We start from the raw sequence: 72,089 nt of genomic DNA, 5'->3' as shown, positions 1-72,089 counted from the left end.
AAGATCTAAAAAAAGGAAAAAAATCTCCCCAATTAAAAGCATTTCCCCTCTCCCTGCCCAAAATCCTCCCTCCAAAAACTTAAGAACTTACCTTAAAATTACTCCTACTACCTTTGAAATAAAAATGATTACTGTAATAAGAGTTGTAATTTTTAAATTGCTGAAATCAATGTTCTCTCTTAACATTAACCGTGATGGATCTCTGCTAATAGCTGTAGAAGATCAGAAATCAGCAGATACAATAATTAACCTTAAATCCCTTCTGAATACCCCAATTAATGCATCTAATTGGAACCCAAAACAATCACCAACAAAAATAGTAGTTTATAATGTTCCACCAGAGATATCTACTCAGGAGTTAAAAAAAGGCCTTTTAGATAGGGCTGGAAACACAATCCCAGTTGAGGATGTTACCCAACTTGGAAAAACAAACTCTAATGGCCTAAGAACTAGTAGATCCTTCTTATTCACACTCAAGGATAAAATTGATATCCCAGAAAAATTGTTCCTATTTGGGCAAATCAAACCACACAAGGAATACAAACCTAAGCCTTTTCAGTGTCAGAAGTGTTTCAATCTGGGACACACGACAAACAAATGCAATGAATTTCTCCAAGAGTGTAGTAATTCTAAGTCCCCATCCTAAAAAGCTGACTACTTGCAACAACACTCAGCCTACATGCATCAATTGCAAAGGCCCACATGAATCTACAAATAAATCATTATGCCCTGCATACAAGAAAAGAGCTCTAACACTCCAAATATCAACAGAGAAGGCCATCCCATACCCCTTTGCAGCAATGGAAGCAAATGCTGCCCAACAATACCAAATAAAGCCTGTAATGAAACCAACCAAAACCCCCAAGTCAAATGCCCCCAATGCATCACGCCCCCCATATAAAACACCATCTTCTAAGCCCCCATGCTCAAATCCCTATCAGAAGGAATCACCAAGCCAACAAGCCTCCTTGTCTGGTGAGATGAGGCCAGCCTGGCCCTCCCTCCCAAGAAGAAACAAACCAGAAACACTACCAGGAATCAATCCCTTAACCACCAAACAGGATGCACTACCAAAAATGCAATCCCCAAATATATGCTTATTCATTCTAAACTGTAATGCAGTTCAGGCCATGAACATACATCAACTACAGAAAACAAAAATTATTGCAGAATTGGCAAAAATCTACATCCCAGATGATATGCTCATTCAAGCAAAAAAAGATCTTGCTTTACTCTTAACAAAGCTGAACATTGATACACAGTTATATGAAGAATAAATCAACAACACAACATTTATCAATACTCCAATGGAATGTAAGATCACTCACAGAAAATAAGCTAAGTGAACTAATATCATTTATGAATAATAATTCAATTAATATTGTTTGCCTCCAGGAAACTCATTTAACCCAAAATCAACAAATTAAGTCTCTGGGATATACTATCCTGAGAAAGGATAGATCTTCAGAGAGAAAAGGAGGTGGTGTAGCTTTATTAGTTAATAATAATATAAAATTTTGTGGCATCAATTTTCCAGATTTTGAAAATGATGTTGATGTAATTGGTATAAGTGTTTGGCTGAATAATTTAAAAACCTACATAATAAGCTTTTATAACCCTAATGGCCAAACTACAGATGCCAAGGATTTCTTTAATTATATAAATAATTCTAATATGTTAAAAAATATCATTATTTGTGGTGATTTCAATGCCCACAGCCTTTTGTGGGGGAATAAACCATCAAATAAAGCTGGTAAATTTATTTAGCATATGACTTCAAATAATAATGAATTAGTTGTTGCTACCCCCCCCCCAAACCTGAATACTTATTTCAACCCCAAAAGTGGCAATTTCTCCACAATTGACCTACAAATTGTGTCTTTAAATTTTTTGAACAAAATTTACATAAATAAAACTGATAGTCTATGTACAGGCCACTTTGCTATAGTTTGCTCCCTAAATGAACCTGCTGAAACTTCATCTCATACATCCAAATGTATCAACACTAAAGCAAATTGGTCTATTTTCCAAAATAAGCTAAATGATGAAATTACAAGTTTCACCCAAAGCTCATGCATTTCTAACACAACCGTTGACACACATGCTGAAGCGTTGACATCTTTACTAATAAATACAGCTAATCATGCTATCCCCAGGACAACACCTAAGAAAACATTCCCTAACCAAATTCCTAAAACATGGTGGACAAATGAGTGCCTAAATAAATGGAGGATAAAAAAGGCAGCTAGGACAGAATTCATAAAAAAACCAACACCTACTACATATTTAAAAAAATTACAAGCAGAATCTAATCTAAAAAGGACTATAATAGATGCTAAATATAAATACTGGAATAATTTTGCAAATAATCTCTCCAGAGAAACAAATGAGCCAATTATACATAAAGTCATAAGCCACATATGTGGGAAAAAGACTTCTCCCAACCCACTCCTGTATGAGCTTATACATAATAATACCCATTATGACAATGATAATGAAAAGGCTAACCTATTTGCAACTCTTTTTCTTAATAAGCTAACATCAAATAATCAAAGCAAACTGTCCACAATTCCTATGAACCCTAGTTACCAACCACGCCCCGGATCCGAGTACATAACTAATCCATTTTCAATCCAGGAATTGAATAATGCAATACATCATATTAGGTCCAAAACTAGCAGTAGCTATGACAATATACACCCTACATGGATAAAGAATCTTACACCTTCATACAAACAAGAACTGCTAAATTGTTATAATTACGCTTGGGCATCTTCTATGTTCCCCAATATATGGAAATGTTCGTCCCTCCTACCAATCCTAAAGAAAAATAAACCAAAAGATAACCCTGACTCTTATAGGCCCATAATGATTACACCTGTGATGGGGAAAATAATGGAGAAAATGATTTATCACAGGCTCCTCTGGTTTGTTAAAAAAATAACATGATCCCACACACTCAAACTGGATTCAGGAAATACCACCCCTCAACAGATGCTTTCATTTTGCTAACAAATGCAATAAATGAATCTTTCTCAAAAAATAATATCCTAGTGGCAGCTTTCCTAGATTTTGAAGGAGCTTATGACAATGTGAACCACCAAATCCTTTTAAATAAACTTGCAAACCTCGGAGTACCTCCTAAGCTAGTATCCTTTATTAAATCCTTCATAGAAGTGCGAAGTTTCATTGTTTGTGTTGGTTCAGCCTCTTCACCCCAAAAGACAATATCCAAAGGCCTACCTCAGGGAGCAGTCCTCAGTTGCCTCCTTTTTGCCCTATATCTCTGGGACATGAACCTACCCCAATATTGAATAATGCAATACATCATATTAGGTCCAAAACTAGCAGTAGCTATGACAATATACACCCTACATGGATAAAGAATCTCACACCTTCATACAAACAAGAACTGCTAAATTGTTATAATCACGCTTGGGCATCTTCTAGGTTCCCCAATATATGGAAATGTTCGTCCCTCCTACCAATCCTAAAGAAAAATAAACCACAAGATAACCCTGAGTCTTATAGGCCCATAATGATTACACCTGTTATGGGGAAAATAATGGAGAAAATTATTTATCAGAGACTCCTCTGGTTTGTTGAGAAAAATAACATGATCCCACGCACTCAAACTGGATTCAGGAAATACCACTCCTCAACAGATGCTTTCATTTTGCTAACAAATGCAATAAATGAATCTTTCTCAAAAAATAATATCCTAGTAGCAGCTTTCCTAGATTTTGAAGGAGCTTATGACAATGTGAACCACCAAATCCTTTTAAATAAACTTGCAAACCTCGGAGTACCTCCTAAGCTAGTATCCTTTATTAAATCCTTCATAGAAGTGCGAAGTTTCATTGTTTGTGTTGGTTCAGCCTCTTCACCCCAAACGACAATATCCAAAGGCCTACCTCAGGGAGCAGTCCTCAGTTGCCTCCTTTTTGCCCTATATCTCTGGGACATGAACCTACCCCACACGAATCTACAATATGCTGATGATCTGGTGCTATGGTCATCTGGCAACACCTTTCAGATAGCACAGTCAAATCTACAAAAGTCACTTTTCCAGTTTGAAAAATTCTCTCAACATTCAGATTTACCCATTGCACCCACCAAGTCAAAAATAATCCAATTTCACCGGAAGCGAAACCATGTTAATGCAAAACTAACTCTAAATAAAACAACTATTCCAGAAGATAATAATATTAATTACCTAGGTCTCATGCTTGAACAAAAACTTAATTTCCACCTCCACATTTCAAACACAATAAAAAAATGTTATAGAAAAGCAAATATACTAAAAAGACTTCTTTCCACACCCTGGGGTTGTAAGGAGAAAACCTTACTCCAGTTTTATAAATCACATATAAGACCCCATATTGACTATGGGCTCATTGTCTATGGTGCATGTGCAAAGACCCAGATGCAAAAAATTGAAACAACACAAAATGATATAATCCGTCTCATATTTGGTCTTAGGAAACCCACAAGCACCAAGTTTCTGCTCATGGAGAGTGGATTAACAACAATAAGGGAGAGACGTAGCTTTCTCTTGATAAAACATCTTACAAAAATTGAATCAAATAGCTCACACACATTACATGATTGGTTAAGAAATCCAGCCATGTATAGAGGTATTGCAGATGAGTATGCCAATATTCAAAAGAAGTTCCCTGTACCAGCAAAGTCTATTGCACCTACTTTCCCCCAATCCCCCCATGGAATTGGTCATTTCCCATAATAAATACTGAATTTTCAAAATGGAATAAAGATTTAACCCCCATTGCTTTTGTCCAGAAAAAATTTGCAGAACTTAATACAATTACCTATAATAATCAATTCCAAATATTTGTTGATGGGTCAAAAATTAATGAGAAGGTTGCAAGTGGTGTTTTCCTTCCTCACCTGAAAATTGCAATGGGCGAGAGATTATGTTATCTATAATGTCTGCTGAGTTAAATGCCATAATCATGGCATTAGAACACTTTAAGAAAAACCAGCCTTTGATTGAAAATTCGAATAATATTATCATCTATTCCGACTCTTTATCAAGCCTTGAGTTGCTGGCCTCAGCTCCTCAATATAAGTTGGATATTGACACTTATCATTGTCACAGTATTATTGATAATCTTGCTTCAAGTGGCATAAAAACTTACTTTCAGTATATTCCTAGCCACTCTGGCATAAGTGGTAATCATCAGGTTGATGAAATAGCAAAAAATGCTATAAATATTGACCAGCCAAGTGGGAGACCAATCCCAATTAGAGATATTTACCGATGGAGGCTATCAGATATTAATTTTAATAAGATTAATCCTATCCTTTCCCCCTTTCCCAATAAGTATCTTTCTAAAAATTTATCATAGAATTCGTTCTGGAACAAATGGACTGCATTTATTCATTTTAAAATATTCTCTTCTTCTTCTTCTAATTCACTGCAGGCGGGCTATTCAGTTGGTACTATTTAGCCCTCTTCTTTTTGCTTCACTCTGTGGGCTACAGAGCTACTGTCTTGCTTGTCTCTTATTTATTAGATATTCTCAGATATCTTTTAGTAGATCTTTTGACTCAAGGAGTTCGAATATAAGATGATATATATCAATTTCTGTGCTCTGTGTGCACGTATAGTTGGCTAGGCTCTTGGCTGATAGTGAGATTTTGTGGTGTTTGAAGCATTTTAACAGTTTACAAAGCAAGGTATGTTGTGCAGATGTCAGCATATTACATTCAAATAGGCAATGGTCAATTGTTTCATTATTCATATTACAATGCCTGCAAAGAGGGGACAGGGGAATTGAACCACTTGAATTAGAAAGCTTATATGAGAATGCAAGGCAATTTAGTCCATTTGTTCCAGAACGAATTCTATGATAAATTTTAGAAAGATACTTATTGGGAAAGGGAGAGAGGATAGGATTAATCTTATTAAAATTAATATCTGATAGCCTCCATTGGTAAATATCTCTAATTGGAATTGGTCTCCCACTTGGCTGGTCAATATTTAAAGCATTTTTTGCTATTTCATCAACCTGATGATTACCACTTATGCCAAAGTGGCTAGGAATGTACTGAAAATAAGTTTTTATGCCACTTGAAGCAAGATTATCAATAATACTGAGACTATGATAAGTATCAATGTCCAACTTATATTGAGGAGCTGAGGCCAGCAGCTCAAAGCTTGATAAAGAGTCGGAATAGATGATACTGATATTTAAAATTGCAATCAAAGGTTCGTTTTTCTTAAGGTGCTCTAATGGCATAGTTATGGCATTTCATGCATCCGACATTATAGGTAAATAATTAAATAATCTCTTGCCCATTATACTTTTCAGGTGAGGAAGGAAAACACCACTTGCAATCTTCTCATTCATTTTTGACCCATCAACAAATATTTGGAAGTTATTTTTATAGGTAGTTGTATTAAGTTCTGCAAATTTTTTCTGGACAAAAGCAATGGGGGTTAAATCTTTATTCCATTTTGAAAATTCAGTATTTATTATGGGAAATGACCAATTCCATGGAGGGGATTGGGGGAAAGTAGGTGCAATAAACTTTGTTGGTACAGGGAACTTCTTTTGAATATTGGCATACTCATCTGCAATACCACTATAAATGGCTGGATTTCTTAACCAATTATGTAATGTGTGTGAGCTATTTGATTCAATTTTTGTAAGATGTTTTTTCAAGAGAAAGCTACGTCTCCCCCTTATTGTTGTTAATCCACTCTCCATAAGCAGAAACTTGGTGCTTGTGGGTTTCCTTAGACCAAATATGAGATGTATTGTGTCACTTTGTGTTGTTTCAATTTTTTACACCTGGGTCTTTGCATATACACCATAGACGATGAGCCCATAGTCAATATGTGGTCTTATATGTGATTTATAAAACTGGAGTAAGGTTTTCTCCTTATAACCCCAGGGTGTGGAAAGAAGTCTTTTTAGTATATTTGCTTTTCTATAGCATTTTTTTATTGTGTTTGAAATGTCGAGGTGGAAGTTAAGTTTTTGGTCAAGCATGAGACCTAGATAATTAATATGATTATCTTCTGGAATAGTTATTTTATTTAAAGTTAGTTTTGCATTAGCATGGTTTTACTTCCAGTGAAATTGGATTATTTTTGACTTGGTGGGTGCAATGGGTAAATCTGAATGTTGAGAGAATTTTTTCAAACTGGAAAAGTGACTTTTGCAGATTTGACTGTGCTATCTGAAAGGTGTTGCCAGATGACCATAGCACCAGATCATCAGCATATTGTAGATTCGTGTGGGGTAGGTTCACGTCCCAGAGATATAGGGCAAATAGGAGGCAACTGAGGACAGCTCCCTGAGGTAGGCCTTTGGTTATTGTCTTTTGGGGTGAAGAGGCTGAACCAACACAAACTATAACACTCTGCACTTGTATGAAGGATTTAATAAAGGATACTAACTTAGGGGATACGCCAAGGTTTGCAAGTTTATTTAAAAGGATTTGTTAGTTCAAATTGTCATATGCCCCTTAAAAATATGGGAATGCTGTCAATGGGACATTAATTTTTTAGAAAGATTCTTTTATTGCATTTGTTAGCAAAATAAAAGCACCTGTTGAGGAGTGGTGTTTCCTGAATCCAGTTTGAGTGTGAGGGATCCTATTATTTTTTTTCAAAAAACCAGAGGAGTCTTTAATCGATCATTTTCTCCATTATTTTCCCCATCACAGGTGTAATCATTATGGACCTATAAGACTCAAGGTTATCTTTTGGTTTATTTTTCTTTAGGATTGGTAGGAAGGACGAACATTTCCATATATTGGGGAACCTAGAAGATGCCCAAGTGTGATTATAACAATTTAGCAGTTCTTGTTTGTATGAAGGTGTGAGATTCTTTATCCATGTAGGGTGTATATTGTCATAGCTGCTGCTAGTTTTGGACCTAATATGATGTATTGCATTATTCAATTCCAGGATTGAAAATGGATTGGTTATGTACTCGGATCCTGGGCCTGGTTGGTAACTTGGGTTCATAGGAATTGTGGACAGTTTGCTTTGATTATTTGATGTTAGCTTATTAACAAAAAGAGTTGCAAATAGGTTAGCTTTTCCATTATCATTGTCATAATGGGTATTATTATGTATAAGCTCATACAGGAGTGGGTTGGGGGAAGTCTTTTTCCCACAGATGTGGCTTATGATTTTATGTATAATTGGCTCATGCATTTCTCTGGAGAGATTATTTGCGAAATTATTCCAGTTTATAAATTTTGCATCTATTATAGTCCTTTTTAGATTAGATTCTGATTGTAATTTTTTTAAATATGTAGTAGGTGATGGTTTTTTTATGAATTCTGTCCTAGCTGCCTTTTTTATCCTCCATTTATTTAGGCACTCATTTGTCCACCATGCTTTAGGAATTTGTTTAGGGAATGTTTTCTTAGGTGTTGTCTTGGGGATAGCAGGATTAGCTGTATTTATTAGTAAAGATGTCAAGGCTTCAGCATGTGTGTCAACTGTTGTGTTAGAAATGCATGAACTTTGGGCGAAACTTGTAATTTCATCATTTAGCTTATTTTGGAACATAGACCAATTTGCTTTAGTGTTGATATATTTGGAGGCATGAGATAAAGTTTCAGCAGGTTCATTTAGGGAGCAAACTATAGCAAAGTGGTCAGTACATAGACTATCAATTTTATTTATGTAAATTTTGTTCAAAAAATTTAATGACAAACAATTTGTACAATTGTGGAGAATCTGCCACTTTTGGGGTTGAAATATGTGTTCAGGTTTGGAGGGGTGGCAACAGCTAATTCATTATTATTTGAAGTCATATGCTCAATGAATTTACCAGCTTTATTTGCTGGTTTATTCCCCCACAAAAGGCTGTGGGTATTGAAATCACCACAAATAATGACATTTTTTAACATATTAGAATTATTTATATAAATCTTATATATAATATAAATCTATATATAATTCTTTTATATAAAGAAATCCTTGGCATCTGTAGTTTGGCCATTAGGGTTATAAAAGCTTATTATGTAGGTTTTTAAATTATTCAGCAAAACACTGATACCAATTACATCAACATCATTTGCAAAATCTGGAAAATTGATGCCACAAAATTTTATATTATTATTAACTAATAAAGCTACACCACCTACTTTTCTCTCTGAAGATCTATCCTTTCTCAGGATAGTATATCCCAGAGACTTAATTTGTTGATTTTGGGTTAAATGAGTTTCCTGGAGGCAAGCAATATTAATGGCATTATTATTCATAAATGATATTAGTTCAATTAGCTTATTTTCTGTGAGTGATCTTACATTCCATTGGAGTATTGATATATGTTGCGTTGTTGATTTATTCTTCATATGACTGTGTATCAATGTTCAGCTTTGTTAAAAGTAAAGCAAGATCTTTTTTTGCTTGAATGAGCATAACATCTGGGATGTAGATTTTTGCCAATTCTGCAATAATTTTTGTTTTCTGTCGTTGATGTATGTTCATGGCCTGAACTGCATTACAGTTTAGAATGAATAAGCATATATTTGGGGATTGCATTTTTGGTTGTGCATCCTGTTTGTTGGTTAAGGGATTGATTCCTGGTAGTGTTTCTGGTTTGTTTCTTCTTGGGAGGGGGGCCAGGATGACCTCATCTCACCTGACAAGGAGGCTTGTTGGCTTGGCGATTCCTTCTGATAGGGATTTGAGCTAGGGGGCTTAGAATATGGTGTTTGATATGGGGGGCTTGATGCATGGGGGGCATTTGACTTGGGGGTTTTGGTTGGTTTCATAACAGGCTTTATTTGGTATTGTTGGGCAGCATTTGTTTCCATTGCTGCAAAGGGGTATGGGATGGCCTTCTCTGTTGATATTTGGAGTGTTAGAGCTTTTTTCTTGTATGCAGGGCATAATGATTTATTTGTAGATTCATGTGGGCCTTTGCAATTGATGCATGTAGGCTGAGTGTTGTTGCAAGTTGTCAGCTCTTTAGGATGGAAAGATTTACAATTACTACACTCTTGGAGAATTTCATTGCATTTGTTTGTCGTGTGTCCCAGTTTGAAACACTTCTGACACTGGATAGGCTTAGGTTTGTATTCCTTGTGTGGTTTGATTTGCCCAAATAGGAATAATTTTTCTGGGATATCAATTTTATCCTTCAGTGTGAATAAGAAGGATCTACTAGTTTTTAGGCCATTAGAGTTAGGTTTTCCAAGTCGGGTAACATCCTCAACTGGGATTATGTTTCCAGCCCTATCTGAGAGGCCTTCTTTTAACTCCTGAATAGATATCTCTGGGGGAACATTATAAACTACAATTTTTGTGTGTGATTGTTTTGGGATCCAATTGGATGCAATAATTGGGGTATTCATAAGAGATTTAAGGTTGATTTATGTACTTGCTGATTTCTGATCTTCTACAGCTATTAGTAGATATCTATCATAGTTAATGTTAAGTGGGAACATTGATTTTAGCAATTCAAAAATTGAAACTCTTATTGCAGTGATCATTTTTATTTCAAAGGGAGTAGTGGGAGTAATTTTAAGGTAAATTCCTAAGTTTTGGAGGGAGGATCTTGGGCAGGGAGAGGGGAAATGCTTTTAATTGGGGAGATTTTTTTCCTTTTTTTAGAGCTTCTAGAGAGGACCTCTTGAAACCCATTATCATCATTTATGGTTACATTAGCCCCTACACTTATCATTGTTCTATTCTCCAAATTGGAGCTATCATTAGAACTTTGAGATAGTGTGCTTGACCAGCCAGGATGGGTATCTTTCACTATAACACTTTCACTGGAATTTGATTTGGGATCTGGGGGGACTTTTTTTTTGGAGGACTTCTAAACATTGCCTATTGGAAAAAGCTTTAAACACAAAAATAAAAATAAAACAAGAAGGGAAAATAGAATGATATCAAACCGTCTGCACTATACTATGGGCAGGATAAACACCACAGTATAGCCCTGAGGATGAGTTGAGCAGGATTGGTTTGGTACAACTGCTGATTAGAAGCGATAATAATTTACAAGAAAATATATATCGATTTTCTTATAAGGTTGCTGTTGCTGTTTCATATATTCTATATATGAAAGTTAAACAGCATCATTGTCATCTACCAAAAAGACACAAATAGGCTAATATTAATAAATTTAGATTAGGTTAGATTATCTAGATGGCTCTTGGGTGTTTCTTTTAAAAATGATTTTCAAGACTTAGAGAAAAGACAAAATATTGAAAAATGTGATTAAAAAACTCGAAAAAAAAGGAAAATGTTGAGGATTAAGGTGCCCCCAGAAAAATTTGTTAACTAAGATAATTTTGCATATGAAGAAGTAAGAATTGGGTACTCTTGCAGTATGTGGGCATCTCGGGTTAACTACTATAAAGTAGGCAATGATAAAACCCATTTTTGACATGTTTACCACTATGGACTAGGCAATGATAGCATTCTTTTCATTGTGTATATGATATTACACTGTGGTTTTGGGGGGTTGGGGGGGGGGGGAGAAAAGGTACCTAGGTTAGGTTATGTATTTAATATATGCTATGCTTTAACCCCCCCTAATGTGCAAATATATAGCCCAAATTTGGGTCAATATATACCAAATCATATTATTGAGTTTCAAATGAAGTGAATACACTATTCAATGCCTTTTTTTATGCTGATTACAAATATAATAAGCATTTCTATCGGAAATGAATTTCAGCCCCCCCCCCCTATATAGGCTATACCTAACCTAAGCCTGAATTGGCATACATAGGGGGGGCTGAAATTCATTTCCGATAGAAATGCTTATTATATTTGTAATCAGCATAAAAAAAGGCATCGAATGGTGTATTCACTTTAGTCCTAACTCAAGAATATGATTTGGTATATATTGACCCAAATTTGTTTCTAAACTATTATATAGGCCTATTCATTCTATTTTATTTCATTACCAGTAACCAAACTTGACTTTTTAGAAAAGCTTGAATAATGCAAGAGTACACAAGGCTAAACAAATACCCAGTCTGTCACCCATCACTTGTTTTTTTAGTTCTTGTTTGATCACAGTTGATTCAATTTGCAGGTAGGCTACATGGGTTGAAACAAGAGAGATGCATTGAGAGAATAGATTGGAAATATCTAATTTGGGCTATATATTTCCAAATTAGGTGTGGGTTGGGGGTAAAGTGTAGCAGGACTGCATGCAAATTGTGTTAGCTATAATTTGGCTATTCTGCATAGGCCTAGGATATTGTGAAGTATTAATTGTTTTCTTATTGTTTCCTTCTCTACAGGTCCTTCTCCAGGCTTATACCCTGGCTTCATTCATGAAAGTTTTCTTAGCCTAACTCAACTACTTTTCAAGATAGCAGAAATTCCATAAACTAGGATTTTGCAGTAGGCCTAGGCTATGATATGAATGGTATAGCCTATTTATTTCTGGTTTGTCTCACAACATAACTATCCTAAGGTTTTTACTTTACTGAAAACCTAACCCATTACTTATCCAAATAACATATTATAGCTAATTTGCCTACTTACCTTTAGTTTATGGTTGTAACAGTCACACTTCCCTTGCAAGACACAAGCACAACTTTGCTTGCTTTTATACTTCAAAATAAATTGCTTGACTTATGATTAAGGTTGCCATAAGACTAAAAACTTTCGTTTTGTAACTTTTTCGAAACCTTTTACAGGAAAATCTTTTTTCAAGGCAGGGTGCCTTTATTTCGCTATCAAGAGTGGTGCTTGGAGGGGGGACAGTCATTGCCTCTGTATCTCGAAAAATACATTTTAAGTAATCTCATTAAGAAAACCTCCCTTCAAATTTTAATAAATACATTTTTTGTAGTTTAATTGAAAAAATATATAATCCCCCTTCATTCCCTTCTAAATTAATGAATTACAACCCTTTCTCGTTTTTACAGCAGAAATGGTCATACATTAACAGAATCCGAGTTCAGGTGCCTATACAAAGGATGCATTTTGGTCAAGCTCTGCCAAGGTGCACCTTAATTTATCATTGATTTGGATGTAATTTAGGATGCTATGAAGAAAAAGGCAAGTAAAGATTGCATTTTATTTAGCAAAATCTAGATAAACTTCTCCAAGAGATGATCATTCTGGACTTAATTTAAAACAATTGTTTTACACAGATATATGACATGACATTTTAGATCCTTATGCAGCGAAGTAACTTAATCAATTTGGGAGCATGGTCAACGTTTAGTCTTCCCACTTTCTTGATTTTCTTACAGGACTATCCTGGATCTCCCAAGAACTTGAGTTATGAATCAGTCTTCTGACATGAATAAGCTCAGAAATGGTTTTCGGATTGAGTCTATTGCGTATTGGGGTCTCTATTATTTTAATTCAGAACACTGACGATCTGTTCCAGCACTGGAATGGGGTAAACACATCAATGTCAATACAAAACTGTAGGGAAGGATTATCAGCTCCATTTTTCAAATCAGCAATACTCTTCGAAAAATTGATTAGAGACAGATTAAAATTTAAATCTGCCCAATTTATTATAAAAGGAAGACGTCTTGACTTTTTGTTTTAACTCCTCAATATCAATATGAATAAAGCATTCTTTAAACATCTTAAACGGAATAACAACTGACTTTTCTTGCTTGAACTTTTCGACTCTTGGAGAACAACTTTTAACTAGATCTAATAAAGACTCTTTTGGGTTAATTTGCAATTGTATTTCGTTTAGGAGCTTGATATAAAATGCTAAACAGCTTTTTTTTACCTCTTGGACTTGACGCTTCTCGACAACACCCTTTTCGATGCTTTCAAGCTTTTGAAAAACTCATGTTCATAATCTGCATTAATTTATCTCTAACTTCACAACCATCATATACCAAAAAACTCAGTTGCCACACTGTCAGCAGCTATTCAACAATCCAAAGATAAAACTTACTCCACGCAGAGCATCAAGTTTTAAGCAATTGCAGATTTAAGTTTGTAGGAGACATCTGGCTATTTTGAAGACGCCGCCAATCGCAAGAACAGTGTTGATCCCTCTATATGGTGCATCTAATTGGCTCAGCCAAACTCTTTTCAACTGCGAAAAAAAGGACCTGGGCCTTGGCTATTATACTTTTAACATCTTTACTACATCTCTATCTTTACAAATAATACTATTCAGGTAATTGAAACTCACTACATGACCGATCTTCTCGTTACCTAACATCACCTCTTCACCTTCATTTATTCCTAGTCATAGACTTGCGGCTTATTAACTTTAAGTTCAAAGCCTATTCTTGTACCCTGAACACTCAAAACCTTTTAAAACATCAGTCATTTTTCTAACATTTTCGTCTAGGACACTTTTAGACGCTAGGAGTCTGGGACAATAGGAGAGTTTTACAAGCTCTCTCATAGCCATTGCTGTGTTCCTTATTACGAAGTCCTTCAAATTAAAAGACTAGTGAACTATATGAATGGCATATAATTCATAATTTATAAGATTGTTGTAGCATTAAGAAGGTATAGGATCGCATGGAAGATCCCTTTAGGGTAACCCCCATAGCGAAAGTAAAAAAAATACTGCATTATAGACCAATTTCGTCTTGTAAAGAATTGTTTCTCAAAATATGGCTTTTTATCACGGACAAACTTGTCAAAAACACAAAACGCAGCATATTCATTTTAACGGAAATTTAATGATCTAATGATATTATTACTCTTCAGTTATTAATAGTCTAAAAAGGTAGTTGCGTTAAGCGATTCGAATCTTCTTCCCCTTTCAAATGAAAAATTGTGATAGCTTCGCTACAGAATCAAACAAATACCTCAATAATGAGCTCCAGTTTTGAAGCCAGATTAGGACCATTTTTTTTTTGTCAATTCTTTCGCTGTCTTTTCGGCAATTTTTAGTTCTGTTTTTGCAATAGTGTAAGTGATATGGATATGAATTCTCTTCTTTCGTGTCACGAGACTCGGAAAAGTATATTGAACCATATTTCATTGTCAGGGTAACTGAACCATCGCAGAATATTATGGGGATGGCTGAAGTATACATTCCGTACACAAGTTGGAAGATTATAGTAACACCTAGCCCCGAAAGGACAAAAAGTTCAAGAAGTCAATGCAAAGTAACATGGAAGGGTTCATCTTTGGTTATCATTATATTTTGTTAAAATTATAATCATGTGGCAATAGAAAATTCTTCAGGCAGGGCCATATCCAGGATTTTTGTTCGGGGGGGGGGGGGGGGTTTACCCGAGTTTTTCCCATGGACTTTGTCTGACATCCTCGAGCCACATTACGTTAGCTCAAGACCGTTAGTCCGCCCCTTGCGAACGAGGACGCGTCCACTAGGCATACTTTCGTATTTATAAGGGGAATTTTTTTTTTTTTTTTTTTTTAATAACGCAAAAACAAGACAAGTATTTACATACAGTTAAATACTAAAAGCTATTTTTTTTTTTTGCGCAAAAAGAAGCCAAATAGTAGGCTAGAAGTAGTCTATATATTCTTTAGTTTTTTTTTAGCTAAAAGTAAAGGCGAATCCTTCCAGTTCCTGAATGGTTTGGTGATTAGAGTCTCTAAGCGCTGGTGGCAGCCTATGCCAGCTGTCTCTGACGAGAACAGAATGCAAAATCTGCAAAAAGCAGCATCCTCAAATGGAGAGTTGGACAGCCAACTGAAAAGAGCGAGCCACGTTAACTGAAACTTCAGCTTCCGTTTTTCGGATACTGGAAAAATGTTGAAGACATCTGGAGTCCAAGGGCTCTTCAGCAAACGAATTTTAGAATTTGAATCGAGACTGGGTGATTTGTTGACAAAACGACCGATGTCATTTGCAAACAACGACAAAGACTGGGTTGGTGCAAGTGCATATTGCATCGTGGTTGGTTCCAGTGTGGGTAATTCAGAAGCTTCAACGATGGCTCCACTACCCTCTAGATCCACAGGTGTAGACGAATGCTCTGCAGACGTCCCGCTAATGCCACTGTCAGAAACATACCTGGTCCGCAAAAACGACGTAATGTCACACTTCCTCTTCATGTTGAAAATCGCTCTTCTCTTAGCCAAGTCCGAAATTGAACTGAACTGACAATCTTGCACTCTCTTATACCATACCTCGAGCGCCCATTAATCCTAATTTACTATGCACGGTCAGGTGAACATGGGGTTACCTAATTGCGTAAGCTGATCAGAGCGCATATTATTAACCCTAATTTAATATGCAAGGTCAGGTGAACGTGGGGTTACCTAGTTGCGTAAGCTGATCAGAGCGCATATTATTAACCCTAATTTACTATGCAAGGTCAGGTGAACATGGGGTTACCTACGGTTACCTAATTGCGTAAGCTGATCAGAACCGTTAACCCACAAAGTGCAATAGGATTTAGTGTGGGAGCATATTGTTTTTTTCTGGTAAGGTTTTGTCTTTACAGGTATTTTTTAGACTAATTTTGACTCGGTCAAAAATTTCGGGGGGGGGGGTTCAAACCGGTACCCCCCCCCTGGAAACGGCCTTGTCTTCAGGCCATTCTCGTGTTCAAATTCAAAAGAATATCGGAAACTTTTAGATAGAGAAATTTTTTGTCAGGATAGTAATTTTGCATTGTAGTTTTAGCGCAAGAACATTGCACTTTTAAGTCTACCAAAAACAAAATTACTGAAGAAAAACAAAAAAATATACAAAAAACAATTACTAAAATTAACATAGTAAAAACTGTGTTAACCTGACTTCATAAATAAGGTAACAAGTGACATCTTTTTATGGCTGTCAGCCCCTCTCCTCCCTAGTCCACAACTTGCCTTTTATGCTAGCCGTGATTGTTATAAAGCCAAATGTTTGAGCTTTACGGTCTTTTTGACAATTTTTAGTTCTTTTTATTGCAATATGTAACTCGGAAATTAATTCTACTCTTTTGTGTCATGAGACGTAGGGAAAACATCTGTATGCGTTATCAAACATGCCTTTAAAACCAAAATAAAATTCTCTGCCATTCTCTAAGAATAGCAATATCAGCCTTTTTGAGCCATTATATCTAAAACAGCTGACCTTCAATAAAAACATTTTCAGCGCTCAAATTGGATAGACTCATTTCTGGTCACTGAGTTTCACAGTTAGGAAGAAATGCCAGGTGGGGCATGCACACTGAAATCTAAAGTGAGGCATAAAAATGATATGAAAAATACTTAGGACACAGGATCGCACTTAAAATAAAAAATAAACTTAAGCAGTTGGAGGCACCAAAAGGCATGCTTAGATATTTTTTTTTGTTGCAAATATCGGGCGCGGTTGAATCATTAACATATTTCCATCTATAAAGACTATCATAAGCTAGCAGGTTAACTATGACATGGAAAAGAAGGGGCAGGAGGGGATAAGAGCAAGAGACGGGATGTGGCAAACTCAAGGGGCTTAAGATGGGTTTTATAGGAATTGAACTTGCTAGCAACCCATTATTGAATCTTCACCAAAAAAAAAAAAAAAAAAAAAAAAAAAAAAAAAAAAAAAAAAAACTTTAATAAGAGCTTAAATTGAGCATGAATTTCATTTGGATTTTAGCTAAAATTCAATGAAGAAATTTTTGAGAACAGAAATCTTAGTGTGTTAAACTGTGTGTGTAATTGATAGGCCTAGGTCTAGAGTACAGAATAGAAACTAGTCTAAGAGTTGTAGACAGATATACCTATTTTGCCTTTTTGGCAAAAGTGGTTCTTTAATCTTTGGTCCATTGTAAAACAAAAGAGAGTGAGAACAGCTAATTTTTCTTATCTAGATTTTCACAACTAATTTTACGATTTTGCTCCATAAAGTTAGATAGGGTGAATTGTTTGTTTTATTTCGCAGAAGCAGACTTTTGTTTTTTCAGTTTTATGTTTTTGGTGCTCCTACCTCAATTCACCGGGTTATTTGAAAATACTATCAGAATAATAAGTAATGACTTCAGAGAATAAGAGCTGAAATGTTTGGACATCACCCAAGGAATATCAAAAGAGATACAAAATTATTTAATATTCAGCAGTACAACACGGTCCAAAACTGTCATGTTTATTTGCAAATAATACAAGTGATATAACTATTTCAAATTGGCTTGGTCTCAGACATTGTTCTTGGGCTCAGGCCATCAAAAGAGCCTTAATAGCTCGTAATACTCGTTCGCTACTATTACTTTAAGATATGGTATCAAACTAAGACGGCAAACTTACTTTATGCTCTATAGGAAAATATCTTTAAGGCCATAAATACAAAAATATTTTGGGTACTTGTATGATAAACCCCCTACCGCTCAAGAAGTGAAGTTAGGTTAATCCTAATAAAATTTACCCAAGTATGATAAAAATATATTAATTCAGAAACAAATTTGGGCTATATATTTGCAGATCAGGGAGGGTCAGGGTAAAGGACAGCGGTTCTGCATGCAAAATGTGTTAGCGACAATTATTCTGGTATTATGAAGTAAGAATTTTTTCTGACTTCACATTGTTCAGATACTTTACCCCCCTCCCATAATGTGCAAATATATAGCCCAAAATATATGTTTTCGATCTATTCTATCAACTTTCTTTGTCTTTTCTTACCCTAAGGTGAAAGAAACCAGCAAAAGAAACCGGTTTCCAGTGCGTCCACGTATGAACAACTTGAGCGGTAGGGGGTATATCATACAAGTACCATATCTTGACAGCAAATCCTGGATATCAAGACAAAGAATGAGCACTGTTGTGTAAACTCGTGCAAAGAGTAGAATAGAAATAGATCTTCAAGCCAGTTCAAGGACTCATGTTTTTGCAATAGTTTAAAGCGAAAAGGCATTTTCGATTTTGGGTATTTGGGAGGCCCACCTAAGACTGATATAGCTGTAAAGATGAGCTTCAAAGAGAATGGAATCAATTCCAAGCTTCACATTCATGCAGAGTTGCATTTGCTTATCAGCATATTAGATCAAATTGTCAAGGGCAGAGGTTGTCAAAGTGAATAACGAATATCTGTTCAACAATTCAGATTTTCCGTGGTATATTTCTTTTCAAAATGAAAATATTTTTAAAATGTTTATCTAGGGCATGTCTCACCCGTCACACTTCACAAGAAAAGACAAAGGCTTGTCCCAATTTAAAAGATGTAGCCTGAATGTAGGAAGAATATGTCGTCGTCTGCATTTTGACTTTAGAGTAACCTAGTTGTAATAGCTGGGAAGCAAATGCCGTGTATTTTAAATTCTGACGAAACATACAAACTAGAAAACATTTAAAAAAAATAAGAGACTCTTTCATTTTCTTTTGCTTTGCTCCGTCTTGTTCTTTTCTGCCTTCACGATATTGTCGAATCGGATCAGATAAAAGGCACTAACTGCACGACAAATCCCGGCAAAGAGCACCTAAAATATCAAAAGAGTAAATAATGGAAATAACACAAGGAACAGTGATTTTCCAAAACGATTATTGAACGTGTCACAGCATTAAAAGTTCCTGAAGAAAGGGAGCAGTTCCGTTTTTCAATGAAACTTTTAAGAGTGAGCGTTTGGTTTATTTGTAAGGTGTCGTTGGTTACATATAAAATATTAAAAAGCAGAAAGACTAGGGATGTATTTACATGCCAAAATGAGGATTATTCCAATAGATTTTAACACCGCTTTAGAACTTAATACCTATATTAATTTTTGCCGAAACTTTTTACAAAAAAAAAAAAAAAAAAAAAAAAAAAAAAAAAAAAAAAAAAAACACCTACACTATTAGAACGAAAATAAAAGAAAAAATCGCCGTTGATGAGACAATTGAATCCACGAGCCTTCGGTGAACAATAAACTATAGCAAACGAAAATAAACATTCCACTGGCACTTGAACACAGTCCACCAGCGGAGAGCCTTTCTCACTAATGGGTCCCCGGGCACTTGGGCGATAATTCAACCTCAGTATGTCCAAACATTTCTGGCATCAAAATCGTCTCTAGCCAAGTTCAACAGATTTTAACAGCATTTTGCGAAAGATTCAGAAACCAAAATACTGGATTTCGCTAATTTGGATTTGGTCATAAACAATTTTCTATCTGTTTCTTTACTAGGGTTATCACACTGATCAGATGGTCTGGAATGGTAATTGACCAATGTTTCCTTTTCCACATAATCCTTCACTCTCATTCTTTTTTAGCTATGCCTATGATACTAGCAGTTGAACTAGCTTCAGGTGATTGCAATAAAATGGGCCTTTTACAGTAGAACCGGGTTATCGATAACTTTGTTTTATTTATCCTTGACATAGCCTAGAAATGGATCACTAAAATATTCGCTTCACGACTCCGGTTACTTCGACAGGACTCCTCTCCAATCTGTGTATGTCACACAGTGTAAATGAGTCAATAACTTTCTCAGAAATATCTTCCACACAATCAGAAGGACGGTTGATTACATCAGAAGTGGTTATTTTGCTACAATTTTTTTTTCCACAGGAACAACATTGCCAAATCAAAGCCGCCATACTTCTATAACTTAACTGGGCTATTTTTCTAGTAAGAATATCAGGTCTTTGCTTGCTAGTCTCTGTTGTCCAACATGGGCAAGAATGGCACAATGAAAAGATCGTTCGTGATTCAATAAATGGTGACTTTTCACAATAACACATTAAAGGGTCATCAAGGATTGTTACATGAAAGTTACAAATCTTTAAAATGAAACATCCCAAAGCTATCAAATTCAAACCAAAGACAACAATGCTAAAGATTCAATTCTTTTGAAAGTATTCATATAAAATTTTTCAATTGTTTCATTTTTTATTTACTAAATTATCAGAAACAATAGCAAATCATCTGCCAAGGTGTACTTTGCCGTATTAGTAAAAAAAGCTCCCAGTAAACGAAGCTAAAGACCTGTACAGTTGTATTTTTTTTTCTTGTTCAATATCTGCTAAAATGCTATAAATTTTAAGCCTATAAACTCTTAGGATATTGAGATATACGATACTGAAAAGATAGTCCACCAAAAATACCCTAACTTTAAATCCAGTGGTGTAGATGCTGCAAAAAGTCAGTTGGAACAGAAGCGTTTTAATATTGATGATTAATTTTAAATATTTATATTTTCATTCCCGTCCAAATGAGCTCTGCCCCGATATTCCTATACTATTGGTTCGGTACAACCACCCTAGGAAAGGACACATCAGTGTTGCCCATACAATAATGTGCTTTCCTTATTGCTCAAGACACGGGACTTGAAACTTCCATCAACAGGTTTCCAAAAATGGCAATTTCGATGGTGTACTTTTTGTTTCAGCTGTCAAGTTTGAGGGGTTTCATGCTCTTTTCGGAATTCTAAAAAATGTCATTCGATCTTCTAATATAGCCACCTTCCACGCAATCCAAAAAGATGTTACGTAAGATTCTATAGTTTTATTGCAAATGAATCTACCCTGTCTTTAACACAGCGTTAATTTACTTACAATATCTGATTATTACGGAGAAAATCATTCGGGCATTTATAATTTATTAATGGCATTATAATTGTCATTGGCCTTGATATTCTGAAAAATCTTTTCCTTTATAATATCTAATTTTTTCATTCATCTTCATTCTATATTCTCTTCATTCATAATATCTGCTATTCCTTCATATAAATAAGACATGTTGTATTATCATTCCATTTCCACGATACTTCGTCAAATTATATTTCCTTGATTCCTTATCGAGATTCTTTTATTTCTTGTGTTTCTCAAAAAAATATAGAAAAAACAACATCTAAGATTATTAGGGAAAACACTGTAAGCTTGCCAAAAGAAAGAATTTTTGTGCAAGAAATTTCTGAGTGAAAGATCTTACGAATATAAATTCAGCTTCACTCGATTTTGGTTCTCTCCTCATTAGGTTGCAGCTACTGCTCCAACCATGAAATACAAAAAAAGCAGTTAAAACTATCTTCGGTGAAATCGCTTTTCATAACCGTATTTCAACTCACATGATCAAGATAAATATCTTCTCTTGTTTCTTTCACACCAACTACTTTTCTTTCTAATATGAATGAACAGGTACAGTACTGATATTTCCTAACACGGCCTTACCCATGTCGCCATTTGAGGGGTTGAGTTATAGAAATTGTAATTTTATAGTATAGTCTTAAGACCCCCCCTCTCCCCTCTCCTGCGCGTGCACATCAACTGAACAGGTACAGTACAGCAACATCCAAAAGATTTACGTAAGATCTTATAGTTTTATCGAAATTAAATCTAGCCTATCTTTAAAACGGTATTAGTTTATTTATAATAGCCAATTATTATGAAGAAAGTCGATTAAAACACTTATAATTTATCAATGGCATTATCATTATCATTGACCTTGACATTCTGAATTTTATTGTATTAATCATTTCATCCGTGTCATTTTAAGCTGTACACATACTCCACAATATTTTCCCTTATAGTACATAGGCTATTTCTTCATTTCAATAATCCACGTTGTCTTATCGCAAGGCCTGGTCAAGCAAAGGAACTAGACCCTCAAAACACGGTTTTACCTGAGGTACCAAAAATGATAAAAACGTGCTAAGAAATAAAGAGAAGGGGGTAGGGAGAATACCTGGATAGCCAATTCGAAATAGGAAGTAATCGGTGCCATTCCGCAACACACTGTTGTAAGAATTTTCCCTTCAAATCCATTGGTGCTTAAGAATCTTTTCATCTGAAAATAGAAAAAAAAAACAGTAGTCAAAGACGCACTGCGTAGACATAGTTAGCTTTATGTACAAAGCTATTAAAACTAAAATTGAATAATAGCTATTTGTGGCATAGCAATGTGAAAATCCTTTTCGTAATGAATAATCGGGTCTAGATGAAATAACCAATTTGCCTTTAATATTATAGGGGGCTCTGGGTCGACTCTTTAACTTTACATTTCTATTTTACTTTCTATATTTTAGAAAAGCTATTTTTCACATGTATTATTGCATATTTTTTTTAATGATACATCTATACCATTAATTAACATCCTTTATTTGAATGTGGTTCATATTCTAGAAACTTAAAAGTTCCGCGAATATCATTTTTGAAATCAAACACATACACAGGAATTTACTTTGGGAGTGGAGCAAATACGTCAGGACAGCCAGAAGCAGTCAATATTAAGACAATTGGGAATAAAATCAACTCCCAGATTCCCTCTCCTTCCATACGTGCCTGGCTCCAAGATTCCTTTCATTGAAAAATCCGTTCCATTCCAAACTGGAAAGTATTCAATATACGCTCGAATAATACACAAAGTTTTCCTGACTTTCGGCACTGTTCCAAAACAATCTATTCATTTCTATTAGAGATTTATATACCCCCGCCCTCCTTCCCCTCTCCTTCTAAAGCGTTTTAATTAGTTGACTTGACGATACATTTTCTTGTATGGTCCTTACTCTTTGAAGAAGAAGGCTTATTGTTTGCGCTAATAAATGATACGCACGTGTTACTTAGAAAATTTGAATTTCAACCTCTAAAAAACGGACAAAGATATTACAGTTTAAGATAAGAAAAGCAGTCACCCCTTCGATCAGTTGCATCAACTATATGTCCATACAGCATTAACCAAAAATGACAAACCGTTAGTTTTCTATTTTCTTTCAAGATCCGTTAAGTAATTAAATGAACCTTGAAATTTTGGCAACTGAAAATAAAGAACAACATTAAAAGTTCGATTGATCACATATTAACTTGTATAACACCTCAAACTTAATATGAACAAAAATTACCATGAACGAAGAAATGGAACCTAAAAAACAACAAATATAGCATGGAATAGAAACTTAATCATTTCAAATCCTTTGTCATCGTTCACCATATTTCTTGGGTTTGACTGCTATTGATTTTATCTATTAATACAGAAGTTTAACACTTGATGAAATATCAATTATCATTTAGCGAATAGAATTTCCCAAACGCTGCTACAAACAGGTTAAAATCTTAGGTCGCACACTTTTACAAAGAGGCATAGCAGTGGCAAAATAAAATTTTCAGAAGCATTAGTACATAACAATTGAAGCATTTTATTTAGTTTCCAGCAAAGCGAAATCACATATAAACATTAAGGGAGAGGGTTGAAAGATCGCCAGCTCCATTCTTACTCGTGGTGATTTTTGGAATTTCAGGTTTAAACTCATTTCTCATTTTAAGTATAAAATGTTTTTTTACTTATCACTTAATACCTCACTTTTTCACCTACTGAATTAACATACTTGCGTTAACAGTGGTCCTTAGATTAGTAACATTAGCCATATTAGTAGCACTGTTTCCAAAAACTCCGGTTACGGGAAACAAGAATCACATTAGAATCGTTTTTTTTGGAGTATTTTACCGTATTTTCGAAATAACTCAAAGGACTTTTTTCTATTTTTTTTATACTGCAACAGTAAGATTGGCACTAAATTTTAAACTGAATTAATCTCTGTGAACTATTCTGCCATAGAATAAAAAAAAAAAAAACTGCTCCGAAATCTGAAAGGCTGCACCGTTCTTCGAGCTAAAAATGGTGTGTTTATTCAAAACAAGCGTATTATTGCCATATTTTGAATTAGGATTCTTTCTAAATTAACGCTTATTTGAGCATTTTTACCCTTACTTATTTAAATTTGAGAGATCTCCATATGTTGGAATATTTCCAATTTAGTATATATGGAGTTACTAATCAGAGATATTTAAGCTCATGCAGTCTCACTTGATATGCTACTTGATGGCTTGGTTAAGTCAATATTCTTCACTGAGTATCCATGCTTCACAAATTTAAAGTAATATGTACAGACTGTGCAACACTTTCTCTGAGAAAACCAGCTTATCATTCACACGTTTTAAACATTTGAAACTCTGGAAGAAAAATCTGCGACCCAGGGGCAGATCCAGGATTTTTTTAGGGGGGGGCGCAAAATAGGTTGATCCGATAAACTTGCGTTAGGAGCAAGTTTAATTAACGCAAACTTCCGCTAATTAAGTAAACTACACTGCTTTAGACTACGCTAGGGGGGGGCGCCCCTCTACCCCCTGGATCCGCCACTGCTGCGACCATCCACCCATTTATCCTTAGTTTATACGGCTGCGTTTTCTCTGTACTTTTTCGTTTGATTATTCGTTGATTTATTCCGTTTTTGTCTTTGATTTATTCCGTTTTTTCTTGCAAATCTATATGTCCTGGCAATTGACCAGCTACACTGAAATATTTCAATTGAGTCGTTGCTTAGCAGACGGTTAAATTACAAACCTTAACAGAAAATGAATAATTTCATTTGTGTGAAGCCATCTTGGTTTTTAATGTTAAAATAGCAAAAATGGCACCATACTAGACTTCTATAGTTAAGGCAATATAATCTCTTTCCTTTCTAATAGATCCCAAATTACTCTTTGGTCGTATGTGTTTTAACGACACAATAGATCGGTTAGTTGTGGGCAGATCTACATTTTGCTGCATCTATTAAGCATCAGAATAAAGAAGGAGCAGCGGGAACCCTGGGTTAGGCACAACTAAATGGATAAATTGGCCCATAACAAACCTTTGCATCTTCTAGGGTTTGTTTTGCAACGTCCTGTGCTGAGAGTACACCTGATGAATCAGAAATTAACAAGGTTTCCTTTGGCTTTGTTTTATTCTCCATAATTAGACCTGGAGTATCCGTATCAGGGGGACAGGCTAATGTCACTGATATGTTGTACGGCTTGACCTAAATTGAAAAATATGACGCATGAACACTGATAATTCAAATTACAAAGACTGCCAACTTACATCCATTTAACTGATATTAAAAACATGGCGTGAACTAGGGATCCTGCGTAGTGCTATGTACTTCAATATCTAAACTACTTTATTATCCTTTTATGCTTTTAATTATTCTGTCATCATGGTTGCAGAACTTGCCGCAAACCAGTAAAGAATGAAGTTCAGCCCATAGTAACCAGAAATTTAAAAATGCGTGTTGAAAATAAACTGTCAAGCGAGGAAAAATCTCCATCTGAAGCTGATTCAGGAATGGTGATTATTATTTCTATTGATCTTAATGGTAGAAATATATTGCGAAATAAATTTATGGGAAATTCTACAAATAGCATTAAACCTCACAAAATGGTGTCAGATCGAAATGAGAACCACACCATTGGAATCTCCACAGCCGAAAACTTTGTATAGAGGAATTACAGTTCCCCATCTTGAGCAACAAGGAAAATCACTTTTCGCATGGGAAACGAGGATGTGTCTCCTTTTTTTGTTCTGCTTCTTTGTTTTGTTATTTTTTTTGTTTTTTTCCGTCATCACAGAAAAGTTTTCAAACATCATAGAAATTTGTTTAAGGGATCATTTGAAAGCTATTTTTTATATCAACGTGCTTTTTGTAAGTAATAAAAGATAATATTGAAAACCAAAATACAATTTTTGACGAAAACAGCATCTTCATATACATGATGATTCAAATTAATTTGAAAAACCCTTTTGTATTTCATGATAACGTAATTTGCCATATGACGGCATGTGCCAATATAATTAAAGAGCGGCTTATGTAATAGCACTAAAATATATCAAATTAACGTAGCTGAACTATCAAATGCATTTTTTTTTATAGCATACTAAACTTAAACAAAGTGTCTTGGATTTCGTTTAGCCCATCTTAAATTGTTCTAGCATTTCAATGATGTTTACAAACAACAAAAATTGTTTACCTATGTTAAATCAGCAGTTATGTACTGGATGGAAAGATGGCAAACTATTTTTTTTTTTATAGTGCAGTCATTTGACCAAATTGGTAATTTGATAGTTTGAAAGTCTTTAAGAACGACAGCAATATTGTCAGGGGTCAACGAAACCAAAATAATCAAGAGCAAAATAATCAAGAGCAACATCAAACTTTTGTTTTAAGAATACGAGTGGGCATGCTTTTGATTATTTAGGCTTGGTTTCTTGGTCCATTCGCAAAGGAAAAGGGGTAGTGACAACATCGACTATCAATGTTTGAGCAAGTGTAACGTGTCTTTTGGATCGGATAGCCTGTGTTGCAACCTCATTTTTTGACAGACTCCCAGCTCCTCACTCTTTTTCTCCATTACTTTTACCGCCCTCTTCTTTAGACACTGCATCATTTTTGCAAACTTATTTTGAAAGTCTTTAAGAACGACAGCAATATTGTCAATAGGGGTCAACGAAACCAAAATAATCAAGAGCAATTTTGCTAGGAAAAGACTCATCACATATACAAAACTTACAGTTAGTAACAGCTGGAGATCAACAAACAGAGAGGCGGTAGGATTTTTTTAAGTTCGTATTAACTCATGTATTATTTCTAATCCACCTAAATTCAACAAGAATAACAAGGACATTGGCATCTTTAAATTGACATTTTTCATAATTAAAAATGTCTCAGAATTGCAGCTATTATTATAGACGCTTCTGATCCTTCAGTGCTAAATTATGACTTCTCTGTTATTATATTAATAATTCTGCTCAGAATAAGCAGCCCTACATTCGATGTACAAGAAAGACTAACAATTCAAAAAAAACAGCCTAATCTTGCGCACCAAGATATTATACAGCCCGTATAATCTGTTTAACAAACTTATATAGCCAGAATATTATAAAACATCTTGACTAAACTGGTGAGACAACAACAAAATTTCTGTCAAAGGAAATTCCCATGTGCTGAAAGCTTTAAGGGATCTACTTATTAATTGACTAAACTTCCATAGCAAATTCTTTTGCATCACACTTTAGGGATGTTGGATCTAATATTACACAGCCTGCCAGAATGTCACGGGTTAATATACCAGACGCGTCAATTCACATAGATTTAGAAAGAAGGGCAAATTTTGTTTTCCGAAATATAAGGAGGCACGTTTGTCGTTTTTTCGATTTTTTCAACAATTAAATACAAAAAAAGAGTATTTTTCAATGAAAATACCCCAAAGACGAGTATTTTTCTTAATCTATGAGAGAAGTGGGGCACACGCCCCCTTGAATGACGCCACCGTAATATACCTCCTTCATCCTTTCTAGTGAATTATCAAAATTCTACCTTTTTTCTAGCTCAAACAGTCTCACCTGATTAACTAAAAAATATATTAAGCCTGGAATCATGGAATTATATGGCTTGAATCGTCTATGAATATTATGAAAACAAATTGTACTTAAAATGAGTGAGTTTTAATCTATATAATAAACCGTAGCACTGAAATTACAACTACAGAAAAACAAGAGCCTTCTTGAATAGTGAGATCCACTTAGATAATAGAATAACGAGGAATTAATCTAACCTCCATACTAAGAGCTTCTGCGAATCCTCTTAAAGCAAACTTTGTAGCAGCATAAGCAGTGTAGCCAAAAATACCAGTGAGACCTGCTTGAGATCCAAATAGAACAACAACACCTTCACCGCGATTCTTCATTCTAGGGACTACCACCTTTGATATACTAACGGTTCCCATGAAATTCACACTCATCATAGCCTGGATAACACAACATAAAGATAAAATATCATTTATACCTTTACATTAAACAGAAATATTGTTTTCAAACATTTTATATTCAAACATGTATGGTGGTACCATCGATCTCTTATTATAACAAAACAGATGGTTCACAGTTTTTTCGTTTTTTTTTATAATAATAAAAATAACCAGGAAGGCCAAAATTGATCAGCGTGTTACACTGAGCGGGTTTTTTTTTTTTTATTACAGGCTTAACGGCTCCTTCACGGTTGTTTCTTTTTTGGATAGTTTTCTTTATTATATATGCAATCATCATGAACCAAATTATATTGTTAAAGCTAAAACAAAAATATAGAGCTTAAATCGAAATAGAACTAAAGAAATATAAATATAGGCAACCAAGTAACTTGTGATTATGCTTAATAAATCGGATAAAGATTTAGTGTTGATACAACAGCTGATACAAAAATTCATACCTGGCACAAGGTATTGCATTAGTACAAAAGTTCGATATTTTGAATTATTAATATATTGAGGTTTTTGAGCTGTAATGCTTTGAGTTGTAAGGGAGCCAAAAAAAAAAAAAAAAAAAAAAAAAAAAATTATGTAACGGAAACAAAAAATAAAAATATGTTTTGTTATTTTATTCTTTTAAAATTCCTTGGGAAAAGGCCAAAGCAAAAGTTTTGTAAGGGATAAAATAAAACAGGAGTGTCTTTTGAAGCGTCGGCCCCAAGCGTCTTAATGCTTTAAGGATCTTAATAACAGTAGTGGAATACGCTTGCACCCACTATTGCATCAGCATTGTAAAGAGTAGATGCTTTCTCTATTGCTGAAAAACAGTCCCTGAAGAACAATCTAGTTACTCAGATTTTTAGTTTGTGGGTTGGACATTTTCCGCAGACTATGTCAAATAAGAATAATCACTTAGTTTACACAGACGGACATATAAGAGACATAGAGTAAATGACAAACTCACTTTAAAGTTATCAACAGAGAGGTCTTCAAACCTTCCTGCTACTGCATACCCAGCAGTATTCACAAGCATAAAAATGGGACCATGTTTTTTTTCTGAATCGTCAATAATTTTTGTGAGGGCATCCAGAGAATCGTTGACATCGCCTATAAGAAAAAACAATTGAACTCAAATATCTGGCACACGTTAAATGACACATAAGTGCATCAAGAAAGTCGTTAATATAACATTTAGAAAGTCGTTAATATATATTTAAAGAAAAACAAAAATTAAACAAAAGGATATGACACAGGCACAATAACCCGGGCGCTTACCCACATGGAAGAGGAGGGCCGGAAGCCATTGTGCTTCCCAGGATGACCCCCTTACGAGACGATACCCCAAAAAGTACAGAAAATTTGCTATTTTTCAATTGCAGATACACCTTTTTTTTTGTCCTGACAAAACAAATAATAAGAACTGCTAATTTTTTTCTTTAAAACGTTAACTTCTGAAATCGTCGCGACATATATAGTTTTTTCTCATTAAATTTTAAATAGGCAACTGAAAATGACATAAGAACTAGCTCCACCTCTAGGCCTCCACCTCTAGAGGGAGATTTAAAGTTCCAGCCCCCCTTTTTTTTCCTATGAGTAAAACCCAACATCTAACTCTCTAGTCTTGTATATTCCTTTTCGTATTTATTATAAGTTGTATATCGAAAAAAAAAATATATGCTTAGAATATATATTCCTTTTGTCCTTAGACTTTCCTCAGAAAAATTTTAAGGCGGCAGAGAATTTTCCCTGTGTCTACCAGCATGTGTTGGCATGTAATTAGTTAGGAATTAATTTTGTTGAATGAAATACATTTAAAATTATAATTATTAACAATTTTCTGAAGCGAGAACACATTAATTCTGTCTATGGAATGAAAAATTACGTCGTAATTTCATTATGTGGGAAGTTTAATAAGACAATTCTTGCCCACTTTCCACAGTAATAAATGGTAAGCAACGAACAAATGTCCATTTATGCCTTCCAAGCACCTTATCCATAGTAAACAAAGTCTTAAAAACTTAGTTTCTTGAGAAGGGCAGTCAAGAATCAATTTGGATTAAATTCAAACTGAAATAGGGTCAAAATACTGATTAAAACATATTGTGGATAATTTGCAATGGTAAACCAGTGTCAAATTATCAAACTAACTTATATAAAACTTCCCAAGGCGTAAGTTCATGCTGCCACATTGGGGTATATTTTATCTCTAAACATATAAACCGTCAATACAAAATGATGGATTTTTAGAGACGAATAAATTGAAATCTGATAATGCTCATAATACCGTCATTAAATCGACACAAAAACCAATCTAGTGTCTAGTTTTTCTAGCGTTGGTTGAAGGATGGCAATTCTTAATTATTTAAAATCACTATCAAATTACTATGAATGAAGAAATGTAACATAAAAAGATCAGAAAGTAAAACTTAAATTTAGCTGAATTTAAAACAAACGTCATTTACCACAGATTAGTGCAGGGTTACTCCACCCCTTAAAGCCCCGAAAGGTTCTATATTGCTTGGGTCTTAAATAAAACAAATAGACTGCTTGAATTGAAATTTTTGTTCGATCAATTCATCATCATCATCATCATTTTATTTATAACCCATCACAAAAAACTGGGCCAAGCCCAGAAAAAGACGAGTAAAAATCAAGAAGAACAAAAAAGAAACAATAGAAATAAAAACACATTGTGACAACTACAAACAAGGGACAAACAGGAATGACCAAAGATGGGAAGACTTCTGGCATTCAGTGGAGAAATCACAAATACGCTTCTCAATAACCCCAGATGGGTTTACCAACTGATAATTCCTTTGCAGAAAAGCGTTACCTGTCCCATTTGGAAGTTCCATTAAATACTTTGTAAAATTAAAATAAAGGCAACGAACTTGCTTTCTCTTACCACAATTATAAAGAGACCAAACAGGAGCAAGGGCAAGTGGCGACACAAACGGGAAAGATTTTGTCTTATTTGAAAGAAGAAAGTCATGCTATTTTTCAAAAAACTCCTCCGTGCTTTGGTTGGGAGCACTGGACTCCCTCGCGAAATATTCAACCCACTTCTTTTCAGGCACACTAGCACTCTGGGCTTTGGCAGGCTTGCTATACTTCCAAAGTTTGGAGGGGTCTTCAGCAATACAGATTACATTTTTCTGGATCAGCGTTAACTTATGGTTTTTCATTTTCTTGTTAAATTTCCTCGTCATTTACTAAGTCACCTCTAGCATGGCCACAGTCGTTCCAAACAGAAAGCCATAGCTTGGCCGAAGTATACGCATTCATTAGATCTCTGTTTTTTGACCAATCTTCTAGCTGAGACTTTTTACGAACACGTCGAAGAGGAACGGCGCTTATTTCAGCACATTTCAGCGCATGATTTATTTGTGGTAAGTAGGAAGTGAGCTCAATTGAGATGTTCTTTTCACTCTGTGGCAGCTAAGCACGATCGCATAAAAGATTGAAAGGCAATTTGATTTTTGCTCAGTGTCTCGTCACAGACTATACCGAAAGTCTCACTTGCTACATTTTTCCAATCTCGGTAGGAAAACCAATTTTAATCCCTATTTTGAGCCTTAGGCGGGGAGGAGTAAAAGCAAGTAGAGATAGGAAGGTGGTCAAAATAAAATCCTTTTAAAACGTTGCCATCGTGACTGCCGAACGAAGCAACAACATGGTCTAAGTTAGAAGTTGAGGAAAGAGACCTAATGTATGAAAAGTTGTCACTCTTAGGCCATACACAATAGTCAGGAGAAACGCAGCCCCAAAGGATTTGTGATCGGAGAGACATTGTGTTAGTTATATCTACATTAAAATCTCCGCTGATGATAACAGGCTTAGAAGCAACTTTTTTTTAAGAAACCTGCCTAGAAGCTTGCAGGCAGACAAACCGCGAATCAGACTGTTCGTGCTCGTAAAAACAATCTCTGAAGTTTTTACGAGTATCCCATTAAGAAGAACCATATATTCCCCCTGGGCATAACTTACAACACCTGCCCTCGGGCCCTGGAAGGATGTGTCGACCCCGGAGTTTTCGTTATATGGTCTTTGAACTATTAAAAAAAACTATCTCAAAGTTCATATCGGATGGGATGGACGAAAAAGGGGCGTGGAGGGGGGGGCGGGCTAGGTGCCCTCGAATCTCTTTTGACTCTTTAAAAGTGAACTAGAATCATTTCCAATCAAATGAGCCCTCTTTGAAGTTAATACGAGCATCCCTTCCAGAAGAGCGATATAAACACTCAGGGCGTAACTTAAATCGACTGTTGCAGGGCCCTGAAGAATCGTGTCGAGAACGGAAATTTCCTTATATAATCTTTAAATTATTTTTAGCAGAACATTTATCTTAAAATTTTTATTGGATAAATTTGGGAAAAAGAAATTTGGGGAGGGGGATCTGGCTACCCTCCAATATCTTTTGACGCTTAAAAAGTGAACTAGAATTTTCAATTTCCAATCAAATGAACCCTCTCTGAAGTTTATATGAGCATTCCTTCCACGAGAACCATATATTCCCACAGGGCATAACTTAAAACCCTTGCCCCCGAAGACTGTGGGGGGAGTGTCCTGCTTAAACATACATAGGAACTTTCAACTACATTGGACAAAATAGCTATATCAAAATTTTGTTTGGATGTGTTTGGGGAAATGGTGGGCGTGGAAAGGGTGTCAGTTGCCTTAGAATCACTTTCGACTATTAAAAAAGGAACTAGCCATTTAAATTTCCAATCGAAGGAGCCCTTTCTGAAGTTTCTACGACAACGCTGTCTATACAAAACCTTATTTGCCCCCAGAGCATAACTTACAACCTTTGCCCTGAGGGCTGTGGGGGATTGTCATCCTCAAAGACCTAATTTCCAGAACTTAAAACTACGTTGAATAAAATGGCTATATCAAACTTTTGATTGGATGTCTTTGGGGAAAAGGTGGGCGTGAGAGGGGGGGTTAGTTGCTCTAAAATCACTTTCGACTATTAAAAAGGGCACTAGCTCTTTGAATTTCCAATCGAGTGAGCCTTTTTTTGAAGTTTCTACGACAACACCTTCTATAAAAACCTTATATACCCCTAGGGCATAAGTTATAACCCTTGCCCTGAAGGCTGTGGGGGAGTGTCCTCCTTAAAAACATAATTCCTATGTGTAAATCAACTACGCTGAACAAAATGGCTATCTTAAAATTTTGATTGGATGTGTTTTGGGAAATGGTGGGCGTGGAAGGGGTGTTAGTTGCCTTCCAATCACTTTCGACTATTAAAAAGGGCACAACCCACTCCAATTTCCAATTGAATGAGTCTTTTTCGAATTTTCTACGACAACTTCTTCGATACAAAGTACCCTGCTCTAAAGGAAAAAAATATTAAATAATACATTGTGCCAACATCGTTCTTATATCGCCCCCGGGTATAACTCAAAACCCTTGCCCTGAGGGTTGTGGGGGAGTGTCCTCCTCAAAAACCTATTTTCTATCTGGAAATCAACTACGCTGAACAAAATGGCTATCTCAAAATTTTGATTGGATGTGTTTGGGGGAATAATGGGCGTGGGGTGGGGGTGGGGGCTAGTTGCCCTCCAATCACTTTTGACCCGTAAGAAGGGCACTAGAACTCTCGACTTCCATTCGAATGAGCCTCCTTTAAGTTTCTACGACGACCCCTTCCATATAAAGTGCCTCTGGAAAAAAAAAAAAAAAAAAAAAAACATTGGAGCCGTATGGCCTTTACTATAGGCAACGCTAAAGCGCTGCCTCTGATACTACCAAGGTAAGTGAAGCATTCCACTTGATCGATCTTTTCGTTACTCAACGTCACCTTTGGCTTTGATAATTTGGTTGAGTTCGAGCTCACTTTTTAATAGTCAAAAGAGATCCGAGGGCATCTAATCCCCCCCACCCATGCCTTCTTTTTCCAAACTCATCTGATGAAAATTTTGAGATAGACATTTTGTTAAAAATAGTTCAGCGTTCTAATAACAAAAAATCTAGCTTCGATACAACCCTCTAGAACTCGGGGGAAGGTGTTCTAGGTTAAGCCCTAGAGGCCGGTGTGGTTCTTCTGAAAGAAATGCTTGTACAAACTTCATAGAGGGCTCATTTGATTGGAAATGAAAAGTTCTAGTTCACTTTTTAAGAGTCAAGAGAGTTAAGGGCAACTAGCCCCCCACGCTTTTTTTCCCAAACCCATCCGTTATAAATTTTGAGATATTATAGGAAGGTATAGTATGGTTCTTATGGAAGGTATACTCGTATAAACTTCGGAGGGCTCATATGATTGGAAATTGAAAGTTCTTGTTCACTTTTTAAGAGTCAAAAGAGATCGGAGGGCAACTAGCCCCCCTCTCCACGCCCTATTTTCCTCCAAAAAAAATCCGATTAGAACTTTGAGAGAGCCATTTTTTCAAAGTAGTTCAAAGGTCAGATAACAAAAATTCCGGTGTCGACACATCCCCCCAGGGCCCGGGGGCCCGCATTGTAAGCTATGTCCTGGGGTTATACCTGGTTTTCATGGTAAGTAAGCTAATACGAACTTCCGAGAGTGCTCATTTAGATGGCACGTAAGAGTTGTAGTGCTTTTTCTCTGAGTGAAAAAAGATTAAGAAGCAATATGTCTTTCTTATTATCTACGCCTTTGGGCTTATTAGATGAATAAACCCATCCGATAAAAATTTGAGGTGACTATTTTGTTAAAAATAGTTCAACCATCATATATTAAAACTCGAATGTTGACAAAACCCCCCCGGGCCCTGAGGCAGGTGTTGTGAGTTATGCTCTGGAGATATATATGGTTGTTATAGAAAGGATAGTCGTATAAACTTCAGAGAGGGCTCATTTGATTGAAAATAGAAAGTTCTAGTTCACTTTCAAAGAGTCAAAAGAGACCGAAGCTTAATTAGTCCCCACACACCCTTTTCCCCCAAACACATCCGATAAAAATTTTGAGATAGCAATTTTGTTAAAAATAGTTAAAACATCAGATAATAAAAACACCGAGGTTGACACAACCCCATTTTTTCACTTTGATATTGCTACTTTGATACCAGTTTTGGTACTTTGATGAATATTTGATTTTTTTTAAGTTTGATTTTCATATAAGGAATTTTTAAAAACTTGAAATTTTTTGCAATCAAAAACGAACAAAAATCAATAAAAAAAAAACTTTCCGAAAAATAAGTTTTTCAAAGAAAAATTATTTTCTCAAAAACCTATTTTCTATCTGGAAATCAACTACGCTTAACAAAATGGCTATCTCAAAATTTTGTTTTGATGTGTTTGGGGGAATGATGGGCGTGGGGTGGGGTGGGCGGCTAGTTGCCCTCCAATCACTTTTGACCCTTAAGAAGGGCACTAGAACTCTCGATTTCCATTCGAATGAGCCTTCTTTAAGTTTCTACGACGACCCCTTCCATATAAAGTGCCTCTGGAAAAAAAAATAATAATAAAACATTGGAGCCGTATGGCCTTTACTATAGGCAACGCTAAAGCGCTGCCTCTGATACTACCAAGGTAAGTGAAGCATTCCACTTGATCGATCTTTTCGTTACTCAACGTCACCTTTGGCTTTGATAATTTGGTTGAGTTCGAGCTCACTTTTTAATAGTCAAAAGAGATCCGAGGGCATTTAACCCCCCCCCCCCCCATGCCTTCTTTTTCCAAATCCATCTGATGAAAATTTTGAGATAGACATTTTGTAGAAAAATAGTTCAAAGGTCGGATAAGAAAAAATCCAGTGTCAATAAAACCCCCTAGGACCCGGGGGAAGACGTTTTAAGTTATGCCCTAAAGGCAGGTTTGGTTCTTATGGAAGGGATGCTCGTACAAACTTCATAGAGGGCTCATTTGATTGGAAATTGAAAGTTCTAGTTCACTTTTTAAGAGTCAAGAGAGTTAAGGGCAACTAGCCCCCCACACTTTTTTCCCCAAACCCATCCGTTATAAATTTTGAGATATTACAGGAAGGTATAGTATGGTTCTTATGGAAGGTATATACTTCGGGGTATAGATATGAAAGTTCTCGTTCACTTTTTGAAGTCAGAGGGCACTAGCCCCCTCTTCACGCTATTTTCCTCCAAAATCGATAAGAATTTGGACAGCCATTTTTCGAAAGTCGTCAAATATTCCGGTGTCACATCCCGGCGGGGCCCATTGTGAGCTATGTCCTGGAGCCGTAGGGTCTTATGAAAGGATGCTGTAAACTTCAGAGAGGGTTCATTTGAATGGAAATTAAAAATTGTAGTTCATTTTCTCAGAGTGAAAAAAGATCGGAGGGCAATTAGCCCTTCCCGCCCTCCACGCCTTTGGGTGTATCGGATAGATAAACCCATCCGATAAATATATCAGGTGACCATTTTGTTAAAAATGGTTCAACCATCATATATTAAAACTCGAATGTTGACAAAACCCCCCAGGACCCTGAGGCAGGCGTTGTAAGTTATACTCTAGGGATATATATGGTTGTTATAGAAAGGATAGTCGTATAAACTTCAGAGAGGGCTCATTTGATTGAAAATAGAAAGTTCTAGTTCACTTTTAAAGAGTCAAAAGAGGCCGAAGCTTAATTAGTCCCCACACACCCTTTTCCCCCAAACACATCCGATAAAAATTTTGAGATAGCAATTTTGTTAAAAATAGTTAAAACATCAGATAATAAAAACACCGAGGTTGACACAACCCCATTTTTTCACTTTGATATTGCTACTTTGATACCAGTTTTGGTACTTTGATAACAAAATTAACGAACAAAACGAACAAACGAACAAAAATTAATTAAAAAAAACCTTTCCTAAAAATATGTTTTTAAAGAAAAGTAAAGGAATTTTTAAACTTAAGCTAAGCATATACAAATACCTTTTAAAATTAAAAGTAAAAACGACAAGAAATTACTATTAGAGAATAAATGAAACCCAAAACGACCAGAAATTAAATAAACAATCATAGCTAAAACATATAACAAGTAATAATATAAATGAACAAATAGATCTTAAAGCGAGTAATGCCTATATTAAATATGAATATCAAGCCTAAAACGAAAAAAAATATTTTCCTATTGAAGTATAAATGAAAATTAAAACGAACAGAAATTAAATAAAAAATCAATGCAAACAAACATACAATATATATTAATGTAAATTAATATATAAATCTTAAAACGGGTGAAACTTAATTGAATATTCAAATCAAGCTTGAAACGAACAAAAATCACTACAAACAAGAGTTTGGGTATGACCTCCTTCTCTCACTGTGAAAGTCTAAAACCTACTGCGTCATTGGCGCTTTACTGAAAACTGTATGCGCTTTGAACAGTCTTGGAAAGTATAAACAAAATCAAACTAAATACGTGATGTATAATGAAAATAATTGTTGAAAGATCCATCAGTGTAATTGTATTTTTATTTTCAATGCTGTAAGAACTGGAAAAGAAAATATTTGTAATATAATTCGTTTTCAGTTAAGCGCCAATGACACAGTAGGCTTTTGGTTTTTATTTATAGTTAGGAAAGGAGGCAGTATCCAAACACTTGTTTGTATTGGAACTACTTTCGTCTTTAACAAGTTTAAAAAGTGCTAATAAACTAAACTGAATATTTGATGTATGATGATAATAATTACTGAAAGCTCATAAGTTCAAAATGTTACTATAATTTTAATGTTTATTTTCAATATTAAGTACAAAAGAAAATATTTGTCATAAAATTGGTCTTGGCCTTTACTTTTCTTTGAAAACTTATTTTTCGTAAAGTTTTTTTTAAATTAATTATTAGTAAAGACGGCGTGTGCAGTGAAGATGTTAAAATTAGAATAGCCAAGGCTCAGGGTATTTTTTCGGTTGAAAAAAGTTTGGAAGAATGGAAGTGAATTCATCAACAGTCATTTGGAGAAATTGTTTAATTCAGACCTTACATCATTCTGTGCCTCCCGTGACCCGAGGGCATCGACGAGGATTTTTGTTTGTCCCTCAAACAAACAAAAACACCAGCAATAATTTTACTAGCAATTGCAAATCTGTCAGCACAAAATTGCTACTAACGATGGTTGGTGAAATTCTCTAGCTATTCCAATCGTTATTGGTGAAAGTTACTGATGGACGTTGAGCTCAAAAATTAAAAAAATAAAGTCAGCAAACTTTTTCATTTAGGAAATGTTGAAGTATTTACACTTGGTATTTCTGTTTGTTTCAAGTACTACTTGCTTTAAGTTTGAAACTGACTCTTTTCTTTTGAAAAAACACAAACATATTATTTCATTACTTTTTTTCTTTCAACATCAGAAAAGAAAGAGAAATTGTGAGCAGTCAGTATAAAAGCTTCAAAAATAGAAATAAGAACAAATGAATTCTTAAATAGGAGATCTTGAAAGGTTTACTAGGAAAAAGCAGAGATGAAAAAGTATTCTATCACCACTAACTTTATAATAAACTTGATTTCCAAACTATTAAAGTTTTAAACCTATTGCATAGCTACACAGAAGGTAGGATATAATTATGAAAGAATTGACCCCACCCCTAAAATAAATGGCTTTGAATTCCAATCCTTCAGTGTTTTCAACCCCCTGACCACCCCTTCCTTCAGACAAATTACCTGGTCGTCTTTTAAGAGTAGCTTAGAACATGACTGCACCTCAGTTGTTGCATCTTAAGCTAAAACAAAACCAAAACTAACCAGGAAAGATCTGTATTGCATTTGGGTTGCAGTTTGTCTTGAGCACTATTTCATTCTTAGCATCCTCCAGTCCATATTGGCCTCGGGCAAACAAACTCACCCGACCACCTTCTTTAATAACTTCAGTTGCAATTGCTTTCCCAATGCCACCAGAGCCACCAGTAACCTGCGAGGATTAATTTTGTGAGCATTAGTTTAGGATTTCCAAGGCACTTTAGGATGCTATAAAACCCCTGTTTCAGTAGTATAGGTAGTAAAGCAATAGCTGCAGACAGGGAAGCAAAACTCTCCGTCCCCATGTGATCCAAGGGCTCCCCACCCTTCCATGGAAAATTGAAAAATGGTGTCATAAAAATACACTTTTTTGAATATTATTTGCCATTTCCAATATGGGCTGCTACACAAACCCTTTTACAATAGTATATCCTGTATGGCTAAGCATGCACAAGAGGGTTGGAATTCCTCCGAAGATTCGTACTAGGAGACCCATCTCCTCCTGAAAAAACTGTGGCCTGAATTGCACTTTCTTTGGATTGTTGGCAAACTCTAAAAATACCTTCTCACTTCCCTATAAGGGTCAGACTGTGTACACCTATGATTTAAAGCTGTGTTCCTTCCTCTGTGTGAATTTACAGCCAGAGCCAACACATTAGACACTTTCTCACTTTTCTTTTTACTTTCAAATCCAGGCCTGTCAATTTCCCCCCTCCCCAGCCACACACTCAAACGCCGGTATGGACTTTACAGTCCATACCGGCGGTACAGAGGAATCAACAAATTTGATTTATTTATTATTTTGTTACCTTGTCTAAATTTCAAACTTCCAAACAATAATTCCATTTTCGTTGCTAGTGTCACATGATGGTTATCAACCTGTGGACAAGTAGGCAACAGTTATTTTTTCTTTTAGGTATGCCTATTGATTCCCACCCAGTTTTTTATTAAGAAAATCGGTAAATTTGAAACCCTGTTGGACAGGAACAAAAATCAAGGGTTTGTACAAAAAGGCATCTCCAGCAGTTATAAAGATTAAAACGAAGCAAATTTCTAAATAATGAGACGTATTCAATAACTAATATACCCATATCAAGGCATCTGTTCTGATGGGGTCCAAACAAAGAAACTTTGGAGTGATAACAAGTACATTTGTGTACTAAATGTGTGTTTTTACTATTCTGGAAGGGGGGTAAATAAAAAAAAGGTAAATAATACGGCATTGGACTTTACAGTCCATACCGGCGGTGCTGATCCCCGTTTCTCGGCCCTTCAGCCAGGAAGTGCAACGGGGGGTTGGGGGCCAACCACCCTTTACTTTCGCACATCCTTCCTGTTTACCTTCCCGAGATTTCTCTAGGTACCCATTTAGAGCTGAGTCGACTCTGGGTGGGCTTACAGAGTCACGCCATTGACACCCGTCCCAAACCAAATAATTGGATACACTAGGATTCGAACCCTCACCCTCCCAGACAAAAAATCCTAAACCCACCGCACCAATCTGGAAGGGGGTGGGTCTCTATAATCCAAGTAGCCATGGTAGGGAAAGTCCTGATTAGTAGAACCACGGTAGGATTAATTGGACTAGGAGCGGTCAGATTAGAGCAGTTAGGGTAGCAAAAGTCAAGGTAGGAATAATCAGTGAAAGAACAGTAACTCAAGAAAAGTTGTTGTAGGATATAGCTGAAGTAGGAGTAATAGTGTTAGGAGCGAGCAGAAGCAACAGAGTTAGGAGTTACTGTTGTAGAAATACCAATATTTATTATCAAGATGGGAGGAGGTATGACAGTATAAGTTGAGTTGGATACTTTCTGCAACACTAAAATATTATATTTATAAGTTAGATGTCTTATATTTATAAGTTAGATGCCTTCTATTCCGCAAATTTCGTAGTATAACTTATATCATCAATACAATTAGATTTTAGTAGTTCAATCATAAGAACTCCACCCTACATAATCTTTGAATCAACGAGAGTCACAAGGGATGGGACGTGTCTATAGGTCTATATACAACATTTAAAAGAGGGGTGGGAGGGGTATTAAAGTCCATGGCACCAGTTAGGGTTTCCGTCTATATAGAAACAATGTATAAGCTTTAAATTAGGCAAAAAGTACAAAATACTTAAAGACAAGACCTGGCAGGTTTTTTTTTGTAGATTTTCCAATTCTGATTCTTCAAGACATTGCTACCCCATAAAAAATACCCAACTACAGCTCCAAGACAAACACATAGATGTAATGTGGCAGGGCCAGTTTAGTTATGGATTAGTTTTTTTTGTAAATTTAAAAAGAGGATTTCATAGAAAAATAAAGAGCAATATTAACCAGTCCCAAATTTTATGAAACCCTAAAACAAATCCATGGGATGGGGAGGAGGGGTCTGAAATGCCAAATAAATATTTTTAGTCATCACCAAAAGTAGAACTGTCAGAATTGTCATTTCTTTTTCAGTCGTTGGATAAAGTATCATTATTTGTCTTTTTATGGCATTGCAAAAAGTGTCATTGTCTATATTGAATTTCTTTTTAGTCAGTTCAGAAAGTGTGCTAGTTATTTTTGTCATTGGACAGACATCATTATTCCTCCGTCATTGTAAAAAGCGTTACCTTTTATTTAAATCACAGAAAGTAATGCTGTTTTTTATGTCATTGTAAAAGCACCATTGTTTTTGTTTTTTTCTGTTATTGGACAAAATATCTTTTTTCTTATCAAAGACCAAAAGCCCAATACAGGATACTTACAGTCCACTGGCTTGAACAACAAGAAAAATTCCGTTTTTTGCGTGGGTAGCTCTGCTGTATCCTCCTTTTTTTCGTTTTCCCCTCTGCTGCTAGTAGGGCAGTGGAACATCATAGAGAGTTCAAGGGTTCAATTCGGAATAAATTGATATATCTAGTACCTTTTGTAGTTAACAAAACCGTTTCTTTGACAAAAAGCTGAATCTTCGTATACAAGATGATGAACGACGTCATAATCTTAGGTCACAACCATAAATGACGTTATAATAAAACTGTATGGTGACGTCAGTTACAATGGCGTTACTATTATAAAAGGCTGGCAGGTCAAGCCAGTGATGACAGCTACCAAGAAGAGGATAATAGATCTGCGAGGTTGCATCAAATATACTTTAAAGGGTCTAATGGAAAACAGCGATGACAAAATAGTTTGTTCTTTACTAGTTCCTGCTAAGAAAAATCCGAAGGCTTTTTCTGTGTTTAATATAAAGGAAACAATCACTTTTCAATCATGATAACGATTGAAGTGCCTTTATAGAACATAAAGCAATATAAATAAATTAGTCATGCCTTTTTCCCTTGTTGTCACATTTTCATGGAAATCCAAACTATCTACTGCTAACATATGTTGTAACAGTTCAACCCGAGATCACAGAGGTATCTTCACTCTTACTAAAAACTACCCATAGGTTGGTTCTGTATTATCTGTAAACGGTGGCTTGTTTTCTTTTAACAATTCTTCTTTTAAAATTGCAAATTAATCATCCTTTAAGACAAATAAAAGACGAAATTGGCCGAAAAAAATTAAGAGTGCCTTCTTGGAAAAATAAAGCAATAAAGATAAATCAGTCATATCTTTTACCATATTTCAAACAGTACTGTACGAAAAGTGTGGTTCAATGCCGCTTTCTAGGGCTATAATGAAATAAAAGTTGAGATGGCTAGGGCACGTTCTGCGGATGAAGAATGACAGATTACCGAAGATTATCCTTTTCGGCCAACCGTCTAGGGATAAATGGAATGCAGTTCGTCCACGGTTGGGGTGGGAGGAAGTCATAAAGAGAGATTTAAGAGAAATGGGAACTTCCTGGGAGGTGTAAAGAGGAGGCTTTGAATTGATTGGGATGGTGGAGTGTGCGTAGCTATGTTGGCCTTAGGCGGCTTGGTGCTGCGGTGAGATGTTAGTAGTAGTAGACATATCTTTTTCCCTTGATGTCATATTTCCTAATATAGCCAAACTATCTACTGCTCACAAAGCTTATAATATTATAATTCGAGACTAAAAGTCATAAGTCAGCATCAAATTATTGAATTTGTAACGTAGTTGTTTTTTTTTGTTTTTTTTTTGTAGCACATTAGACCCTTTAAAAGTGACATATCATAGGTTGCGCAATAGCGCTGCCTAAGTAAAGAGAGAAGTAGGCACATTGTATAATTTATTTTTTACCAAGGCACTTGTGCGGAAGGAGTTTCGTAGAAACTTCGGAAGGGGCCCATTCGATTGGAAATTAAAAAATTCTAGTGCCCTTTTTATGAGTCAAATCAAAACATTACGTAAACTCTTATTGATAAAAAATATCGTCCATTGTGGAAAACCAGGTAGTGACCAAAATTGGCCAAGGATTGTCCAAAGCCTCCAATCAACTGGAAGTCACAGGGACTTGCTGTCTGGTTCTAAACCAGCTTAAGCACTTTGTGTAGAGTTGAGATGTATTAGTCCCAGACCTGCACCAGTGGGGCCCTGTTGTGTTGACATTTTGACTGATGAATTCAGACGTCTGGAACTTGATTTGTTAGAAGTTTCAGATTCTCATCTCCCAGGGTTAAGTAACATGAATTTAGGTCATATTGCTTAGGCTAGGAAGGAATTAATATTACAACTCTAGTTATTCATTTTGCGACTAAAGCGTGCTATGTATCAATCAGTCACTGTAGTATATTATATATGAGAATCCCACTTGCATCATTCATAGTCTTAGGATTTGCACTTGGTTTGCCTCCTAAGACAATTATACAGCCTTACTTGATGGGAATATTGACTTTAAAATACATATTTCCGATTTGTTGACTAAAGGAATCAAATATCGGAATTTGTTTTGCATTAGCTATAGTTTTTGGATCTGCACTTGGTTCACCCCCAGAGAGAGTTGATTTATTGACCAGAGCATGAATGTTTCTGTTTTCTATTCTCCATAAACCAAGCTTTCCTAATTTTTTTTTCACTGCTCCAATTATTCCAAATTGGTTACTACAGTGAATAACAATGACAATGACAATTGAACATATCTTTTCAAATTGGTTATTTCCATTAGCGGAAACTATGATGAACAAGGTTGTAATAGTAGTAACAATCAAACACAGAGTTGGATAGGCTTCCATTTTTGAGTAGGGGCTAGGCATGATTGTGTTGATTCTCTACAAGGCTCCTTTGATGGCTGGACCGAGGGTAAATGTGAATCAGGAGATTGAATCTGAGAAAGCTGAATTGAGTTTGGCTGGAAGACAGTACTAAAATTACCTGTTGGCTGCATAAACTTAGCAGCCTAGAAGATTCCTGTAGATTTGGTAATTTAATAAAAGACTAAAGCTACTATGTGTCTATGCCGTGGCTGATATAATTGGAAAAATCCCTTGCATCGATTCTTACCTGTTTAAGAGTATCTAAGGTAAATTGTATCAGTCCTAGTCAGATGATGATTATTGGTCGTTTTTATAAGCCAGAGAAACTTGTAAATCTTAATTTTATTGCACGAATCTCTTAGGTCTATGTTGAAAGTCAAGGATTGGTTGAATCAGAGATTCTGAGCGTTAGAATCATAAATTTCCACTTATGACGATTGTAAACATTTCAACCTTAACAAATCTACGGGCAATACACGCGACATATTGCTCTGCAAATTATAGCTTGTCATGGGAATAAACAAAGCATTGTTTTAAGTTTATTTCTGCATATAACATACTATTAATTGAATCTCAGAAATCGCAAAAAAATTAAAGTAAAAATATCTCTCGGAAGCTGAATAGTATTGAATAGCCACCATGTATTCATGTTCTCCATCAAAAAGAAAGTTCTGGCACATTCACCGTTCGCTTTTAACTAACCATAGGTATGAGATATGACATATTGTGTTAAAATGTCTGGTAATGAAGCTAAAAAAATGTCACTAAAAAAAGTACTATTGAACTGCGTTGGAAAAATGAAAAGGTGCGTGGATCTAATGTGATTAAACTACTAGGGAACGAAACTCATGTCAAAGCCAAAGGAGCACATAAAAAGAAAGTATCGGAAAAATCAGAAGCAATATTAGCTAACAGAAAACGGCACATCTTAAAAATATGAGGGAAAAAAGAAAAAATGCGACAGAGGAACAAAGGATCGCCCGCTTGGCTAAATCGAGCGAAGCTTATAAAAAGAGACTTGAATAAGAGACTGAAGAAGACCGGCGGAAAAGACTTGATAGACAAGCAGAACGTAGAAAACATCTTAGGCTCATTATCAAAGGCTCGTTATTGTAACCGATCAAAGGAATAGACAAAAAGATTCAGAAGTAAGTAAGACATAACTGTCCTTGTAAAATTTCGGATGAAATTTCAAATTTTATTTATTTACCTTGTAACACAAACATAACTTTATTTCGGACATGGTTCCATTCGTTTGAGGATAAGACTCTCAGGGATTAGGGGATTCATTTCTAAACTTTGATGAGTGGAAATAATAATTTATACGTAAGCCCTGGCATAACAAGGAGAAGTGGAGCAATGCAAACAAATAGAACCTTTCGCTCCTGTACCAACAAGACAAACACAACAGGTATGTGCAATACGATTCAGAGCGAAATGTCCCGGAAATCCCCTCTCCCCGGTGGGAAGTTGCTTCCGCGGAAAATTCCCCCATGGAGAAATTCTCGTGCAGAAAATTCTCCCATGGAGAAATTCTCGTACAGAAAATTCTCCCATGGAGAATTCATCCAGCGGAAAAATTCCCCACACAGTTCCCCCAGAACATCTTCAAAAGCAAAAAGAAAATAAGACAAATAAAAATAATTTCGTATAGGAATTCTACCACATCCCCCCAGTGTAAAAATTTCCCCGGAAAGTTCACCTCCGAAAAATTCTCCCCATGAAAAGAAATAAGTAGTACTCGTCGCAATACTTTAAACGACAAATCCCTATTCAAAGCCTGCAACTCCTTTTTCTTGGTCACTTTACACGACAAGGGATAGGAAATACCTCACGACATCGCATTGGGGCATAGGAGACACCTCACGACATAGTATGGGAAGATATGGAGCATACTGCGACAATAAATAGGGGGAATATGACAACATTGCAAAGGGGCATGGGAGATACCTCACGACATTGTATTGGGGTGTAGGAGACACCTCACGACATTGCATTGGGGCATGGGAAACACCTCATGACATTGCATTGGGACATAGGAGCCACCTCACGGCATAGTATGGGAAGATATAGGGCGTCCTGCGACAAGGGATATGGGGCATACTGCAAAATTGCATGGGACCCCTCTCACGACATAGTGTGGACTATTTCAAAGACAAGGGATAGGGCCTTTCTCATCGCATTTTGGGGTGTTCTTTAGCTTTCCCGGTATAGTGTAGCCTTTTCTATCGCATTTTTTTGCTAAGCGTCATTTTTCATTTATCTATGTGGCATAGTGCGACATTGTGATATTTTCTCAAACCCTTTGTCATGTAAACATGTGTTCCTGAGAGGCAATCCTTTTAACCTTGTTTTATGCCCTCCCTCTCTCCCCGCTGGACAGGCAATATCTATCTGGGAGACACATCGCCCACAAACAAAATAGTATGCCATAATATCTTTTTCAGTCCATTGTGACACCATTATTTTCCAAAATAACGGACTTACCATTATTCACAGAGGGAAAAACATTTTAAAAATATCATTTTTGTAGTTTTTATACCTCGCTCACAACAGAAAATACAAAATTAGGTCGAATTCAAAAATGTTCCAGTGACACTCTCATAGAATTAGAAACGTCTGGAAAAATATAAGAACAGGTTGAACAGCGGGCCAACCTATTTACAAGATTTGCTTCTGAACGAAACAGTGCTTGGAAAGAAGGCGGCATTGCATTATAGAATAAACAGGATATGTCTGCAACCTTCTTTAGCACATGTCGTAACCAATCAAATTTGATAGTTCAACATTTAGTGTTTCTCCAAAGTTGTTTTCTGATACACAAGCATTTCAAGATACACTTCAAAACCAAACAGTACATGGAAACAAGGCGATTTCTTTTAAAGTTTATTTTTTACATAATTATTTTCCTATATTTCAAAGATTTTTTTTTCGTATTATTGTTATTGTCTCAGTTTAAAGGGTGTGTCTTTTTATGCCATTTCAGGGTTTTTACCTTTCGGAAGATTTCCTATGAAGACCCACTGTCTTTTGGTAGGTAGTTCCTGGGGGAGTCCACCATTTTATATCATTCTCAGCTTTTTTTATATTCCTTATATTTTTTCGAGAGCTTTATATTTTATCGCGGGATATACGAACATCTGGCCAGAGATTCTAGGGAGAGGGGCGGGCTTCGGTACACCTTAAACGAGAATCAAGCATGATATGTTTATTTTCAACTTTTTTTTTATTCCTTATTGTTATTTTTTTCAAGAGCTGTATATTTTATCGAGGGATATACGGACATCTTTGCGGAGGTCCCAACCTTTGCCGAGTGCTTTGAGGGGAGGGCCTCCCCTACTCCTTTCACCTTTGAGGAGGCCCCTCGGGTGCTTCTAGGGAGCACTCTGACTGACAGCATACTAGGCGTTTAGACTATAGAAATGGGGGCCGGGCATCAGTACACCTTTGGGGAGATCCCAGCATTATATGTTTATTTTAACCTTTGTTTTCCTTATTATTTTTCTTTCAAGAGCCTTATGTTTTATCACGGGATATACGAACATCTTCACGGAGAATCTAACTTTTGCCAGATGCTTTGAAGGGAGCTCTTCGGGAGGGCATCCAGCACCTTCCGCCTCCGTGGAGTTCCCTCGGGCGCATCGAGAGAGCACTCTGAGTAAGAACATACTAGGCGTTTAGGGTATAGAAATGGGGGGGGGGCAATACCCTTGGAGTGGGGTTGTCTCACATTTTGGGAGTTTGTCTTAGGACATTAACCCTTCTAGTGTTTGAGAGTTTGACCGAATTTTCAACTTTCTTGAATATAAAGCTTTTTTCTATTCTTTTATTATTTTTGGATTGATCAAACTCAGATTTTGGGAGCTAGTATTAGAACACTAACCCTTTCTAGTGCTTGAGCATTTGACCGTATTTTCACTTTGTTTTAATATAAAGCTTTTCTGACTTTTGTTATTATTTGGATTGATCAAACTCACATTTTGGGAGTTTGTCTAACAGAAGTAATCCTTTCTAGAGTTTGACCGGGTTTTAATTTTTTTTGAATATCAAGCCTTTCCCCGATTTTTTATTATTTTTGGATTGATCAAACTCAGATTGGAGAAGCTATGGAGAGGGGTTTTTTCGAGTCTCTCACTGTCACTCAATTTCAGAAAACTTCTAAGTTCGGCTTTCTTTGAATTAGGACCTTTTGCTTTATATTTTGAGGAATCTATGCGATTTTTTTTTACTGTATTTTAAGATTTGTTTCACATTTTATTTTCTCAGGTTTATGCATATATCACACAGGGTATTTCACAGGACTATTCGAACCTCCTTCCGTTTCACTCAATTTCAGAAGGCTTTTAAGTTCAGCTTTCTTTGAATCAGGACTTTTTGATTTATATTTTGAGGGTTTTAAAAGGTGTTTTTCTGTATTTTAAGATTTGTTTCATAATTTTTATTATTGTCTCGGGTTTATAAATATCCCACAAATTGACAAGACACAGTGACAAGAAATCTATAAAAAGCGCCTACTATATCGACACTAGCGCCTCAAATCCCCTAGCGACCGTGTTTTCTAGTATATGTTGAAGATCCCGAGCTATTCATGTCGAGAAATCCCTGCTTTTATCCTTACCCTAGGTTCATCGAAGGTGTAAGACAAAATTAATACGTAAGAACAAATTTGTTGTAAGATTACGGTACAAAACTTATCAAGCATATCAATAATGAGATTTGTCATAAAATGACATATAGGAGCTCTTTCAGAACGATTTTCGATTTTTAAAATCTCTTCCATAGAATAATCCATTATGTCCTCTCTTGAAAGGACACCTTTACTCTTCTCTTAGTTCGTATTCATCACAATAGTCATCCTTACATTTGCCTTATACACATTTTTCTTTGATGCATCATCACTGTTTTTTCTAGTATATTTTGAGATACATCTGTAGAGAAATCTCTCTTTTCTTTGTGTCTATTGTTGATGTTTCTGTTCCTTTTCTGACATAATGAACCTCTTTTTGTGTGACTTTCCTTGTGCCTTGAATAAATTTCTCTTCATATCAACCAGGATTCTTCTCCTCATTTCTTCCAGATTTTTCTCGTCTATTCTAGAGTCTATGATATCTAAATTTGTTTTATTGGACTAATAATAATTGCTGAGATCACGATAATACCCTTTACATATAGAACAGTCGCAATAAAAAGATATTTCTAACTCAATATATTATTTCTAACCCCATATTAATGCACAGTAGACTTTTTTCAAACTGAATCGAAATTTGTCTGGTGTTACGTAGAAAATCCCCAAGGAAGGGCCTAGTATATCGACATTAGCGCCAGAAATTCCCTAGGAGTGGGATTGTGAACTAAAATTCCTGGCAGGGATGCCTATACTATCTGGGGGAAAAACACGAGAAGGGTCGGAGGATTTGCCCCCTAACCACGTATTGCAATCCTGGTCAAAGGCATTGAATGAGGAGATCGGTACCTGCGCAACACAGACCAATGGTCAGCATGCAAAAATGTTTTTTTTATACATACATTAGCAATATGAATCCCTAGCTACACAAGCTTCGACGTCTTTTAAAAGTTCTTTTAAGCCCCGTCAATATGGGAAAGAGGCCCTAGATGTTTCGAATATTTGACCAATTCTCTATTTGTCTTGACTACGGCATAGTCGGAAGGTGCCGGATTAAGCTGATCTAACCCTTAGAACATCATAGAGAGATGTCGTAAAATGGCATATTAGAGCTCGGTGTAGGAGTGTAAACAAACTTGGAAACTGCTGAAAGACCTGTAAAAGAAAAAAAATATTGAACATTAATATTACAAATTATTTTGATAGATATAGCTCGGCGTAGGAGTGTAAGCAAAAGTGAAAACTGGTTAAAGATCTGTAAAAGAACTTGCACTGAAATGAAATTCTGAAGCCTTTTGAAAAGGTATTGCTTGGATTGGGAATATGCCTAAACCCGACAAAATAATATTAATATGAAACAAATCTTAAAATACAGAAAAAAATTTGTTTAAAACCATCAAAATATAAAGCAAAAAGCCTAATTCAAAGAAAGTTGAACTTAAAAGCATTCCTAAATGGAGTGACAGAAAAGGGCTCTAAAAAAAAACAACCGTGAAATACCATGTGTGGGATATGCATAAACCCGAGGAAATAATAATAAAAAAAATATGAACAAATCTTAAAACACAGAAAAACATCGGTTAAAACCCTCAACATGTAAATCAAAAAGTCCTTATTCAAAAAAAGCTGAAATTAAAAGCCTTCTGAAACTGAGTGAAACGGAAGGAGGTTCGAAAAGCCCTGTGAAATACCCTGTGTGATATATGTATAAACCTGAAAAAATGATGAAAATATGAAGCAAATCTTAAAATGCGGTAGAAAATAAAATCAGATAAAACCCTCAAAATATAAAGCAAAAGGGCCTAATTCAAAGAAAGCCGAACTTAAAAGTCTTCTGAACTTGAGTGACAGTGAAGGTCTCGAAGAAAAAACCTGTCCATAGCCATGTGGGTAGTTTGGTGTTATAGGAGTGTATGCAAGTGTGAAAAGTATGGCTTAGGAGTGAAATAAAGAAAAAAAACTCGTTTGAAATTAGTAAATGAAGCCTTGTGGGTAATTTGGTGTTATATGCGTACACAAAAGTGTGGAAAGTATGGTTTAGGAGCGAAATAAAGAAAAAACTCATTTGAAATTAATAAAATGAAGGATTGTGGGTGGTTTGGTGTTATAGGAGTGAACGCAAGTGTGAAAAGTATGGTTTAGAACCAAAATAAAGAAAAAATTTCGTTTGAAATTAGTAAAATGAAGTCTTGTGAGTAGTTTCGTGTTACAGGAGTACAAGCAAGCGTGAAAAGTATGGTTTAGGAGCGAAATAAAGAAAAAAAAACTTGTTTGAACTTAACAAAATGAAGCCTTGTGGGTAGTTTGGTGTTATAAAAGTTGTTCGTAAAGTCGAAAAAAGTAAGATTGAAAGTGAAAAATAAGATAAAAGGTGTGTAGGTCTATTCAAATGTAAAAACCAGGTTCACAAAAAGCTTTTGTTAAAGATAAAAGAACTTGTTATGAAGTAAAATATAAATATTGCCTAAATAGTTTAGTTCCCAATTGTGTTTTGAAATACTGTAGATCTGTTTGTTCCGAATGACTTAGCTTTAAATCGGGCCATGTTAAAGCTCTTGAAAAAAAAAATAGGAATAAAAAAGGTGAAAATATATAATGAAGGTGAAACATATAATGCTGGGATCTCCCCCAAGGTGTACCAAAGCCCAGCCCCCCTAGGATGTCTGGCAAGATGTTCGTACATTCCACGATAAAATATAAAGCTATTGAACAAAGTCAAGGAATATAAAAAAAGCTAAGAATGATATAAAATGGTGGGCTCCCCCAGGAACTACTTACCAAAACACAGTGGTTCTTCATAAGAAATCCTCAGAAAAGTAAAAGCCCCTGAAATTGGATAATAAGCCAAACCCCTTTAAACTGAGAAAATAACAATAATATGAAAAAATCTTTGAAACATAGGGAAATAATCATTTCAAAAATAAACTTTAAAAGAAACTGCCTTGTTTCCAAGTACTGTTTGGTTTCGAAGTATATACTGAAATGCTTGCGCTTCAAACTTGTTGGTAGGCCTGTGCTTCTGCCTGTTCTTATATTTTTGCAAATTTTTCTAATTCTATGAGAGGGTTGCTGGAACATTTTTGAATTTGACCTAGTTTTGTATTTTCTGTTGTGAGTGAGGTATAAAAACTATAAAATGATGATATTCTTAAAATGTTTTTCCCTCTGTGAATAATGGTAAGTCCTTTATTTTGGAAAATAATGGTGTTATAATGGGTTGAAAAAGATACTATGGTATGCTATTTTGTTTTTTGGCGGTGTGTCTCCCAAGTAGAAATTCCCTGTCAAGCGGGGAGAGGTGGGGGGCATAAAACCAGGTTAAAAGGATTGCCTCTAAGGAACACGTATGTTTACATGACAAAGGGTTTGAGAAAATATCACAATGTCACATTATGCCACATGGATATATGAAAAATAACGCTTAGCAAAAAAATGCAATAGAAAAAGGTACACTAGACCGGAAAAGCTTTAGAACCCCCCAAAATACAATGAGAAAGGCCCTACCCTTTGTCTTAGAAATAGTCTAGACAATGTCGTGAGAAAGGTCCCATACAATGTTGCAGTATACCCCACACCCCTTGTCACAGTATTCTTCATATCTTCTCATACTATTTCGTGAGGTGTCTCCTATACCCAAGTAGCCTACAGTATCGCAAGGTGTCTCCTATACCCTAATGCAATGTTGTGAGGTGTCTCCCACTCCCCAATGCAATGTCGTGAGGTGTCTTTTATCCCTTGTCGTGTAAAGTGACCAAGCAAAAAGGAATTGCAGGCTCTGAATACGGCTTGATTGTATAAAGCATTGTGACGAGTTTTACTGAAATACACCCCCAACAGAAAATTACCCCCTCTGAAAACTGCATGTATGCTTCCCTACAACAAATACTATATATAAACAATGGGTAAATTGCATAGATTATAGACATTTCCCCAGGGACTGTGGGGGGTCATGTTACCCCAAAGGTATAGTTATTAAATCTTTAAACTATGCTGAACAAAACGGCTATCTCAAAATTTTGACTGGATGACTTTAGGGAAAAGAACCATTATCAAAAAATTATCCTCGTTTGGTTTCTTGATGATTTTTGTTCTTCGTTTTGTTCGTTTTTTTTTTTTTTTAGAATCTCTTTTTTTGTGTGTGTGTTTATTGAAGTCGCTTAAATACACGGTACTGGCTACTCATTACATTCGACAAGGAAAAACTAAGAAAAAAAAATCATCAAGAAACCAAACGAGGGTAATTTTTAGCCAATTTAGTTAAGATAATGTTTCAAATCGAAGATTTTGACGTGAGATCTAAACCTAAGTGTAAATCAGTGGTTCCCAATCGATTTCGGGCCGTGCCCCACCAAGAAATTTCTAAAATCCTGATGCATTGAAACCCAGTTTCTGGATAAAAGTGCCTTCAGACCACGTACCTAAGTGTAAATCACTGGTTCCCAACAGATTTCGGGCCATGCCCTACCAAAACATTTCTAAAATCCTGATGCATTGAAACCCAGTTTCTGGATAAAAGTGCCTTCAGACCACATACTTAAGTGTAGATCAGTAGTTCACAACCGATTTCAGGCCATGCCTCACCTAGGTATTTCTAAAATCCTGATGCATTGAAAAAGATTTTCTGGATAAAAGTTCAGACCACGTACCTGACTGTAGATCAGTGTTTCCCAACCGATTTTTGGCCATGCCCCACCAAGACATTTCTAAAATCCTGATGCATTGAAACCCAGTTTCTGGATAAAAGTGCCTTCAGACCACGTACCCAGGTGTAAATCAGAGGTTCCCAACCGATTTTGGGCCATGCCCCACCAAGAAATGTCTAAAATCCTGATGCATTGAAACCCAGTTTCTGGATAAAAGTGCCTTCAGACCACGTATTTAAGTGTAGGTCTGTGGTTCCCAACAGATATCGGGCCATGCTCCACCAAGAAATTTCTAAAATCGTGATGCATTGAAACCCATTTTCAGAATAAAAGTGCCTTCAGACCACGTACCTAAGTGTAGATCTGTGGTTCCCAACTGATTTCGGGCCATGCCCTACCAAGACATTTCTAAAATCCTAAAGCATTGAAATCCAGTTTCAGGATAGAAGTGCCTTCAGACCACGTACCTAAGTGTAGATCTGTGGTTCCCAACAAATTTGGGGCCATGCCCCACCAAGACATTTCTAAAATCCTGATGCATTAAAACCCAGTTTCTGGATAAAAGTGCCTTCAGACCACGTACCCAAGTGTAAATCAGTGGTTCCCAACCGATTTCGGGCCATGCTCCACGAAGACATTTCTTAAATCCTGATAGATTGAAACCCAGTTTCTGGATAAAAGTGCCTTCAGACCACATACTTAAGTGTAGATCAGTAGTTCCCAACCGATTTCACACCATGCCTCACCTAGGCATTTCTAAAATGCTGACAAATTGAAACCCAGTTTTTGGATAAAAGTGCCTTCAGACCACGTACCTAAGTGTAGATCTGTGGTTCCAAACCGATTTCGGGCCATGCCCCACCAAGACATTTCTAAAATTCTGGTGCGTTGAAACTCAGTTTCTGGATAAAAGTGCCTTCAGACCACGTACCTAAGGGTAAATCACTGGTTCCCAACCAATTTCGGGCCATGCACCACCAAGACATTTCTAAAATCCTGATGCATTGAAACCCAGTTTCTGGATAAAAGTGCCTTCAGACCACGTACCCAAGTGTAAATCAGTGGTTCCCAGCCGATTTCGGGCCATGCTCCACGAAGACATTTCTTAAATCCTGATGGATTGAAACCCAGTTTCTGGATAAAAGTGCCTTCAGACCACATACTTAAAGTGTAGATCAGTAGTTCACAACCGATTTCGCGCCAAGCCCCACCAAGACATTTCTAAAATCCTGATGCATTGAAACCCAGTTTTTGGATAAAAGTGCCTTCAGACCACGTACCTAAGTGTAGATCTGTGGTTCCCAACAGATTTTTGGTCATGCCCAACCAAGACATTTCTAAAATACTGATGCATTGAAATCCAGTTTCAGGATAAAAGTGCCTTCAGACCACGTACCTAAGTGTAAATCACTGGTTCCCAACCGATTTCGTGCCATGCCCCATCAATACATTTCTAAAATCCTGAAGCATTGAAACCCAGTTTCTGGATAAAAGTGCCTTCAAACCACATACTTAAATTCAGATCAGTAGTTCCCAACCGAAATCAGGCCATGCCTCACCTAGGCATTTCTAAAATTCTGATGCATCGAAAAAGAGTTTCTGGATAAAAGTGCCTTCAGACCACGTACCCAGGTGTAAATCAGAGGTTCCCAACCGATTTTGGGCCATGCCCCACCAAGAAATTTCTAAAATCCTGATGCATTGAAACCCAGTTTCTGGATAAAAGTGCCTTCAGACCACGTATTTAAGTGTAGACCAGTAGTTCACAACCGATTTCAGGCCATGCCTCACCTAGGTATTTCTAAAATCGTGATTGAAACCCAGTTTTTGGATAAAAGTGCCTTCAGACCACGTATTTAAGTGTAAATCTGTGGTTCCCAACAGATATCGGGCCATGCTCCACCAAGAAATTTCTAAAATCGTGATGCATTGAAACCCATTTTCAGGATAAAAGTGCCTTCAGACCACGTACCTAAGTGTAGATCTGTGGTTCCCAACTGATTTCGGGCCATGCCCTACCAAGACATTTCTAAAATCCTAAAGCATTGAAATCCAGTTTCAGGATAGAAGTGTCTTCAGACCACGTACCTAAATGTAGATCTGTGGTTCCAAACAAATATCGGGCCATGCCCCACCAAGACATTTCTAAAATCCTGATGCATTAAAACCCAGTTTCTGGATAATAGTGCCTTCAGACCACATACTTAAGTGTAGATCAGTAGGTCCCAACCGATTTCACACCATGCCTCACCTAGGCATTTCTAAAATGCTGATAAATTGAAACCCAGTTTTTGGATAAAAGTGCCTTCGGACCACGTACCTAAGTGTAGATCTGTGGTACCTAACCGATTTAGGGCCATACCCCACCAAGACATTTCTAAAATCCTGATGCGTTGAAACCCAGTTTCTGGATAAAAGTGCCTTCAGACCACGTACCTAAGGGTAAATCACTGGTTCCCAACCGATTTCGGGCCATGCACCCCCAAGACATTTCTAAAATCCTGATGCATTGAAACCCAGTTTCTGGATAAAACTGCCTTCAGACCACGTACCCAAGTGTAAATCAGTGGTTCCCAACCGATTTCGGGCCATGCTCCACGAAGACATTTCTAAAATCCTGATGGATTGAAACCCAGTTTCTGGACAAAAGTGCCTTCAGACCAAATACTTAAAGTGTAGATCAGTAGTTCACAACCGATTTCGCGCCAAGCCTCACAGAGACATTTCTAAAATCCTGATGCATTGAAACCTAGTTTTTGGATAAAAGTGCCTTCAGACCACGTACCTAAGTGTAGATCTGTGGTTCCCAACAGATTTTTGGTCATGCCCAACCAAGACATTTCTAAAATTCTTATGCATTGAAATCCAGTTTCAGGATAAAAGTGCCTTCAGACCACGTACCTAAGTGTAAATCACTGGTTCCCAACCGATTTCGTACCATACCCCATCAAGACATTTCTAAAATCCTGATGTACTGAAACCCAGTTTCTGGATAAAAGTGCCTTCAAACCACATGCTTAAATGCAGATTAGTAGTTCCCAACCGAAATCAGGCCATGCCTCACCTAGGCATTTCTAAAATCCTGATGCATTAAAAAAGAGTTTCTGGATAAAAGTGCCTTCAGACCACGTACCTGACTGTAGATCAGTGGTTCCGTACTGATTTTTGGCCATACCCCTCCAAGACATTTCTAAAATCCTGATGCATTGAAACCCAGTTTCTGGATAAAAGTGCCTTCAGACCACGTACCCAAGTGTAAATCAGTGGTTCCCAACCGATTTCGGGCCATGCCCAACCAAGACATTTTCAAAATCCTGATGCATTGAAACCCTGTTTCTGGATAAAAGTGCCTTCAGATTACATACTTAAGTGTAGATCAGTAGTGCACAACCGATTTCAGGCCATGCCTCACCTAAGTATTTCTTTAAATCTTGATGCATTGAATCCCAGTTTCAGTATAAAAGTGCCTTCAGACCACGTACCTAAGTGTAGATCTGTGGTTCCCAACCGATTTAGCGCCATACCCCACCAAGACATTTCTAAAATCCTGATGCATTGAAAACCAGTTTCAGGATAAAAGTGCCTTCAGACCACGTACTTAAGTGTAAATCAGTGGTTCCCAACCGATTTCGGGCCATCCCCCACCAAGATATTTCCAAAATCCTGATGCATTGAAACCCAGTTTCTGGATAAAAGTGCCTTCAGATCACATACTTAAGTGTAAATCAGTGGTTCCCAACCGATTTCGGGCCATGCCCCACCAAGATATTTCCAAAATCCTGATGCATTGAAACCCAGTTTCAGGATAAAACTGCCTTCAGACCACGTACCTAAGTGTATATCTGTGGTTCCCAACAGATTTCGCGCCATGCCCCACCAAGAGATTTTTAAAATCCTGATGCATTGAAACCCAGTTTCAGGATAAAAGTGCCTTCAGACCACGTACTTAAGTGTAGATCTGTGGTTCCAAACCGATTTTTGGCCATGCCCCACCAAGACATTTCTAAAATCCTTATGCATTGAAATCCATTTTCTGGATAAAAGTGCCTTCAGACCACGTACCTAAGTGTAGATCTGTGGTTCCCGACAGATTTTTGGCCATGCCCTACCAAGACATTTCTAAAATCCTTATGCATTGAAATCCAGTTTCAGGATAAAAGTGCCTTCAGACCACGTACCTAAGTGTAAATCACTGGTTCCCAACCGATTTCGTGCCATGCCCCATCAAGACATTTCTAAAATCCTAATGCATTGAAACTCAGTTTCTGGATAAAAGTGCCTTCAAACCACATACTTAAATGCAGATCAGTAGTTCCCAACCGAAATCAGGGCATGCCTCAACTAGGCATTTCTAAAATTCTAATGCATTGAAAAAGAGTTCCTGGATAAAAGTGCCTTCAGACCACGTACCTGACTGTAGATCAGTGGTTCCCAACCAATTTTTGGCCATGCCCCTCCAAGACATTTCTAAAAATCCTGTTGCATTGAAACCCAATTTTTGCATAAAAGTGCATTCAGACCACGTACCCAAGTGTAAATCAGTGGTTCCCAACCGATTTCGAGCCATGCCCAACCAAGACATTTTCAAAATCCTGAAGCATTGAAACCCTGTTTCTGGATAAAAGTGCCTTCAGATTACATACTTAAGTGTAGATCAGTAGTTCACAACCGATTTCAGGCCATGCCCCACCAAGACATTTCTAAAATCCTGATGCATTGAAAACCAGTTTCAGGATGAAAGTGCCTTCAGACCACATACATAAGTGTAGATCAGTAGTTCACAACCGATTTCAGGCCATGCCTCGCCTAGGTATTTCTAAAATCTTGATGCATTGAAACCCAGTTTTTGGATTAAAGTAATTTCAGACCACGTACATTTCTAAAATTCCTGTTGCATTGAAACCCAGTTTTTGGATAAAAGTGCCTTCAGACCACGTACCTAAGTGTAGATCTGTGGTTCCCAACAGATTTCGGGTCATGCCCAACCAAGACATTTCTAAAATTCTGATGCATTGAATCCCAGTTTCAGGATAAAAGTGCCTTCAGACCACATACCTAAGTGTAGATCTGTGGTTCCCAACCGATTTCGCGCCATGCCCCACCAAGACATTTCTAAAATCCCGATGCATTGAAAACCAGTTTCAGGATGAAAGTGCCTTCAGACCACATACATAAGTGTAGATTAGTAGTTCACAACCGATTTCAGGCCATGCCTCGCCTAGGTATTTCTAAAATCTTGATGCATTGAAACCCAGTTTTTGGATTAAAGTAATTTCAGACCACGTACCTAAGTGTATATCTGTGGTTCCCAACAGATTTCGGGCCATGCCCCACCAAGACATTTCTAAAATTCTGATACATTGATCCCAGTTTCAGGATAAAACTGCCTTCAGATCACGTACCTAAGTGTAGATCTGTGGTTCCCAACCGATTTCGCGCCATGCCCCACCAAGACATTTTTAAAATCCTTATGCATTGAAATCCAGTTTCTGGATAAAAGTGCCTTCAGACCACGTACCTAAGTGTAGATCTGTGGTTCCCAACTGATTTTGGGCCATACCCTACCAAGACATTTCTAAAATCCTGATGAATTGAAAAAGAGTTTCTGGATAAAAGTGCCTTCAGACCACGTACTTAAGTGTAGATCTGTGGTTCCCAACCGATTTTTTGCCATGCCCCAACAAGACATTTCTAAAATCCTTATGCATTGAAATCCAGTTTCTGGATAAAAGTGCCTTCAAACCACATACTTAAATGTAGATCTCAAAGAAGTTACCTGCTCTTTGATACTTTGCCAAGTGGCTATCAGCTAGTCAACAAAGGCAAACATTTCACCTACCTTCATAACCATGATTGTGCTAGATCAAAACTTGATCATATTATAGCTTCCGACAGATTGCTCATGATTCCTCTTGCCAGTGTTTTGGACGATAAAATTTAGGATGGTCACCTGCTTTTAACTTGTGATTATTGTTTTTTTTTAAACTTTTCCACAAAACACATTTTTTAAAGAAAAGTAAAGAGCTCAATTAAACCAAAATGAGCAAAAATAAAGTCCAATAATCTTACAAGTGCAAAACTATCACAAATCACCATCAATAAATAAATGAAGCCAAAAAAGAACAGAAATTACAATAAATAATTAAGTAAAACTCAAAAAAGGGCAAAAATTAACATGAGTAGGGATGACAACACCCACGCCTTCTCATGATCAGAACATGATTTGCACTTTACTGAAAAGAAAATACATTTTAATTGTTTTCACTTTTTTTACTTTATTAATTAAAAAATTACTAAAACTTTAAGGAACAAATAACAATATATGTATATTAAACTGACAATTCCATGGTTATTTGTTGATTTTTTTGTTTTTTAGTAAAAATTCAGTTTATCAATGCTAGAAATAATTAACACATCTAGAAACAGTTTTTTTTTATTTGCTATTAAAAGTTCCAGGGTAAACTGTCTATCCAGGTTATTGGCAAATATCCATGTAGAACACCTTGAAAATGAGGCTTTAAATTCATATTTTTTTAAAACATATCTAATAGAGATGTTACATGTATGATGTAATATCACTTTGGAATTATGGGGAAGATAAACTTAGGGGTCTTTTAGATTACCTTAATGCATATGACAGAAATTCACAGTTTACCCTAGAAATGTCAATTAAAAAAAAACATTTCTAGATGCACTAATTATTATACTATATGTAGGTAGCATATAATTACATTAGGTAACATTGATAAACTGGATTTTACTCTTTATAGAAACCAATGCAAAACAATAGATATCTTCATTTTAAATCAAATCACCCCTCCCAAGTTAAAAGAACTGTTGTAACTTCTCTCTCAATTGTGCCCAAAACATTTGCTCTGAATCTCATGTCAGGAGAACTAAATTTTATCAGAAACATATTGTTTGGAAACAGATATCCCATTGTCCTTATTCATAATACAATTAGTCATAGATTAAAAAAGACACTCCCATAAAATCAAAGGCCTTTTACCATGTGAGGCTCCCAATAAGCCATCAAATATAATTTATCTTCCATGTATCCCAGAAATCACAACAAATTAAAAAAAAAAAAGTTTGCACACAAAATAATATGTATGTAGTATTTACTAATAATTTTAAAATAATGAATTTCCTAAACTCTGGTAAAGATAAAAACCCAAGTTGCATGCCAAAGAGGGGTTTATCAAATACCATGTGACAGCAGCAATCACTATCTTGGTGGAACCCATCGGAATTTAGAAAAATGCCTACATAAGAATAAAGATGACATAAACAAAGCTTTATATTCTAATAGTGCTAATGTTTCTTTTTATTCAGCTTTAAGCAGCCATGTTTTTGATATCCCTAGCTATACAATACTTTTTGAAAAATCTCTCTCTCATTAGCAATGACTTGGGCATAAAACAAATTGTTCAGGAAAAGAGGGTTCATTGGATTGGAAACCAAAAGTTCTAGTGCCCTTTTTAAGAGTCAAAGTGATTGGAGGACAGCTAAGCACACACATATAAAATTTTCTGAAAATTAATCTAACAGAAATTTTGAGAAGGCCATTTTATTCAAAATAGTCCAAAGATCATATAACAAGGCTTTTGGGGTTGAAACAAACCCCCCAGAGCCTGAGTTGTAAGTTAAGCCCCAAGGGCATTTAAGGTTTATATGGAAGGGATAGTTGTATAAGCTTTAGAGGAGGGTCATTTGACTGAAAATTGGAAGTTCTAGTTCCCTCTTAAAAGTCAAAAGTGATGGAGGACAACTACCCCCCAACTATCCCTCTTTTCACCAAACGCATGCAATTGAAATTGTGAGATAGCCATTTTGTTAAAAGTCCAAAGAACATATAACAATGCCTCCAGGGTTGACACAACTCCCCAGAGCCCTGGGGCAAGAGTTGTAAGTAATCCCCTGGGGGCATATAAAGTTTTTTATGGAATGAGTGGTCATAGAAACTTCAGATGGGGCTCAGTTATACTGTTATACATTATACTTCAGTCATAAGTTATACTGCCCTTTTTAAGAGACAAAAGTGATTTGAAAGCAACCATACCCCCTCTCCATGTCCACCATTTCCCCAAACACATCCAATCAAAACTTTGAGAGAGCAATTTTGTTCAGCTAATTGGAGGGTCCAGAAATTGTATCTTTGAGGATGACAACCCCCTACAGTCCTCAGGGCAAGGGTATTAAGTTATGCCCTGGGGACATATAAGGTGTTTATAGAAAAGATGGTCATATATACTTTTGAGGGGGCTCATTTGATTATTAATCATAGGTTCTAGTGCCCTTTTTAAGAGTCAAAGTGATCAGATGGCAGCTACCTCCCCCCCACGCGTCGTTTTTTCCCAATTGCATCCGATGGAAATTTTGAGATATCCATTTTATTCAAAATATTCCCTAGATAATATAAAAAGGCGTTTGAGGTTGATACAAACCATCATGGTAAGACTGTTGCAAAAAAACAAATTTGTGGGAATTTTGCAAATTAGCCTGGAACCCAAAAATGGTGCTGGATCAAAATGAAAACTGCACCATTGGGATCACCAGAGCTGAAAACTTCATTCAAGAAATTACAGTGTCAATCTAAAGCAACAAGGAAAATCCCTTTTTCACATGGGGTTCAGTGATGTGTCTCCTTTTTGCTTTCTTTTTGTTACCAAATGGGGGCTGAAACATCACAGAGAGATGTTTAAGGGCTCACTTGCAAGGAAATTGCTATATCTAGCTTTTTTGTAAGTATTAAAAACATGGTATTAGTAAAGAATACAATTTCTGACAAAAACTGCATCTTTCATATTCTAGATGATGTTATATCTTAGTGACTCAGCTGCCTGATTCCCTAGAATTTGTTCTTTACTAGATCCAGCAAATAAAAAGCTGATAGCTTTTTCCCTGTGTGTTATTGATATTTTACAAAAGAATATTCTTATTTGCTAATGCACCCCTATTATGGCTCCAAAAATTGGGAGGTCATACAAATAGCTTTTAGCTAATTCTGAACAGATTATTCTGTCCAGATACTCTCCCCTATAACTATACTTAATGGTTTATGGTACCTCTGACTTGATAAAATTTTGACTAAAAATAAACATAGTAAATTACCTATCACACTTATTGTTATACAATAATTTACTGAAATTTTCCCCTTATTACCCTTTGTTATATTGAAACATACTCTGAAAGTTTGATCTTAATACCTCAGCTGTGTTGAGGTACTTTTGATTTGGCATTTTACTACAAGCATGCACACAGTGGGTTTTGATTTTGTGGTTTCACTATGGGCATCAGTTGTTTTAGTCTGTTTCTTAATTCTCTAATTCTGTATACTCCTTGTGCTAAAATATGTTCTTATAGGCAAGTGATATGAGCTCTGTGTCCCAAAAAACCTCACAATCTATGTCTTATTGGAAAAGCCTCAAACTCAAAGCCAAATAATCAATCATACTTAGAGACATATCTGAAAAACAAGTAACATATGCCCCAATTGTTTAACATGAACTATAATCCTACCATTAAAAATAACTAAATTCTTGTTCATGCAAAAATTATTTAGGGCAAGTATCTGTCACCATTAGGGAGTGGGGAGCATTTTCATGGTAGGGTTCATTATGTTTTTAAAGAGTATTGACTGGAAAATTGACTAGTATTTGGCTGCTCTTTTTTTGTTATAGAATTCCCCCAGAAGAGGGAATAAACTAAATTTAAGCTGTTACACAGATTAATAGTCCAGTAAAAGTACAGAGAAAAGTGGGTTGACCCAGACAAAATTGCAAAAAAAGGTTTTTTTTACACCAAAATGCTCAGAAAAAATTGCTGAACAACATATCCAAAATCCACTACAATCGCCTGCCGGGAAAACCTCCTGGGGCTGCTTAAAGAGGGTGGAAGGGGGTAAAAAAATAGGTTTTTTCATTTGTGACATTTAGGAAGCTTTTTTTGCACTAAAATGTTCAGAAAAAATCCCTGAGCAACATATCCAAAATCCCCCGCCGGGAAAACCTTCTGGGGCTGCTTAAAAGGAGTGGAAGGGGGCAAAAAAGTAGATTTTTTTCATTTTTGACATTTAGGAAGCTTTTTTTACACTGAAATGTTCAGAAAAAATTGCTGGACAACATATCCAAAATCTGCTAAAATTGCCTCTGTGAAAACCTTCTGGGTCTGCTTAAAGGGGGTGGAAGGGGGCAAAAAAAATTAGTTTTTTTTTCAGTTTCGACATTTAGGAAGCTTTTTTTACACTAAAATGTTCAGAAAAAATCTCTGAACAAAATATCCAAAATCCGCTAAAATAACCCACCGGGAAAACCTTCTGGGGCTGCTTAAAGGGGGTGAAAAATCCTTTTTTCGATTTATGTTATTTTGGTACATTCAGAGACTTGATTCTGGTATAAATCAATTTGCTGAAACCAAAAATTATATCACTTTTATTGTAACACTTCTCTAACTTATATTAACCTACAAAAAATTAGATTTTAATAACTCCATTGCCAAAATAAAGGAAGTGGCTTTTCTTCCAAAGTTTTACAGGAAGATCAGATCAATGGACGCCTGAAATACTTTGATGAACCTGTGAAAAGCAATACACAAAAATCTCAAACTTAAAGGAGCAGAGAAGTACCTTACTCTTTTTTGCTTTGCCAGTTGTTGGGAGCCTGGCTATCTGATGAGAATCAAACTTGTGAAAACTAGACTTTAGAAAAAAAGAGACTAAGAATAGACACATAGAAACTTGAATATTCTAGTCTATACAGCCGATTAAAGACTAGGTACAGTTAGGTTCTGCAAAACACAGGTTGCAAAACTTACATCAAGTATGTCACCACAAGATTTGGAAAAGCTTTGGTAGTTTTTGATGGATATGACAATGGTCCTTCAACAAAAGGTATGGCTCACCTCAAAGTTCCAGGGATAAACAGTGCCCAGTGGTAGAATTCACTGGTACAACAAGGGTAACAAGAAAGAAGGAAAAGTTCTTGCAAAACTGCACAAAGAAGCAGCAGATAATTCTAGCAATAGGAGAAAAATTGTCCTCAGCAGGTTGTTCAGTACAACATGCCTCTGCTGACGTGGATGTCCTGATTGCAACCACAGCCATTCATACTGCAAGAACTCAGTTGATATGTCTCATTGGCAACAACACTGACCTCCTTATCCTTCTCTTTTATCATGTCCCTGCCACCCACAAAGGCCTGTATTTCAGATCCAAGACAAAAGCTTCAAACAAACATAAGCTATGGAATATTTGCTCCATTAAAGAAAAACTAAGGGACATATGTGGTGCAATTCTATTTCTGCATGCGTTCCTAGGGTGTGACACCACTTTGAGATTACAAGAAATTGGTAAATCTATTGGACTGTCATTGTACCAGTCCAATCCGTCTTTCCGTGAGGCCACTAAGGTCTTTATGGCTCAAAGGCTACAAAAGACAAGCTTGTTGTAGCTGGTGAACAAGCTATTTTGAGAATTTATAAAGGAAAGCCTGAAGAAACTATCATGTCCTTGAGACATCATCTGTTCTTGGCCAAGCTTGCTTCCTCTCCTGCATTTGTCTGCCCTGATTGGATGCCTTTCACACCCTCAGCTGCAAAGTTCCATTCTTTTCACATGTATTTTCAGGTAATAGAATGGAAAAGCAAGGCTGCTGCAATGAAACTAGAGAACTGGGGATGGCGACTCTCTGCTGATAGTTACATCCCAGTAATGATGGAGAAGAAACCAGCTCCCCAAAGTCTTCTTCAAATTATCCACTGCAAATGTAAATCAGGTTGCAATACAGTCAGATGCACTTGCTGTAAGAATGGCATGCCCTGCACACTTGCTTGCAGAGAGTGCATGGGAACAAGCTGTAATAACTCTGAACCCACATCTCTAGAAGAATAAGAATTTTAGTGTTTTGCAATAATGGTGGCTGTGCTCTGTTTTAGTGCTCATTAATGAAATGATGATTATCAAAACTGTGATTTATATATAGACATGTTAATGTTTTTGTTTTCCAACTGTAAAAGAAGCTGATAATAAGAATGATTTTTCAAGTTTCTATGTGTCTATGCCTATAGTTTCCCTTTTTCTGCAGTCCAGTCTTCACATGGTTGATTCTCATTGGATAACCAGGTTTCCAATGATTAGCAAAGCAAAAGAGTGGGGTACTTCTCTGCTCCTTTAAATTGCCTTTTGAGATTTTCTTGTGTTGCTGTTTGAAGTATTTTAGGCTTCCATTGATCTGATCTTTCTAACACTTTGGAAGAAAAGCTATTTCCTTTATTTTTGCAATGGAGTTATTAAATTCTTTTTTTTTGTAGTTTAATATAAGGTACAGATGTGTTACAATAAAAGTAACATCATTTCTGGTTTCAGCCAGTTGATTTATACGAGAATCAAGTCCCCAAACATATAAAAAGTTTTTCACCCCCTTTAAGCGGCCCCAGAAGGTTTTCTCAGTGGGCAATTTTAGTGGATTTTGGATATATTGTTCAGTGATTTTTTTCTGAACATTTTAGTGTAAAAAAGCTTCCTAAATGTCAAAAATGAAAAAAACCTGTTTTTTGCCCCCTTTCACCCCCTTTAAGTAGCCCCAGAAGGTTTTCCTGGCAGACAATTTTAGCAGATTTTGGATATGTTGTCCAGCAATTTTTTTTTTAACATTTTAGTGCAAAAAAAGCTTCCTAAATGCCAAAAATGAAAAAACCTATTTTTTCACCCCCTTTAAGCAGCCCCATAAGGTTTTCCTGATGGGCAATTTTAGTGGATTTTGGATATGTTGTTAAGCAATTTTTTCTGAACATTTTGGTGTAAAAAAAACCTTTTGTTGCAAATTTGTCCTGGTCAAACTGTGCTTTTACTGGACTATAATTCAATGTACATTTTGCTTAAGATAAATCCAAACCCACTGTTAACAAGAGCAGATTGAACATTTTACAGTTGATATAAATTCAAGTTGAATGTACAAATTTTCTGTTGTTGCAACACACAATTCTCAATTCAAGTGAGGTGTTTTTTCAAGTTTTTGTTACTTTTGAACAATTGGGACAAAAACAATTCTTGGGGGGGGGGAGCCAGGTAGTCTGATAACTATTGGCAAATTTTGAGTTTTTCTATTACTTGGCTAGGTATCAGGTGAACATACCTGTAGATGCATCTTTTTATGCTCTTTTCAAATACACAAATTGCTTCCTTTACAAATCCCAAAATGTCATCAGAATGTCTGAAAACAATTATAAATACTTACTTATTTTATTCATAAAAGTGTATTACTTTACTTCATTTGTTCTGCCTGGTATTTATGCTCTTTTCAAATACACAAATTGCTTCCTTTACAAATCCCAAAATGTCATCAGAATGTCTGAAAACAATTATAAATACTTACTTATTTTATTCATAAAAGTGTATTACTTTACTTCATTTGTTCTGCCTGGTATTGATGGACCATTGTGTACATGGGCACCCATAAGCTGAATTCCAGGGGGGGGGCAAACCTTGTCTAATTGGCACTTTTAATGCTATATGATAGAAATCTCAGAACAAAAATATAAAAATAAGGCAGCATCATTCAGCCAGGGGGGCTGGGGCCCCCCCCCCCTTATGGGCATACATGATTGTGTAGCTACTAGCATGTTCAATTTCTTAAGAAACATTGTGAACCACTTGATTTTCCCATTTTTATATATTGCTCTTACTCTATCCTACTCATTGTCTTCCATATCAGAGTTAACCAGCTAGCTCACAATCTTCCTTAGGCTATAGACAAAAATATTTTGAGGTTTTGACCACACCTGAGGTTCCCAAAAAGAACAACTAAGCAGCTTATTTACTACTGGCAAACAATAAGGAACAAGGAATCACTTTAATGGCTCAAAATTAAATTTGTTTAAGCAGCATTCACAAGCATGTCTAGCTGGAATCCCATGTCTAGACATGTGTCTAGCCAGAATTCACTGTCTAGGCAATGACCATTCACAAGTAAAATTTGGTGCTTAGCTAAAGCTACAAATTTAGTTTCAAATTGTCATTTATAGCCAATCAAGAGAGCTTATTTGGGCAAAACTTTTAAAATTGTAATCCCTATTTTTACTGTCACAAGATAATGGATGAGATAAGTGGAGCAGTTGCTTTAGTGTGCTTCACTATTATGCCTGGGGGTTCATATTCGCCTGAAATGAAAAAACAATTAATGAGAAAACAAAAATAAAATTTCAGTTTAAAAATGTAAACAAAAATGATGAAAATAGTGGAACTTGACACACTCTGATTGGCTGCAATCGAAAATCCTAGACATTCAGTTCTAGAGTCTAGAACTCAATGTCTAGCCAAGCACCTTGTCTAGCATGTTTAGATAAGTGCCAAATTTTACTTGTGAATGGTTATTGTCTAGACATTGAATTCTGGCTAGACACATGTCTAGACATGGGATTCTAGCTAGACATACTTGTAAACACTGCTTTAGGAAACAATTAGTAGCCTCAGATTAAAAAAGATCATAAAAAGATGCATTGATTGGTGTGTTCACATTTTACTTAGCTTAGTAACAGAAAAAATAAAATTGTTGACCCATCTTTTAAAACAATCTTCTAAAACTTACAAATAAGGAAAAAGCAGGGATAGTAGCTTAAAACACCTTCCTGGGGTAATTATTAGGCCCTGGAATCTTTCTACTTACCTAGCTCAACCAATTTAAAAGAGAACAAAATATCCCTCATCTAGTCTAGAAAAAGGCTGGTGTCAATGCACAGTTAGGGTTGATGAGAAGGAAGCACTATAATAGTCTAAAAGAACTTTACATAGGCTATATCATTTCCAATGGCTTCACCTTACTTTACCCCTCCCCCATAATGTGCAAATATATAGCAAAAATTATATATTTTCTGTGCAATTTTTCAGGTCACTTTTCTTTCAACTTAGTACCATTAAATTAAATCAACAGGCTATTGACAATAAAAAAACAACACAGAAAATGCATGAAAAATACATGGCCTATGCCTTTTCTTCTCCACAGTCTTAATTGTAAATTGATACCAAAAGGTTTATTTTACAACTGGAAGGAACAAATTCAGGCAAGAACCTGCAAAGCCGTCCAGGCTATAAGAAATCTTACAAAGACATGTTTGTCATGAAACGATAACGGCTTTCTTAAGCAGTATGCAGTCCATATCGCCAAAACAATGGCAGCAATAACCCATATAACAAACTCAGTTGTTATTAAATCAAAAACAAACTTCATGTTATAAATTTAGTACTCAAAATTGACGATTGCCAACAAAATTTTCGACTCAGTCTTCACAGAGACGAAAAACGAATAAGCCAAAATCCTAATTGTAAGAATTGCTGTGCACTTTCTAGAGTTAGTATTTTTAAATATTCCTGTCCAAATCACATGAAATGAAATTTATTTTCTTTCTTTTTAGTTCATGGTAAATGTCATTCCAAGACATTAATTTGTAATTTGGCTCATAGAAAGCATATTTACAGCAACCATTTATTTGTTTTTAAAACACTACTACTACTAACTACTTATCACAGCAAACCGCCTGAGGCCAATACAGCTACGTGCGCTCCTCCCCCATCTCAGCCTATCTAAAGCCTCCCTCTTTAAACCCTTCCAGGAAACTCCCATTCCCCTTCAATTTATTTCAACGACATCCTCACACCTTAATTGAGGACAACCTGCTTTTTGTTCAGCCCTAGGCGATTGGCCGAAATGCACAATCTTTGGCCATCTTGCATCCTTCATCCACAGAAAGTGCCCTATCCATCTCAATCTTTCTCACATTATAGCCCTACAAAGTGGAATTGAACCACACCTTTCGTAGAGCCTACTGTTTGAAATTCGGTCAGTCAGTCGGGTACCCAAAACAATCCGTAAGCAATTTCTCTGGAAAACATCTAGCAAATCTTCCACCGTTTTTCAGAGCAACCATGCTTGAGAATCATATTTGACTATTGTCATCACTGTAGCTTCCAATGTTCTAATCTTCGGTCAAAGAATTATCTTCCTATTCTTCCAAACTTTTTTCAACTGTGAGAAAACATCCTGGGCCTTGGCTACACTACTTTTAAAAATCTTCCCTGCACTCACCGTATTTATTTACAATACTACCAAGGTTAGTGATGCTGTCCACTTGATTGATCTTTCGTTACCCTACGGCAGCTTTTCATCTTCACTTATTCCTGGTTTTAGCGAATCTAGTCTTCTTAACATTAATTTTGAAACCTATTCTAAAACCCCGCACTCACAAAACCTCTAAAAGCTCACTCATTTTGCTCCCACTTTCATTTAGGATACTTAAATCATCAGTATAATCTGAGTCAAGGAAATTTTTACTTCCCCATTGAATTCCGTGTTCTCCCATTGCCTTTGCTTTTCTCCTTAAGCCAAAGTACATACAAATTATTCATGTAAAAGGGGATAAAACACAACCCTGCTTAACTCCTGATGTAATACAACACCAGCTACTAACCTCATTTCTTACCTTAACCGTAGCAATATTATTTTTGTTTATAACACTAATCACTTCAATGTATTTGTCTGGTATGCCACACAAGTGTAAGCCCTCTACTAAGGCTCTTCTATCGGCAGAATCAAACGCTTGCTCATAACAAATAAAACTGAGAACCAAAGGTGTTTGGTGACTCAAGCACTTCTCATTGGTTTGCAGGAGCGATTACACCATGAGATTTAAAACGTGCACGTTTTTTTTTGTTGCTTTTTTGTGAGAATAGAAAATTCACGTGCGTAATTTTTATTTTATAAGGTATTTTAAGGTCGGAACGTCGTTTTTTATTCCCCTTAATTAACGATAATGGTATGCTCAAAATGAACGCTAACGTGGATTTACTTCCTTATGTGGGAACATATCATTCTAAAAGTAGTTCTAATAATCCTATGGAGAACGTGGAATTTTGCTATTAAGATGAAGATTGATGGCTAGATTAATTGCTAACTATTAAAATGGTTTCCATGTACTTTTAGAATCAGTTTTTGATGGTTTGCCTGCAAGCCACTCTTAGTCGCTTCAGAAATATTTTGATATAGTAATTGTGAATGTGCAACCGGTAGTAACTACTTTTATAAGTAATCCATTATAAACTGTTTGTTTTGACATGCTTATCTAGAAAAAAATTAGGCCAGGAATATTTACCAAAAATTTTAGCCCGTGATCGGTTGACACTTGAAAATAAACTTAGAGCGGAAACAGCCTCAAGAAGGCCATTCCTAAAATCCTGCGATATTTCCTTCATCGTGAAAATTTTTATTCCGAAGAGTAATGGAATTTACTCGTTGTTGATGATGCTATGATTAGTTTAAAAAATAAAACAAAAGTGTCAGAATACTGAGTTCAGTTTTGTATTATGATTAATGTCGATTTTGTTTAAGATTGGTATACTTTTGATGACTCAAAATACATATTTAATGATAAATGGAAAGATCCTCTAGATAGGTTTTAATCAAAAAATTCTATTTTATTTCCCAATGTAAACAATACTTGTTTGTTAGTTTGTTCTAAATTCCTGGTCAACCCTCTTAAAACCGTAGGCGGGTGTGCCTTGTTTGTCTCTCATTGCAGGCAATCTAACGGTCTTATGTCAATTTTAAATTCTTGGTCAACATGCCTAAGACTCTAGGCAGGCATGCCTTTCCAAAAACTAACAAACACGCATGTGTCCAATAAGAGAGTCATGCTTACTCCCGCCATTTACCCGTGCCCCAGCCATTTAAACATTGGCCTGGACCATCTGTCTTGGCTTTTCTCTTTCTACAACTAGCCATGTCTTGATGCAACCTTCTGCAAAATACTTGATAACTTCAATTCAAAATCAACGGACCCCAGTATAGTTTATAGTTTGTAGTTCTACACTTTGTAGTTTTTGAATTGAAGTTATCAAGTATTTTGCAATAGGTTGCATCAAGACATGGCTAATTTTAGAAAGAGAAAAGCCAAGACAGATAATCCAGGCAAATGTTTAAATGGCTGGGGCACGGGTAAATAGCGGGTATTTATGTAAATAGGGTATTTACTGAAGCTAATACACAGTGACTAAGAGCTTTAAGACAGTATCCACCTTCCAGAATCAAAGCTACTTTATTGTCACTCATTTTCATTAATTTTTGGCATAAGAACGCAAAACATTGAGGTGTAACCTGCATCTGTCCTTTGGGATCACCTAATGCAGAGTCAAAACCAGCTGATACTACAATGAGTTCGGGTCTGAACTACTTTGCTATTGGCTCGAGTATTTCGTCAAATATATGAATATAGTCAAGATCTCCACAATCTACACTGTTTAATGGAATATTGATGCTAAATCCAGTACCTTCTCCCTTACCAATATAGTCGTAATTAGACTCTCTCAGATGTGGCCAAAATTTTGCATTTTCATATCTGTGAATTGAAAAATATAGAACCCTTGGGTCCAGTAGCGTATCCAGGGGGGCCGGAGGCCCCCCCCAAAATTTCTTTTCTTCTTTTTTTAAAGTGCCAATATAGTAAATTCCGAAATATTCACGCTTTTAAGTTATTTGCAACACCCATTCCTTTTTTCATTTCTTGTTAAATGGCTATCCATTTCTCCGGCAAGCTTATATAGTGGTTAGAAAACTTTATCATCAAACGTGCAATCGCCTCCTGTAATCAAACAAGATGTCAAGAAATTTTTCTCACTATTTAACCCTCGGA

General features: G+C 36.2%; 2 protein-coding genes across 5 annotated transcripts in view; both read right to left on the bottom strand.

Annotated features, from left to right (window-relative positions):
- LOC148951296 (kelch-like protein 18) overlaps positions 1–13,240 on the bottom strand; it is a 43,209-nt gene extending 29,969 nt beyond the window's left edge. Inside the window, exon 1 of one of the 2 annotated variants that reach the window (XM_089090225.1) lies at positions 13,220–13,240. The gene's annotated coding sequence lies outside the window, so the exon portion shown is untranslated. Of the gene's footprint in view, positions 1–12,505; positions 12,704–13,219 lie in introns of those variants that run through there. The other variant, XM_089090224.1, reaches the window with a different exon arrangement.
- Positions 13,241–19,126: 5,886 nt separating this feature from the next.
- Kdsr (3-ketodihydrosphingosine reductase) lies at positions 19,127–68,656 on the bottom strand. 3 transcript variants are annotated; one of them, XM_089090221.1, is made up of 7 exons: positions 68,477–68,656; positions 39,014–39,179; positions 29,329–29,471; positions 28,176–28,367; positions 25,436–25,603; positions 22,495–22,596; positions 19,127–19,311 (listed from the first exon to the last, which is right to left on the bottom strand). In XM_089090221.1, the coding sequence occupies exons 1-7, from the start codon at positions 68,633–68,635 to the stop codon at positions 19,204–19,206; spliced, it is 1,038 nt and encodes a 345-aa protein (XP_088946347.1). In that variant the 5' UTR covers positions 68,636–68,656; the 3' UTR covers positions 19,127–19,203. The 3 variants fall into 3 exon arrangements, with proteins under 3 accessions (XP_088946347.1, XP_088946348.1, XP_088946349.1); XM_089090222.1 differs by having other exon boundaries at positions 68,510–68,656; XM_089090223.1 differs by lacking the exon at positions 68,477–68,656 and adding an exon at positions 59,251–59,277.
- Between the last annotated feature and the right edge of the window lie 3,433 nt (positions 68,657–72,089).

This window comes from Artemia sp. Qi Xiang Cuo, chromosome 6 (assembly GCF_049724085.1).
Source record: "Artemia sp. Qi Xiang Cuo chromosome 6, ASM4972408v1, whole genome shotgun sequence".
NCBI classification, from domain to species: Eukaryota; Metazoa; Arthropoda; class Branchiopoda; order Anostraca; family Artemiidae; genus Artemia; species Artemia sp. Qi Xiang Cuo.
This window is presented reverse-complemented; position numbering and strand designations above follow the sequence as displayed.

What these genes read in the sequence shown, in the direction of transcription:
- Kdsr (XM_089090221.1), bottom strand. Translation starts at nt 68,635, where the DNA reads ATGAAGTTTGTTTTTGATTTAATAACAACTGAGTTTGTTATATGGGTT. An exon ending in TAGCCTGGACGGCTTTGCAG is followed by an intron (nt 39,180 to 68,476) that starts GTTCTTGCCTGA and finishes TAATCCTCGCAG; the next exon opens with GTTACTGGTGGCTCTGGTGG. An exon ending in TGCAATACAGATCTTTCCTG is followed by an intron (nt 29,472 to 39,013) that starts GTTAGTTTTGGT and finishes TTTTTCTTATAG; the next exon opens with GCGATGTCAACGATTCTCTG.